The following is a 67204-nucleotide window of genomic DNA, read 5'->3' on the forward strand; positions in this document are numbered from 1 at the left end:
ACCTTCAAAGGTTTCAAAGCAGCCAAGAAGGCCACATGAAACCTGTGAAAAGAAAGAAGACAGTTAGAGAGTATACACTGGGTCATTTTGAGAAAAAGAAAAACCTCTACAATAACTAGTTACAAATGCATGAATATTGTTTATAAATCGACACAAATCCCAAAAAGGTCACCCTTTGAAACAAAGTGAACCAACATTGTGCTTCTTTGTCTGGTAAATGTGGTGGGAGTGTAGGGATACCACAAGGTTAGTCCATCCCCTCACCAAAGAAAACCTGGTGTAGCTTTAACACTTTCAGAGCCCAAGCTTAATTCCTTTTTACCTCCTTGAATGCCCAGCACCACTTCAATGTTAACGTTAATATCGCCTAATCTATGTTTTAATTTATGGCTATGTGTCTAATCTGCCCGTCGCTTATCAAAGACTCATTTTCCAGTCAACATTGTCATAGCAGATTGTTTTTTTTATCGCTTAATTTCCGTTTTCTAGCATTTTGAAAAGCACTCGTTTTCACGGAAAAACGAAGACATTCCATGATAATCGCCCTTTACTGGAATATTCTAGAACGTTGTCATTTTTATGAATCGTTTTCAAATAAACGCTAGATTATCGATAGTATATGTGTACGCATGCACGCTATGGCCGCGAGCTGAAAATCTGACCGCTCGCACAGTCAATCAGCCATATCACATAATCACATAAAAGCTTATATCTCCGTGAAAACGAGTCTGATTATCCTAAGGCTGGTAACATAGATTCCTTACCTGAGATCAGATGGTATCCAAATGGATTATTCCAATTCCTGATTGCCATTCGAAAAAATCTATCCTTTTATTGATCCACCGTGTATACTGTAAAAACACATAATCCCCGCTGCTCTGAGGCTCCAGAGTGGAGCTGATCGACCCCGGCTGCGTGAGTGAGAAGTAAAATGTGGAGTCCGGGATTTTTTTTCTCATTCATTTTCAGTGAGTCCAATCCAAAAGGGTGAATTACCATCTAGGAGACGATAGGGGGCGCTTTTTTCACATCTGAGCGCCTGGAGTGGCTGAATTTCCAACGGTAGACTCGGTTGATGAAATATGAAAACTCGGGTTGGACAATCAAAGTGTTAATCTCTGTGTGTCCAGTAGCTCCAGATAGAGGTCCAGGTGCATGGTAGCCTACCACAAGGACTGGAAGCGGTAGGGAACAGCTAGCCTAGTAGCTTAGCACAAGGACTGGAAGTGGTAGGGAGCAGCTAGCCTAGTAGCTTAGCACAAGGACTGGAAGTGGTAGGGAGCAGCTAGCCTAGCTCTGTCAAAAGTGAAGAAATGCAACTTCTAACAAAACTCCAAAACTGTAAAGAGATGACATATCAATCTTCTGGTCTGACTCTGGAGAAGATGGCAAATAAGTGTATTTCCCAAAATGTTGGAATGTTCCAGTGTTTTCAATCTATACCCGGTTTTTCCTAACATCTTGCATGTTATAGATTCTGAACCCAAATCTCCCCCAATGGACCAAGAATAAGTGATTTGTATTTTTCTGGTTGCTCAAGTTCAAACCAACAGGCAACCAGACAAATAATGTAATACAAAACATAATAATATCCTTTATTTAATTTTTTATTTTTTATCTAGACTCAGAGCTAAAGAATACATTAGGCTGAAGGACATCATTTTGCCCCAATTGTTTGTGAATTGCAGCAGGGAGAGCTAGTTAACCTGCTCTCTGTGGTGCAGGCGAACAGAATCAGAATCAGAATCAGGATCAGAAAGGTCTTTATTGCCAAGTATACTTTACACATACAAGGAATTTGCTTTGGACGTTACTGGTGCAACATTAGCGGACAGACATTAACAGACAGATAATACAATAAAGTGGTGGAGTAAAGTAAAATGAAATATGAGCAAAGTTAAGCACAATAGAATAATATATTTATGAAATAAAATATAGGCCAGGGCTGTACGACTGTATAAGAGGTTGAATAAAATTGTGTGATATAAACTAAGTAAAATATAGCTCAATAGATAGATATAGTAAAATTTTAAGTAAAAATAAAGTAGGAATAGGAATAGGCCAGGGCCCTCATTCATCAACGTGTTCTACGCACAGATTTGTGCTTACCCTGTGCGTACGATCATTTCTAAGCAAAGAGTGGGATTCATCAATTTCAACTTGAACTTGACTCCGTGCTTACGTCTACACACAGGTCAGAGCACACTTAGCTGATGCCCAGTGGTAGAATATCGTTACTACGCATAAGCACTCCTCAGTTCTGCATTAGTTTCAAGGCGGAAATAAGCTTCCGTGCATTAGTGTTCAACTTCTGTATGACCCGTAATTCATTATAGTTCATTGTAAAATAGCGACAGTAGTGTAATTATAACGGGCTCACACGCGAACAAGAGGTTGGCCTGCTTGTTTGGCACGGGGGGGCAGACGCAAAACACCAACCTCCAAACGCGATTAGATATTGTTTCAAATAAAAAGCAAATTATTTTGTGTGTCATGTTTCCAAATAAGATTGGTCACGAAATGCTTTCTACTTCAATTTGTTGGTTAGAATAGATGACCTCCGTTGAAACTTCACTGAGACTAACAGTCTATTTGTGAGCTCCCGCACAGATGTGATGATAATAATAATAACAATAATAATAATAGCTTCATTTTATATAGCGCCTTTCAAGAGACCCAAGGTCGCTTTACATAGATAGGGGGGGGGGGGGGGGGATAACAAAGTAACAAACATAGTGGACAGACACACAACATATATATTTATGATGATGGAATTCATTCAAGATCCTCTCCACCCTCGGGTCTTTGCCACCGGCACGGTCCATCGTGATATTGGAGATGGATCGAGCAATAGACTGTTACTGTAGCTGTCAAAGCTCCATCACAAATGCAGTTATGTGAATAGAAAGGGATTCCACTCAGTATTGTTGCGATGCGCATTTGCCTGATACATGTTATAGCTGGATGCCGGGAGGAAGGCGATGCTGAATGTTTTCAATTCATTAAATAAAACTGATACTTTTTGCAAGGGTTTACTGACTGTCATACAAATAATCAACCAACTACATACTGTAACTTTTCAGTGCACGTTCTTATTTACATTGTGACAACAGCCTTGTGAGTTCCCGCAGTGACCCGCACACAGACATGACATGATGGAATTCAAGTTCATGTTTGTATTGATCACATATAGGCAGGCTACACATGGCGTATCTGCTACATCATACATGGCAGTAAGATTCATTGTTCTTGTATATGCTCTCGTATTACTGTTTATATAGGCTACCCAATACTGACATCAAAATGGATTGTAGTATGCCTCTAGAAATCATATGCAGCAGGTAGAGAATTGACGGGAGATCCATCGCGATTTGGAATAAAATTGAGGAGAACTTTAATCCCTGGGTATTAATCAAACAACACGGGAAAAGGCAGTCATATTCCAGCGCGGTATTTATTAGTGTTTGCGCTGCCCAGGCAGCAATGGTTAATAGATATCATATCCGACATCACCGTAAGTGTACACGTCTGTCTCATGACACGCTTCCCTCGGCTTAGTCCATTTTTCCACATTTCATGGGTGTATTCCATTACCGTATATGGTTAATCGGGGCGTTTCTGGTATGCAAATACTTAAAACAGTGCACGAGCTCAAACGTAGGATCAAAGTCATATTCATCATGACAGGTGTGCGTAGAACCTGCGTACGCACGTGTGATGAATCCCGACTTCCCTGTGCGTACACTCATTCTAAATTCTGTGCTTACGTGTGGAAATAGAACATGTTCTACGCACACGTTGATGAATGAGGGCCCAGGGCTGTGCAACTGGACAGATGTGGTAAATTATACAATTATATACACTAATTAGAATGAAGTAACGATCCAGTGGGCAAGTATATAGTCCAGTAGGGTGTGTTAATGTAACACAGTGGGGGGGGGGGTCAGTGAGGGTCCCGAGCCTTGTTGATGAGGCTTACTGCAGAGGGGAAGAAACTGTTCTTGTGGCGTGAGGTTTTGGCTCTGATGGACCGCAGCCTCCTGCCAGAGGGGAGTGACTCAAACAGGTTGTGACCGGGGTGGTAGGGGTCAGAGGGGAGTGACTCAAACAGGTTGTGACCGGGGTGGTAGGGGTCAGAGGGGAGTGACTCAAACAGGTTGTGACCGGGGTGGTAGGGGTCGGCCACAACCTTACCTGCATGCTTCCGAGTTCTGGAGGCGTACAGGTCCTGGAGGGATGGCAGATTGCAGCCAATCACCTTCTCAGCAGAGTGGATGACACGCTGCAGCCTGCCTTGGTCCTTGGCCGTGGCTGCAGCGTACCATACTGTGATGGAGGAGGTGAGGATGGACTCCATGATGCCTGTGTAAAAGTGCACCATCATCGTCTTTGGCAGGTTGAATTTCTTCAGCTGCCGCAGGAAGTGCATCCTCTGCTGTGCTTTCTTGAGGAGGGAGCTGATGTTCAGCTCCCACTTGAGGTCATGGGAGATGATGGTTCCCAAGAATCGAGTCACACAGGGTGATGGGGTTGAGTGGGGCTGGGTTCCTTCTGTAATCCACAACCATCTCCAGTGTCTTGAGAGCGTTGGGCTCCAGATTGTTCTGGCTGCACCAGGTCTGCAGATTGTCAATCTTCCACCTGTAGGCGGACTCATCCCCACCAGAGATGAGTCCAATGAGGGTGGTGTTGTCCGCAAACTTCAGGAGCTTGACTGACTGGTGACTGGAGGTGCAGCTGTTGGTATAGAGGGAGAAGAGAAGAGGGGAAAGAACACAGCCTGGGGGGGAACCTGTGCTCATGGTCTGGGAGTCTGAAGTGTTTTCCCAGTCTCACGTGCTGCTTCTTGTCAGACAGGAAGTCTGTGATCCACCTGCAGGTGGAGTCAGGCACGCTCAGCTGGGAGAGCTTGTCCTGTAGCAGGGCCGGGATGACTGTGTTGAAGGCCGAGCTGAAATGCACAAACAGGATCCTGGCGTAGGTACCTGCAGAGTCCAGATGCTGGAGGACAAAGTGGAGTGCCATGTTGACAGCATCGTCTACAGACCTGTTGGCTCTGTAGGTGAACTGCAGGGGGTCCAGGAGAGGGTCTGTTATTGTTTTGAGGTGTGTAAGCACAAGGCGCTCAATGTTTTAAATGTTTTAAAGCAGGCTGGCACATGGCATGTCTCCAGTGAGGTGTTGAAGATGTCTGTAAACACCAGAGACAGCTGGTCGGCACAGTGCTTCAGAGTGGATGTGAAGACAGAGGGGGCTTTCTCATTAGGAACGGGTGCTCCGCTCCGTCTCGCTCTGTCCTGAGTGCGAACTCCAGTGCAAACTCCCCCCCTCCCTCTCCCCCCCTGGTTTGTGTACACACTGCAGTCTGGTTCGCTCCGGTTTTTGTTTACGGTTTGCGTTTTGAGCGTGTAAGCTGCCGTAGGCGATGATGTCACACTCGAATGTCAACACAGGAAGTTGAACACACGGTGATAGAAACTGGATGCCCGATATAAAGAAACGAATAACCAATAAATATGTAAGGGATAATGTATAGCTACGAGGTCATTGTCGCAGCGCCGAGGTGTTTTAAACGTCAGTGAAGGTCAATTATTTTGCGACAATGATCGAGTATAGCTATACATTATCCCGCTTATTACATGGCTAACTTACTAACAAATATACCTAATTCATTGTACACCATCAACAAGACGAGATCAAATGCAAACGCAGTTGTTCTGTGGCTCTGTCAGCCCAAATAAAGTGATTATTATTATCGGCAGTCGGCAGGTCTGTGGTCTGATTGCACTGATGACTGAGTGCAGCTGTGCATATGCTGAGCAGCACTGATACAGTGTTGTAGTGGGCTTGATTGCGAACAGCTGCGCACAGCGGTCATTATTGCTTGGCAGAGGTCCGTTATTGTGTGATAACGGACCTCTGACGCGCGCTATTGACCAATCACAAGCAAGCATTTCGGCAATTGTGAAAACGCCATGTAATAAGAAGTTATATTTGAACCTCTGTTGTCAAGCCTTATCAATATAACCCACCCCCTTTCCTCACGAATGGAACTGGTGTCGTGGAGTCCGCTTTGAGCATTTCCTGGGTTAGCGGCTAACGCTAGTTAGCTTAGCCTATTTATGGGATAACTTAGCAGCTAACGTTAGCCCATTGCTCGCGTCAATTATATTGCATGTCACTGGTCTATTGAAATAAATGCATTCGAACAAGAAACCAATGTATAGACATAGCAATGGCAAAAAAAATTGCCAGGCCTAATGCGAGCCAGGGACGTCTTGTGCTTGTAACGTGGCTTCATGTTTTCATCCACTGAGCCGTGAGGCTCAACATGCTTGTTTGGTTGAGGTCTGAACTCGCCAAATTGCCCATAAATATCGTTTTTGTGGGTATTGTGTGGTTGTTGCTGCCCAAAATTCAAGCAAGCATGAAAGCATTACAGTAAGCTTGCACACCACGCCCCCCGCTCCCTCGTCGGGGACACTGGCGCGCACCCTAAACCACCTATTCCAGCGGTCCAGGTTTGGAGCGAATCAGCGTCCCCGGTGACGGGGGGGAGCGTTCTCATCAGGGACGATCACACCCTATTTTGGTGCGACCGTGCTCTGATTCGACCCCGAATGGCTAGTGTGAAAGCCCCCAGAGTCTGGTCCTGCCGCTTTACGTGGGTTCTGCCTCTTATAGATCTGAGGGGCCTTTCTCACTCACCCATTCGGTTCCGTTCCATTCCGTTCTAGTCCGTTCCGAGATCTGATGCGAACTTCCCCCCCCCCCCTCTCCCCCCTCTAGTTTGTGTACACACTCAGTCTTGGTGCGCTCTGGGTTTTGTTTACGGTTTGCGTTTTGAGCTTGTAAGCTTGCCGTAGGCGATGATGTCACGCTCGAAAATGTAAACAGGAAGAGACACACGGTGGAGACTGGATGCTGATATAAAATAAAACAAATAACCAATAAAATTAAGTTATATTTGAACCTCTGTTGTCAAGCCTTGTCAATATAACCCACCCCCTTTTCTCACGAATGGATGGTGTTGTAGAGTTTGCTTTTGAGCGTTTCCCAGGGCTAACGCTAAGCTAACGGCTAACACTAGTTAGCTTAGCCTAGTACTAGTCTAGTATAGCCACTGTAGCACTTATTTTTCAGCAAAGAACGTGCAATAAACAAAACGGATACATTCACTGTGTGTTCTGCCTCTCATTTGTTGATGAAACAAAACTAACATCAACACAATTGAACACCAAAAGCGGAGTTTAGTCTCATAGGCGCTGATTTTGTTAGCTTACATGCTAACGTGAATGGAATATGCCAGTATAATAGTATAGCATTGTGGCAAACGCTAAGCTAACGGCTAACGCTAGTTAGCTTAGCCTGTTCAGCAGCTAACATTATCCCATCGCAATGTCATTGATCTACTGGTCGACCACGGCCGACTGGTTGGGCACCACTGGTCTAATAGAAATAAATGCATTTGAACAATGTATAGACATAGCAATGGCAAACAAAATTGCCAGGCCTAATGCGAGCCAGGGAAGTGTTGCGCTTTGTGCTTTGTAACGTGGCTTTATGTTTTCATCCACTGAGCTGTGAGGCTCCACATGCGACGTTGTGTGTGTCACGCCCCCCGCTCCCACTAGTGCGCACCCGAGACCACCTATTTCACCGGCCCAGGTTCAGCGCCCCCGGGGACGAATCAGCAGGGGGCGGGGACGGGGGACAGCGTTCTCACTCAGACAGACACACCCTTTTCTGATGCGAGCCGGGTCTGATTCGACCCCGAACAGTGAGTGAGAAAGGGCCCTTATTTACATCTCTCTCCAGGATGGTGAGAGGTGGTGGGGGGGGGACGACGAATCAGAGGTGAGAAGCTGTGTGGGGGCTGAGGGGCAGGATGTCACAATCACGGCAAGAGCCTCTCTCTCTCCTCCTGCTTCCATGCCCTTATATGGGCAGCTTCCGACCCCAGCGTTCCCACGCTGTCACCTGCCTGCAATCAGCACAGCTGAGAGTCATCCGCTCATCACCAACCCTGATATCAACCAGTGGCGGACTGGACATCGGGACGTTCGGGACGAATCCCGATGGGCCGGAACCAAAGTGGGCTGGTCAAAAAATACAAAAAATAAAATTATTATAATTTCTTTTTTTTTACTTTTTTTTTTTGGGGGCCAGTGTGTGGGCCAGTGTGTGGGCCACTAATGTGGGCCGGTGTGTGGGCCAGTGTGTGGGCCAGTGTGTGAGTCGGTGTGTGGGCCACTAATGTGGGCCAGTGTGGGCGGTGTGTGGGCCAGTGTGTGAGTCGGTGTGTGGGCCACTAATGTGGGCCAGTGTGTGGGCCGGTGTGTGGGCCAGTGTGTGGGCCAGTATGTGGGCCGGTGTGTGGGCCGGTGTGTGGGCCAGCATGTGGGCCAGTATGTGGGCCGGTGTGTGGGCCAGTGTGTGAGTCGGTGTGTGGGCCACTAATGTGGGCCAGTGTGTGGGCCGGTGTGTGGGCCAGTATGTGGGCCGGTGTGTGGGCCAGTATGTGGGCCAGTGTGTGGGCCGGTGTGTGGGCCAGTGTGTGGGCCAGTGTGTGGGCCAGTGTGTGGGCCGGTGTGTGGGCCGGTGTGTGGGCCGGTGTGTGGGCCGTTGTAGTGTGTGGGCTGGTGTAGTGTGTGGGCCAGTGTGTGGGCCGTATGTGGGCCGGTGTGTGGGCCATTATGTGGGCCGGTGTGTGGGCCAGTGTGTGGGCCGGCAATAAAACAATAAACAAGTTGCATAAACTAAATCAGATTAAAAATTATCACAGTTCTGGTTTGCCTTAAGATGCAGTTTAAGATGGGTCTTGAACATGGAGTATGTAGGGCACTCTCTAATCACAACTGGTAGGCTATTCCAGTAGTTACCACCTTTTGATTTGAAATCTTTATTTCGAACATGCAATGAATACAAACAAACCATAACAAAAGCAAAACACAACTCAATCTACATGTTCGAAAAGGAGTAGGAAGAAGTATACACTTATTTAATCCTACCCCTTTTCCACTACTCAAATGAGTGTACTATTTTAAAATATAAAAAAGAAAAACATATATATATAACCTTTAACAGAGAACACAGTTTTTGCAAAGGTAGTATACCGAAAAGGCACCTTACAGTCCCCTCTACTGATGGCCCTGGTGGTAATGCCAGTGTCTGCTTTCTGTTGGATGAACTCATTCAATGGGGGAGGGGCAAGTCCATGCAGAACCTTGTACATGAAGCAAGTATATTTGAAAACTTGGAAATTCTCGAAACTTAGCATGTTATGTTTTTCTAAAACATTACAGTGATGAAATGAAATTGGTTTCCTATCAAATACTTTTATGGCTTTTTTGTAGAGTAATTATATTGGTGTAAGAGTAGTGACATATGAAAGAGACCAGTTGATAAATTATATAATAATTGTTAGACTAGAAGTCTTTATTTGTCATGCAGTTTTTAACACACACAGGAACACACACACACACATGCACTGAGTCGCCGATGAAATGTCTCTCTGCACTTTTCCCATCCCGTTGTCCTTCCCCCCATGGGCAGCCGGGAGCAGATAGGGCGTCAACGTGAGCCGCGCCCCGGGGACCAATCCAAGTGCTCCTGTCCGTCTTCGTCAAGGACGCCACAGCGTTAGCGATCTGTTGTGCATGTTTTTCCATTGGGTTTATCTTATCGGGGGCGGAAACCCTGGCGAGCACGGGGAGAACATGCAAACTCCACACAGAAAGGCCCAGGAGATACCCCACCTGAGTACCTGGCATCATGGAAACCTGGTCCCCAAGGGGGAATCGAACCATGGACCTTCTTGCTGTGAGGCGACAGTGTTAACCACTACACCACCATGCCGCTACGTACGCTAAAACAGTACTCGATGTGTGATAAAATCATTGAATGCAGAAACATCCTTGCAGCATTAACTGGCAGGCAGGGCCTGATCTGCCTGAAGTTTTCGATGTTAAACTTGACTGTGTTTGTCACTTTCTTCACATGACTTTTTGAAGGTCAATGTAGAGTCCAAGATACTTGAATTAATGTACAATGTCCAGCTCCGCCTCTCCCAGAAACACATTAGAGTGAGTGACTTATACTGGTGACTTTGTGAACATCATACACACTGTTTTCTTGGTGTTAAGTGAAAGACATGCTTTTGTTAGCCAGTCTTGAATGAGACATGAGACATGATCATCAGTGAATGAGATTCACGTTTCCTCCCAACCGTGAGTAGGCATAGAAGCGCAGAAATGGAGAACACAAAAAAAAGAAAGGGTGGAGCTGAAAAAGCTAGAATTAAAAAACTAAAATTGCTAGTAAAAGTCGCAGAACAATGTTCTAAAATTACAGACATGTTTAGTAGAGGAAGGGCTGGCGTTAGAGTAGCTACCCTGTAGTTACAGTAAACAAATGTGATTGCATATAACAGCTAACTTCTACAGCTAAGTTGGTAGTTAGCCTATTCCATTAATGTTGAATGTATTTATGAAGGTTGTTGATGGTGGTTGGTGCTGAATAGCAGACATGATTCCGTCAGTCTGCCACAGGGAAGCTGTGTTTGCTGATGCTGCTCACCACCACCAGTAGCGTATGACTGTGTGAGTGTGAATGCAGACAGACAGACAGACAGACAGACAGACAGACAGACAGACAGACAGACAGACAGACAGACAGACAGACAGACAGACAGACAGACAGACAGACAGACAGACAGACAGACAGACAGACAGACAGACAGACAGACAGACAGAAAGACACACAGAGAGAGAAAGAGAGAGATAGAGAGAGAGAGAGAGAGAGAGAGAGAGAGAGAGAGAGAGAGAGAGAGAGAGAGAGAGAGAGAGCAAGAGCGAGAGCGAGAGAGAGAGAGAGAGAGAGAGAGAGAGAGAGAGAGAGAGAGAGAGAGAGAGAGAGAGAGAGAGAGAGAGAGAGAACAGGCTCTTGGAATGGGTGTCTGGGAGGAAGTGGGGGGTCTTTCGATGTTGATTAAATGGCAAGCAACTAATGTCATGAGTGCCAAATTAATGGACAATAAATCCAATCTAACTGAAATTGTGTAGCACAGACCTTTCTATGGATCAAAACCTCAATATTATTATGGTAGTTAATACTTCATGTATCCTTAATCCCTAGGCTAATGAGGCACTAAGATGTTAGTAAAAAAAAAAACATATGCCAATGACAGGAAGTAACGGTGTGTGTGTGTGTGTGTGTGTGTGTGTGTGTGTGTGTGTGTGTGTGTGTGTGTGTGTGTGTGTGTGTGTGTGTGTGTGTGTGTGTGTGTGTGTGTGTGTGTGTGTGTGTGTGTGTGTGTGTGTGTGTGTGTGTGTGTGTGTGTGTGTGTGTGTGTGTGCACTGTGCACGAGTGCACATCTAGGGGCGGGGTGTAGATTTGGTCTCCCTGATGTTGACTCCTTAGCCACAGCCTTGGGTTGTTTAATACTGGACAAGTGTTTCATAACGGCCGTTGTGTGGGCCGGTTTCGGGGCCGGTGCGTGGGCTGGTGCGTCTGAATGTCCCGGGCTGAATTTGTGTCCCAGTCCGCCACTGATATCAACCCTACGGATCCTGCCCCTGATCGTCTCAGTGTTATCCTATCAACCTAGGTACGAGGACGTACCCAACCTTGCTGCTCTGTCTATAATGCCTGTCTTGTCCTAACCTCTGTTCTCCCTGTGTCCAGGACCATCACTCTCGGCCTACGCTGTCTCCTGATGCACCGCCCGCTCGGACGACCTCAAGCAAGCACCCCTGCTCGTCCAAAGTCGCACATTCTAGTATATTCTATGTTGCCTTGTCTGCTTGGTACCCAAAGGAATTAAAACCAACCTAAAACGCTCCATTCTCTCTCTCCCTGTGTTCTGCTATTGGGCTCAGCCACCGCTGCCGTAACACGGGACTGCTGTTATCAGGACTGCTCCTTTGTCTTTCAAAGCAACAGTAAAACTCGAATTAAATTCATTGGCTAGGCGAGCGTCGTTCATTAAGTGGGGGGGGTTTGGGCTTGTAATCAGTAATGTTCCTGAGCCCTCTCCAGACAGAGGCAGTGTCATTGGCCGAGAGCTGGTGTTGGAGATTCTCAGTACTGGCGCTTAGATTCTCTCACGCCTTGCTAAACCTGTACTTTGACGCCTTGAAACTGTCTCTGTCTCCACTTTTGAAGGCCTGCTCTTTTTCCCGCCTGAGGATTCTTAGCTTTGTCGTGAACCAGGGTTTGTCATTGTTGTAACTCACCCTGGTCCGAGTTGGTACACAGCTGTCCTCACAGAAGCTGATATAGGACGTTACAGCCTCTGTGTATTCGCCCAGACTGTTTGTGGCAGTCCTAAAAACATTCCAATCAGTATTGATTGATTGATTGATTGACAATTTTATTAACAGATTGCAGAATGGGTACAGTACAGTACAGCTCAATACAAACAATTGTTAAGGGGATGCAGACCAGAGAAAGACTTTCGTCTTGTTTACATCAGGGTCCCCCATTTTCAATTCATCATAACATATTGCATATAACATACTTCTACATCTATACATTTATGACATACCAGATTTGCAAATACGGTACTGTTTGTGATACGAAAAGAGTCCAGAAAAGATAATATATACATTTGACATAGAAACTGTACATTGGAGGAGGTTGGGGGGGGGGGAGGTTGGGTAGGAGGAGTGGGTGGGGGACACTGTACAACTGAACAAGCAAAACTGTACATTGGAATATTGACAAGACCATACTTGGTCATTTACTGTACATTGGGGGGGGGGTTGTGTTAGGACATTTACAGGGGCCAGTTTAGAATTGCAGTCTCCCGTAGGTGTTTTTTGAGAGTGTTTTTGAAAGTGGGTAGTGATTCACATTCCTTTACAGCTTTGGGTAGGGCGTTCCACATTGATGTGGCATAATTGCAAAACGTGTTTAGTCCCTTGTTTGAGCCGAATCTGGGTTTAACATGATTTGTGGAGCTCCCTCTGGTGTTGTGATCGTGGTATTCACTGACCTTTGGGAAGTATTTTGACATGTACATGGGTACCTTGGTCGTGTAGTGTATCTTGTAGACCAGGCCCATTGCAAGTTGCTGTACTCTGTCGTCTACTCTAAGCCATCCTGTTATGGTTTGAAACCGACCCCAACAGCACGGCACAGACAAGTCTGTTCTTGGCAGAGTTGTCTGCGGCTCTGCAGATCGTCCCGGTATTGAGATGGTGAAGCGGCGTAGCGCCACTGCCTCTGCGGCTCTGCAGCTACTCCAGGATCCAACTCGGGGAGGAACGGAGAGAGAGAGTGGTCAATAAACAAGCCAACGGAATACAAAGGCAGTCCAGTCCTCCTTAGCTGAGTCCAGTATAATCACACGTGACTTAATCTTCAGTGTTACCAACACACAAGTTTAGCTGAGCCCAGTACAATCACACGTGACTTAATCTTCAGTGTTACCAACACACAAGTTTAGCTGAGTCCAGTACAAAACAAAAACGGCAAATCTTCAGTGCTATCCAAACACACAAAAAACAGAGAATCCAAAAGGTTCGTTCCAAAAACTCACCAAAGCGCAAATGCGCAAAGCGGGCAACGAGGCACAGCTCCAACGGATGATAGAGATACACAACAGCGGCGACTTCCATAGACGTCCTGAAGAAAAAACAGACGAGGCACAACAACGGGGGGAACAAGTTTCAAGTTTCAAGTTTCAAGTTTCTTTAATAGTTGTCATACAGAAGTACAGAATACTTTCATACAAAATGCTTCTTACTGTTACGCTCCAGAGACTGTGCTAGACAAGATAGTATCAAATAACATAGTATAGCATGTAGTTTAGAAGAAGAAAGAAGAAAATGAGGTCACAGTGTTCGGTATAGACATATGTACAATGTTCTGAGTTACCATATAATATACAATACTATGCAGTGTACTAATGTACAGTACTATATAGTGCAAAGCAGAAATGGGATGAGGTACAATTTAGGTACAATTTACAGTAAGGTGTACGAGTTGTAGTGCAATCCTTCATCAATAAATATAAAGTGTGGGGAGTGGGTGCTACAGTGTGTTTGTTTAAAGTGGGTGTGTGCTATAAAGTGTGTGGAGTGGGTGCTACAGTGTGTTTGTTTAAAGTGAGTGTGTGCGTGTGGATGTGTGTGCTATGTGCGTTTGGTGGTTGTTGTTGTGTAGGGGAGGATCTATGGTGGTTGTTGTTGTGTAGTGTTCATTCATTGTTCATTTAGCAGCCTGATGGCCTGGGGATAGAAGCTTCTTCTGAGTCTTTCTGTGCTCGCCTTGAGACTCCGGTATCGCTTGCCTGACCGCAGCAGTTCAAAGAGGCAGTTGTTCGGGTGACTGGAGTCTTTAATGATTCTCTTAGCCTTGCCCTTGCAACGCTTGTTGTAAATGTTCTGGAGGGTGGGGAGCCCCCCTCCAATTGTGCGTTCGGCTGAACGTGTCACTCTTTGTAGTCTGCTTCGGTCTTGTGCAGTGCTATTCCCAAACCAGGAGGTGATGTTGCCGGTCAAGATGCTCTCTATTGTACATGAGTAGAAGTTCTTAAGGATCTTCTGACTGACTTGGAACTTCCTTAGGCGCCTGAGGAAGTAGAGGCGTTGTCGTGCCTTCTTCACAACACTGTCAATGTGTGTGGTCCATGTCAAGTCCTCGGATATGTAGGCTCCGAGGTACTTAAAGCTGTTGACTCTCTCAACCGGTGCCCCGTCGATGCTGAGGGGGCTGTAGTCCTTGACCCCCGACCTCCTGAAGTCCACAATCATCTCCTTTGTTTTGCTGACGTTCAGGGAGAGGCTGTTTTCCTGGCACCATCCCGCCAGGACCTTGACCTCTTCCAGGTAGGCCCTCTCGTCGTTGGCAGAGATCAGGCCCACCACCACTGTGTCGTCAGCGAATTTGATGATTGTATTGCTACTCCGCTGAGCCACACAGTCGTTTGTGTACAGGGAGTAGAGGAGGGGACTCAGAACACAGCCCTGGGGGGCCCCTATGTTGAGGGTGATGGATGAGGAGGTGCAGTTGCCTGCTCTCACCACCTGGGGTCTGCCAGTCAGGAAGTCCAAGACCCACTGGCAGAGGTCATAGTTCAAGCCCAGGTCCCTGAGCTTGGCTATGAGTATGGAGGGGACTATGGTATTGAATGCCGAGCTGTAGTCGATGAATAGCATTCTCACATAGTTCCCCTGCCTCTTGTCCAGGTGTGATGCTGCTGTGTGCAGCACATGGGCTATGGCGTCCTCCGTGGACCTGTTGGGGCGGTATGCAAATTGCAGGGGGTCCATGTTGATGGGGAGGGAGGAGCAGATGTAGCCCTTTACTAGCTTCTCAAAGCACTTCATGGCTATGGAGGTGAGAGCTACAGGGCGGTAGTCGTTGAGGCAAGCAGGCAGTAGCAGTGGTAATCCAAAACGACCCGACAACGATTGACAGAAAGACCCGAGTATATGAAGGGCTCTGGAGCGCTGATTACAAACAAACGACAGGTGCGTGACGGCAATTGGTAATTGACCTAGAAGCGTGTGGCGGCAATGAGCCAATCCTCACACATCCTAGGTTGTCAAAGTGGGCAGGGGTGAGGTGGGTTCTAGGAGTAAGGTCAAGCAGTAGTCTGACCAGTTTATTTTTAGATGTTTGTAATTTTGTTTTTAGCGCCTTTGAGGTGCTTTGGTACCATGAGGTGCATAGAGTCCAGACATGCCTGAAGATCCTCCACCGCTTCACTGGTCCAAAGTTCTGATGTCCTGACAACAGGTGTAGAGAGTTTTAATTTCTGCCTGTATGCAGGAATCAGATGGATCGTGACGTGGTCTGATTCACCCAGTGGTGCGCGGGGGACGGCATGAAAGGTGTTGTTCGTCGTGGTGCAACAGTGATCCAAAGTGTTCCCCTCTCTGGTGGGGCATTTAATAAACTGTTTGTATTTGGGGAGTTCGTGGGTGAGGTTACCTTTGTTAAAGTCACCAAGGTCAATAACTAAGGAGTCTGGGTTTGTTCGCTCTACAGCTACACACCGTATCTGGTCGGCCAACGCATGCTGTGCGTCCTGCACGTTACCTGCCGGTGGAATGTAAACACCGACCAGAATGAATGAGGCGAACTCGCGGGGGGAGTAGAAGATCACTATAAGATATCTTATCAGTATAAGATAAGATAAGATACACAAATATGAGAAGAATAAAGGTGCAAATGAGGGTCTATATGTCCTATCGGTTATCATATGTTACAATAAATATAGGCAATAGAAAATGCTATTCTGAATTATACTATGAGTAAGAGTAAAAGTAAACAGTATACACAAGGTAGAGCATGCTGTACACAGTATGCAGTATGCTGAATTTCCCTCAGGATCAATAAAGTACTTCTATTCCATTCTATTCTAAGGTACCCTAACTGGCATTATATACATCATACGTTGTAGTCTGTGCAGGTTTTGGTAGCTAATAGAGACACACTTAGAGGTCAAACTATCCTAATAGAGACACACTTAGTGGTCAGGCATTCCTAATAGAGACACACTTAGTTGTCAGGCATTCCTAATAGAGACACACTTAGTGGTCAGGCATTCCTAATAGAGACACACTTAGTGGTCAGGCATTCCTAATAGAGACACACTTAGTGGTCAGGCATTCCTAATAGAGACACACTTAGTGGTCAGGCATTCCTAATAGAGACACACTTAGTGGTCAGGCATTCCTAATAGAGACACACTTAGTGGTCAGGCATTCCTAATAGAGACACACTTAGTGGTCAGACATTCCTAATAGAGACACACTTAGTGGTCAGAAATTCCTAATAGAGACACACTTAGTGGTCAGGCATTCCTAATAGAGACACACTTAGTGGTCAGAAATTCCTAATAGAGACACACTTAGTGTTCAGACATTCCTAATAGAGACACACTTAGTGGTCAGACTATCCTGAAACCACAGAAAGACTGACCTGGAATGTTTCTCTTTGACTCTCAGAGTTACACTTATAGATAAACCCGATGGTCAATAATCATGTTGTAATGTTTGTCTAATAAATAATGCTAAATGTATTATTATTATTATTATTATTATTAAATATACATACATTACAGAACAATCAAACGTGGGGCCGTCCGTACTTAAAACACAGTCCCCCTCCTTGATTTACTCTATGGCTTAGGAATGTAATATTGTCTACTGACCACGCTGCTCTTTCAGCTGACGGAGGTCACTACTCAGCTGCTCCACCTTACAGATGAGACTACAGATGTCACTCATGGTTCTCCCTGGAGATGCTTCTGGCGGCTTGGTGAAGGAGTCGACCTGTTGAATCACACTTCAGTGTGAGATCTTTATATGCCATCAGCGGTGACTAAGGCTGCGGTTACATTAGGGCCAGAACGATTCGTTTCAGTTTCGTTTTTCAGAACGCTATGTAATGGCAGGCAAGTTAGACATCGTTTTGCCTCCTGAGCACAGAGTGATGTATATACATGTAGTACAATGCCAAAGCAGTAGGTGGCGATGTAGTTCAAACATGAAGGCCATTTTCAACCAATCAGAAAGGTTGAACGCGCCACTACACTTCCTGCTAAAAAACAACAGTCCACCATCTTTAAATACCTCGCGTGAGCCATTTTAGCAACGTAGCATTTATTTTTCAGCAAGAAACAAAGTGCAATAAAAGTGCAATAAACTAAACGGATACATTCACTGTGTTCTGCCTCTCATTTGTTGATGAAACAAAACCAACATCAACACAATTTACCACCAAGAGCGGATAGTTTAGTCTCACAAAAAGATCTCAGATGTTGTTAGCTACATGCTAATGTGAATGGCATTCTCCATGTATATAGTATTATAGTTAGCATCGAGGCTATTAACGTAGTAACGTTAACGCTAGTAGAAATGGATGAAAACTTTATTTAACAGATTGCAGAATGGGTACAATACAATACGGCTCAATACACACAATTGTTAAGGGTATGCAGACTGTTGTAGTTTGGACTGGGCTCCTTATAACAATAACTTGACAACACATGGTAGCCGCAGCTATTGGGACAGCTCTGCTGTAAACACTGGAAATAACCGTGCGTGTTACACATGAATAAGCTATCTGAGGAGGACGCAGCTGATATCCTGTATAGCCTCCCCATATGGCCGGTTGGTGTCGGGAGACAGCAAATTATATTAATTATAGCGCGATATTGCAAGTGACTCCCAGAAATAGTTATGATGTTTGGACTAATGGACGGAGTCGAGGTCCAGCCAGGGGAGAATTTGGTGGCGGTCTCTCCTGCGCATGGGCATTGGGCAGAACGGCTCCGTATCTGATCTGCGCAAATTACATGGCACTGTTGTCGGCAAGTTTTCAAAACGAAAACACCCTTTTAGCGTTGCCGCTAGAAAAACGCGTTTTCCTGCCAAAACGGCGTTTCCTTTTAACTTGGACATGCAAACGTAATCATTCGAAAATACAGCGTTGCTGTTTTTCCCCAGTGTAACCATGGCCTAAGGCCTTGTCCAGACTAAAAAGATTTTGATCTTTTTCGTTTTGTTTTCATTTAAAAAAAGGTTTCCGTAAAAACGAAAACGTCTCAAGATAATAAGTGCGTGCCACAAATTTACTAAATAAATGTCTTTCCTGTTTTAGACGTCGCTCTTTTATTTTGAAAACCCCCGACCGGAAGTGTTATGGTGTCTGTTGCTAGCAGCTTAACTTGTGTCGGCCGGTTCTGTGCTTTTCGAGCTAACGTAACATTAGTTATATAGCGTATTGGTTCATGCTCCGCTCACTTTATGGAAGCTCCCTTTCATCATATCTAATTTTGAAAAACGTTCAGCATATCATGCACCCATATCTGTCCGTAAAAGCAAATACAAAAATAAAGATGTTCCTATCACACTATGTAATATTGTAAATAGAAGTAATAAATACAGAAACTGTTATTTAACAATATGTAAAGGTGTAGTTACATTTATTTTACATTACACTTACATTTATACTGTCTTTGGCCCTTTGAGGGCAACCATAATGCTGACGTGGCCCTCTGTGAAAATGAGTTTGACACCCCTGGTCTACACTGTCCAGATAGATTCCTCAATGTATCTCCATGTTGCTATATCTAATTGCACCAACCTTTTGTTTAGTGCTTGAGGCTCTTCAATCAGGCGCATTACCTGACTGTCAACATTCCAGTATCTTATCTTATTTTATAGCTTTGCTTTCTGGAGATGAATGTCCCTCCCTCTCAAAGAGTGTTGTCAATGGTCCTCATTCTCGAACGGACATACGTAAAAGTTACCAAGGAATTCCTTCGTAACTCGATTTAGGTACTTATTCGGCATTCTCGAACGGCTTCATATTGTAAATTCTTTGTAGGATTTATGTAGGATTTACGACCTCGAAAAGGCAGTCGTAAGTCAGACATTTATATATATTTATAATTAGAGAGATTTTAACTTATATGATATGAACTATATGATAAAGGCATATTTCAACAGCGGCTGGGTGGCGCAGCGGACATTGCGCTCGTCAACAACGCAAGAGACACCGATATCGAATCCGGCTGTCAGCGTTGCCTCCGGCTTGGACCGGCCGTCATACTAACTTAATTGGCAGAGTTAGCGGGTGGAAAGTCGATGGGTGGTAATCTGGACGTTGTAAACAGCGACTCCTACAGGTCGGTCAGGGCACCTGCACAGCAGAGACAGGAAAATGGCGGGGGCAGTGTGAGCCTCCTACACGTTACTCCTCGCCAATGAGAGTCCGCGCTGGCAGGTGAAAAGATGTGACTGGCTGCCTCCACATGTATCGGAGGGGACAAGTGATGGGCTTCTATCCTCCCTATGACCGGCCAGTGGGGGGCACATGTGAGTAACAATTAAGACAGGGGAGGGGAGAATTGGCACGGCTAAATTGGGATGGAAAAAAATAATAAAAAATGGAAGAGAAAAAGTGGATAAAAAATAGGCATATTTCAACTTATTTATAATTATATTGCACATGTTTCTAATTGAAACTGAACATTTGCTTTTGGGACATTGTAATAATGGGTGTATGTGCCTAAATGTTTTATATCAAATAATATATATATATATATATATATATATATATATATATATATATAGTATGCATTTTTGTTTGTTAATGTTCTAAAGAGGACCTCAATCTATAATAAAAGCCTTTCATTATATGTGTGATTCATTTTAAGTAAGATATAACAAGTTATAGCCTGAGGACGGAAAAGTCACCAATAGCCAGGAATGACCCAGTTATAAATCATTTGTATAGTTTTATCTTTAGTAGATAGAGGTAGTTAGAGCTTGTTAGTATAGTTTAATCTGTGCTAGTTGAAACTCTGTATACAGGAAAAGGGAGGAGATTGTAGTTTCAGCAGAAATGTTACACAATCTATACTACAATAACAGAACTATTAGGCAAGAAGAAGCCACCAGTTCCCCTCCACCATGTGTTGTAATAGAGGAGTCTCTCTGTCTCCCTGTGAGTGGCTGTCTCGGAGTGTTGGACGTCCCGTGATTAAGGGGCATGTTACACACAGTGTTTTGTGCTCTTTTTTATACGTTTTTGAATACGTTTCATGTCACTTTTACAAAGAAATGCGTTTTTTGGTGGATACGTTGTGGCCCTAGCTGAAACGCTAAATTGTGTTTGCGTTTTTGAGCAACGCCAAAAACTCGCCGACAACAGTCGTGTAGCCTTCACGGAGCCGTTGTTGCGAAAACGCCCATGCGCAGTAGATACCATCTGCGTGCCCTTCCGGTGACAACAGTGTGTGTGTGTGTGGGTGTGTGTGTGTGTTTGGGACATAGCTCCGTGTCCCAAATAGCTGCAGCTACCATGTGTTGTCAAGTTATTGTTATAAGGACCCCAGTCCAAGCTACAACAGTCTGCATTCCCTTAACAATTGTTTGTATTGAGCCGTATTGTATTGTACCCATTATGCAATATGTTAAATAAAGTTTACATCCATTCATTCTGCTAGCATTACCACTGGCTAGCTATCAGACCCTGTTAGCTCAAAGCTCCTCTTTCAACTTAACAAGCATTAAACAAAATGGCCCAGTCATCTATTCACCTTTGTTTAATACACACAGCGTTGTCTCTAATGTTATCTAACTACTGATAGCTCCCGATATCATCAGTTTGGTGCTGGCTAACTAGCGTGAGCTAACGTTAGCTTCTAGCCACAATGCTATACTGTTAGAATGGCATATTCCATTGACGTTAGCATGCAGCTAACAATGTAGCTACCGATCTTTTTTTAGACTAAACTATCCGCTCTTGGTGGTCACTTGTGTTGATGTTAGTTTTGTTTCATCAACAAATGACAGGCAGAACACACAGTGAATGTATCCGTTTTGTTTATTGCACTTTTATTAGACTTTGCTGAAAAAGAAGTGCTGCACTGGGTAAATAGGCAAAAGATGGTGGCGCCCATAGGCGCCCGCCTTGTTGACATTTGCTTTGCAGGCACATTCAAGTTCTGATTGGTTGAAATTGCCTTCATGTTTGCCACCTACTGCCACCTACTGCTTTGGCAGTGTACTACATCAGTGTGCTCAGGTGACAAAAACGAAAGTGTGACTCGAGGCTGCCACGTTGCGGCGAAACTCATCTGACAATGAAACGAAAATTAAACGAAAGGTGTAACCGGCGCCTAAGACGGGGAGGACGCGACCCTCTTTGCGCCGCCCCTTTGCCTCAAATAGATCCGCTATCAGCTCTATCTTTAATCTTTCAAAATGTTCAGTTGCTATCGCATGCACTTATTTGGGGCAGCGGTGGCCTAATGGTTAGAGAAGCGGGTTTGTGACCGGAAGGTCGCCGGTTCGATCCCCGGGACCGGCAGGAAAAATCTGCTGCTGAAGTGCCCTTGAGCAAGGCACTTAACCCCCAACTGCTCCAGTGGAGTTGCTCAGTGGCCAATGGTGTCAGACTGGTTGTACTGGGCAGCTCCCAGGTGTGAATGGAACTGTGTGAATGTGAAGCAGGGCGTAGCTGAAAAAGAGCATCTGTGCTCAGCGAACCTACCCTGGGTAAATAAAGGTTAAACAAACAAACAAACTGTTTGCCTGTTTTACTGCAACACTACTATCACCGACATCTAAGGCCATGGTTAGACTAGTGTTTTTGTGGCTCGTTTTTATACGTTTTTGAATATGTTTGATGTCCCTATTACACAGAAATGCGTTTTTTGGCGTTTTTTTGTGGATACGGCTGAAACGCTAAATTGTGTTTGCGTTTTGGAGAACCCCTAAAAAACGCGCCGACAACAGCCGTGTAGTCTGCACGGAGCCGTTGTTGCGAAAACGCCCATGCGCAGTAGATACCATCGCGTGCCCTCCGGTGACAAGAGTTTGTGTGTGTGGGTGTGTGTTTGGGACATAGCTCCCAGCTCCGTGTCCCTGTGTCCCAAATCAGGCGTCCCAAATGCCTGCATAGCTGCAGCTGATTGATTGATTGATTGAAAACTTTATTAACAGATTGCAGAATGGGTACAATACAGTACAGCTCAATACACACAATTGTTAAGGGGATGCAGACCAGAGAAAGACTTTCGTCTTGTTTACATCAGGGTCCCCCATTTTCAATTCATCAGGACATATATGACATACATGACATACAGATAGTCAGTACTGCTACATCTATACATTTATGACATACCAGATTTGCAAATACAGTACTGTTTGTGATACAGAAGGAGTCAAGAAAGGGGAGTATATACATTTGACGTAGAAACTGTACATTGGAGGAGGTTGGGTGGGGGGGGTTGGGTACATTGGGATATTGACAACCATACTGGGTAATTTACATTGGAGGTTGTTTGGGGTGGGGGGGGGGGGGCACACTGTATAAACAAGTAAAACTGTACATTGAGGGGGGGGGGGAGGAGACACTGTACAAACAAACAAAATTGTACATTGGACTATTGACAAAACCATACTAGGTAAATGACTGTACATTGGAGGGGGTTGGGTTAGGATATTTACAGGGGCCAGTGTTGAATTGCAGTCTCCCGTAGGTGTCCCTTGAGAGAGGTTTTGAAAGTGGGTAGTGATCCACATTCCTTTACAGCTTTGGGTAGGGCGTTCCACATTGATGTGGCATAATTGCGAAACGTGTTTAGTCCCTTATTTGAGCCGAATCTGGGTTTAACATGATTTGTGGAGCTCCCTCTGGTGTTGTGATCGTGGTATTCACTGACCTTTGGGAAGTATTTTGACATGTACATGGGTACCTTGGTCGTGTAGTGTATCTTGTAGACCAGGCCCATTGCAAGTTGTTGTACTCTGTCGTCTACTCTAAGCCATCCTAGGTTGTCAAAGTGGGCAGGGGTGAGGTGGGTTCTAGGAGTAAGGTCAAGCAGTAGTCTGACCAGTTTGTTTTGAGATGTTTGTAATTTTGTTTTTAGCGCCTTTGAGGTGCTTTGGTACCATGAGGTGCAAGCATAGTCGTAGTACCCCTGAATGAGTGCTCCTGCCAGAGTCTTCAGGGTATTCTTGTTTACCAGAGAGGAGATCCGGTACAAGAATCGAGTTCGTTGGTTGACTTTTTTTATTACATTGGATGCCATTTTGTCACAGGAGAGATTAGCCTCTAGGATGGAACCCAGGTAGGTAATTTCATCTTTCCTTGTGACAATATTGTCACCCACTGTAACTGAGAAGCCGTCGGTCTTGCTGAGTTTGTTATTTGAACCGAAGAGAATGGACTCTGTTTTGCCCATGTGTAATGATAGTTTGTTATCAGCGAGCCATATGCAGATTCTGCCTAGTTCCGAGCTGAGGGTTTTTTCAACCTGTAACTTGTTCTTGTCAGAGACCAGCAGGGCTGAGTCGTCCGCAAACAGGAACAAGTTGCAGTCACAAGCTGACGACATGTCATTTGCATAAATTAGGAACAGTAGCGGTCCTAGTATGCTTCCTTGTGGAACACCACAGCTCACTGTGAGGGGGGGGGATAGGGTACCGTTTACCTCCACCATCTGTTCCCTCCCCTCAAGGTAGGATTGCATCCAGCTCACTGATAGACTATCAAAACCAATTGCTTTTAGCTTGTCAATCAGAATGGAGTGATTGACCGTGTCAAACGCCTTTTGTAGGTCCAGCATGACCATGCCGCAGTATTTGCCTGCGTCCACCTCTTGTTTGATGTGGTCATTCAAATAGAGAAGGCATGTGTCAGTGGAGTGGGATGTTCTGAAGCCAGATTGGAATTCGTAGATTAGATTTTTTTCCGCTAGGTACTTTTCGACCTGTTCGTAGACTATTTTTTCCATGACTTTCGAGATGGAGGTGAGAATAGAAACAGGGCGGTAGTTGCCTGGGTCTAATTTGCTGCCCTTTTTGTGCAGAGGGGTCACCCTCGCAATTTTGAAGTCCTTGGGGACGTGTCCCTGTTTTATGGAGAGGTTTATTATGTGTGTGATGATTGGGGTGATGGCGGCTGCTGAGTCTCTGAGGAATTTGGAGGGGATGTTGTCATGGCCAGTGGCCTTGTTAGGTTGGAGGGCGCTCAGTTTATTGAGTACCTCATCTGTTGTTACCATTTCCAGCTTGAAGTCGTCCTTGCGGACCCCTAGGTTTTTGTAGTAAGCTACTATGTGTTCTACCCCATAAAGCCCTGAGTGGGAGGGTAGTTTGTTTACCAGTGTTGTGGCTATGTTTGTGAAGAAAATGTTTAAGTAATTGGCTACATCCAGCTTGTCTGTGATGAGCGTGTTGTCCGTTTTTATGTTTATGTTTGAGAATCTGGTTTTAAGTTTTTTACTGCATCCTAGTTGATTATTGAGTAATTTCCAAAGTTCACGTGGTTTGTTTTTGCTCTGAGCTACCATGTGTTGTCAAGTTATTGTTATAAGGACCCCAGTCCAAGCTACAACAGTCTGCATTCCCTTAACAATTGTTTGTATTGAGCCGTATTGTATTGTACCCATTATGCAATATGTTAAATAAAGTTTACATCCATTCATTCTGCTAGCATTACCGATTGCATGAGCAGCTGGCTAACAATAGCTATCAGGATTCAGACCCTGTTAGCTCAGAGCTCCTCTTTCAACTTAACAAGCATTAAACAAAATGGCCCAGTCATCTATTCACCTTTGTTTAATACACACAGCGTTGTCTCTAATGTTATCTAACTACTGATAGCTCCCGATATCATCAGTTTGGTGCTGGCTAACACACAGTGAATGTATTCGTTTTGTTTATTGCACTTTTATTAGGCTTTGCTGAAAAATAATTGCTGCATTGAGTAAATGGGCAAGATGGTGGCGTGGCATAGGCGCCTGCCTTGTTGACATTTTCTTTGCTGGAGCTTCCAGGAAGTGTATTGGCACATTCAAGTTATGATTGGTTGAAATTGCCTTCATGTTTGCCACCTACTGCCACCTACTGCTTTGGCAGTGTACTACATCAGTGTGCTCAGGTGACAAAAACGAAAGTGTGACTCGAGGCTGCGACGTCGCGGCGAAACGCCTATGACAATGAAACGAAAATTAAACGAAAGGTGTAACCGCCGCCTAAGAAGGGAGATCCCCCCTTGAATGGCCCTTCTAAGGTTTCTCTCCTCCACATTGCCTGTGGTGCATTTTTTCCTATTGCTAGGTTTTAGTGAGTTTTTCATGAGTGAGTGTTGCATTTTATTTTAAATTTTTTGGACTTTATGGTGTTTTTGTTTTGTTCTTGACTTATTGTGATGTTTCTTCTTGACTTGTTTAAAGAAGACGTGTCCGGCCCATGGGGACATTAACGTGTGTTGTCGGGCCTTACAAATAAATTTTATTTGATTTGATTTAGGAGAGGTCAAGTCTTCTTATCTTTTAGAAACATCAGAAGAATACTATCACAAGTGTTTTTAACATTGTTAAATAAACCTACAACACTAAATAGTTGAACCCAGACACACACACTCACAAACTGTCACACTCTATACCTGCCTGTCTACTCTCTTTCTCTCTCCTCTGATTACAGGCGCGGAGTTCAGGTGTGTGGGAGCCAAGGGAGCAGCTGATTGACATCTGCTTGCTGATGTCATCATGATGCCAGATCGTAACTTCGTATTCTCCAGTCAGTCTTAGTCTTTAGTGCTCTTATATATATATATTAGTGCTGTCAGGCGATTAAAATAATTAATCTAATTAATTACAGGATTTGTAATTAACTAATCTAATTAATCACATTTTAACCATAGTGCATAACCATTTTATGCCTGATATTCTATATTCTATAATCATATTTCAAATTGCATGTGTCCGGATGGCAGAATTCAGTACTTGTTCCTGGAGCCAAAGCTATATTTAGGTTATTGTATTATATAATTGTCATAATAGAACATTCTAGAACATTTGTGATGTCACAGTATGATATCATGGTCGAACATTCTAGAACATTTGTGGTGATGTCAACGCTGAACATTCTAGAACATCGAACATTCTAGAACATTTGTGGTGATGTCAGCGCCGAACATTCTAGAACATCGAACATCCTAGAACATTTGTGGTGATGTCAGCGCCGAACATTCTAGAACATCGAACATTCTAGAACATTTGTGGTGATGTCAGCGCCGAACATTCTAGAACATTTGTGGTGATGTCATGACCGAACCTTCTAGAACATTTGTGTATCTATATACAGTATATTCAGCAATTCTCTCAGCCAGGTCAGTGTGCATTTTTGGACCATCCATTTGGATATCTTTGTTTTACACTGGAGTGGCTGTGTACATAATTTTTCATTATCAACGAACGTACTACTCACGAGTAAGTAATTTTAACCAGTAGAGCGGAACGTCTGCCCTCATAGTACTGTATCTACAAAACCTTCTGTTGAATCATCTTCCATTGATTAATTTGCTTAGATTTTTCAGGTTTGGTCAATTTGAGCATGGTGTTATTCACAGTCAAAGATACAATTTTTTTTTATTGATATTCTCATTTGGTTCATTACAATAGTAACAGACACAGTATTTCTGAGATGGCCCTAGAATCAGATACCAAGAACATGCAAATGGACCATATAAAAAAAGTCTGTAAATGTGTATTCTACGTTCTTATGGAATGAATAAGATTACATTTTTCTTTTTCTTTTTTGTAATTCATTTTGAGTTAATTTTCATAATGCAATAATTTGCGGTGTAATTAATTAATCTAATTAACGCGATAAACTGACAGCCCTAATATATATAGTATTCCGTTACCCGTGTTTAACCCTGTCTTGTCTTCCTTTCCCTCAGTCCTCTACCTGGATCCATGTCCTGTTCTCTTACCCCTGGATCCTCACCTACTCCCTGGACTGTCTCAGTATCTGATTCTACGACCCCTTTCCTGTTTGACTACCCTTCCCCACGTAAGCCCCTGGGCCCTCATTTTGCCGGTGGCCGGGAGGAACACACGACCCAGGCCTAATTTTATTTAATTAAATTGTAATGTTATTATTGGGGTATCTGTAATTAAAATATCACTTAAATGCAGGGGATCGGGGCTATCCACTGAAGCCATGGCTGATGACTCCTCTGACCAACCCCACCACCCAACAGGAGTGCATCTAAAACATCGATTATGATTACAGTGTAGGGCAATTGTAGACAGTGAAAGCAGTAGGTAGGTATAGATTGAGTATAGGCAACAGAGTTCAGAGTTCAAAGTTCGTACAGTATGGGTAACAGAGCCTAGGGTGTTAGCAATTAATACCATTTTATAGTTTCCTTATTACAATATTTGCTATTGCAATAACTGACAGGAAATACATTTGGATCCAAACTGTTCCCTATACTGAATTCCAGTGAGTCTTTACAGCAAACCAGCTGATATTTTTTTAATGTGGAAATGATGCTGTTCCCCATGAGGGTATTACCTCAGGGTAAGTCAATGTGACCTAGAGTATGGCTATGTTCACACTGCAAGCCATAGTGCTAAATTCAGATCTGCTTTTCTGTTTTGCTTTGTTGTTGTTGTAACTCTGTTCCAGTGTTCCAGTGTGAACTGGTTACACTCCTGAACTGACCCTTCATTTGACCCGAAAATGAAGATTACAACACACAACTGTTCAGATTGAGGTCACATTGCAAAAAATCTGACCTGGCTGGCTGTATCTGATTTAGGAGGACCACACAAAGTGGCACAACTCAGAGTTGAAAAGATCAGATTCCATGTGATTTGTGCTGTTCACACTGTTATGAACTAATAAGATTTGAGTCACATTATGAGCAAAAGAAAAATCTGATTTGGACCGAAATGGGCCTACAGTGTGAACGTAGTCGTTCTATCTACGACTCTACCCACCGCGTCATTTCCAGGGAAAGGAGAGGTGAGGCGAAGCGCACCTCCCACATATTGACGGAGCAGTTCACTACTTCACTCACCGGTCACCGTCCTGAGTGCGTGTCCTTCTTCCGTTCAAGTCTGTCTCAAAGTGTTGCCTAATAATAACAGTTTCAATCTTTTCAAGCGGAACCACCGTTGTAACTGCACCATGGCGAAGATCAACGCATGTCTCAAGCGAACGTTCACCTTCTTCAACTTCCTCTTCGCGGTGAGTTTATTTATTGTCGAATCGCAGAATAATTTGTTTCGTTCGGTGCGCAGTTAAAGAAGTGAAGTTGTGTCTCAATAACAAAGGTTTTACATTTTAGATTTAAATGCATTGTTATTATACAGCACAAGTACAGTAACACGAACTAATAAAAAATAATTCAACTAACGAGAATGAATGTATTATGAGAGAATTGTTTTCTGTCGCGCTTTTGTTTGTTTTGTAACTAATGTAGCCCCTTTCGGGACTGATGCACCGAGTGAATCCACAGTCCCTTGTCCCACCATGGGCAAATCCTGAGTCTGTCTCGCTTTTCTCTATCAAAACGCTTCTCGTACAAGTATCGCAGATACATTTCAAAGATGCTCACAGTTGCACGAGGGTTTCGGACAGACAAACGCTAGGGTTTGAAAAATCGGCGTTGCTAATAGACATTTTAAATAATTTGTATAAACTTGGCAACACTGCTCAAAACGGGCGCTACTTCCGGCTTTGGCTGTCTGGAGCGTGATGATCACAGCGCAGGCGCACCAAAGCCGGAAGTAACGCCGTTCTGTTACATGTTGATTGATTGATTGAAAAATGTATTAACAGATTGCAGAATGAGTACAGTACGGCTCAATACATACAATTGTTAAGGGGATGCAGACCACAGAAAGACTTTCGTCTTTTTTACATCAGGGTCCCCCATTTTCAATTTATGTATAAAATAACAGTTTAATTATCTGTTTTTGAAGTCACTGAGTGACTGTTTTGTATTGTGTGGGTGAATGAGTCATTATGATGAATGTGATGTCATTACTCCAGTAAACTCGGGTAAACTATACAGTATTCGGCTCCTCTCCTCACTTGGTGACTCGTTTCGTCTCTTCTCTCCTCTTCTTAAAATGCACTGCATGAAACCTGTGTGTGACACTACAGACACGACATGATGGACTACAGTACAGACTATAGACTTTCATGAAGCTTTTTTAGCTTGGCACCCATTGAGCATGCAGGAAGTAAATTGCACGTGCACGCACGCAGTCAAGCACGTGCAATTTACTTCCTGCACGCTCAATGGGTCCCAAGCTAAAAAAGCTTCACGAAAGTCTAGATAGAAGTCTAGTAGTCTACTAAGATAAAGTAGGCTACCAGTTTTTCATTCAATCTTTTTTTAATCTCGATGGATCGTTGAGAACAAGCTCTCATTTACAATGACGTCGAGAGATGCATCACAGGAAATATTGAATATTTATACAGTAGTATCTAGATTCTAATCTAGAATATAGAAACAAAGTAAATCAATTAAACATTTAAAATAATAAAAACAACTGCAGACTGTGGTGAAGTGGTTTGCTATTACCGATTTAAATTGACCAATAGATATTAATGAATTGAGCTGCATTGCAAAACGTTCCATTTTTCTGGGGCACATCAAGAATCAAGAGGTTTATTTGTCACATACATACCAGGGCATACAGTGAAATGCGGGTGGTCGTGCCCGCATTGATTGTGCAATAATAAATAATAATAATAAAATAGACATAAAAAAAAAGAAATAGGTAAGACACAAGTTGTATCATGTGCATGATAAAAAAAGACATGCTACGTTCCTGAGAAACTGGTTCCTATATGTACACTATACAATTTACAATTTAAACTGTCATTTTTATACGTAAACTATCTAAACTATACTATTACAATACCTCTTTCCTTTAAAGTGACTTTTCCATTATTTAAAGTGACATTTTGTTTACAGTGATTGTTTAACACATTCAGGGCCATTGGGATTAGACGGGCCCCACTCTGAGGCCAGCTTTTCATTACAAGTTTCCACTGTGCGTGAGGTTGTTTGTAGAGCTAAATCAATATTTTATATTATTGCTATGTGTCCATTGTCATTGTCAATTGACAGTATAAACTAGGGCTGGGCGATATGACCAAAAACGTTATCGCGATAAAATTATAAAATTATTTTCATATAACTCGATATCGATAATTATCGTCGATATAATGTCTGTCAAGTTTAATTAACTTATTATGCCCGGCGCCGATATGCGGGCTGACTTGTTTTGCTGCTGTGAATGTCTCGAGAGTCTAATTGATGTCGTCATCAGTCCGCGCACGTTAGCAGAGCGGAGTATCTCAAGCGGAGTATCTCAATCGGAGTATCTCATGACTCAAAAATGACCCTAAAATACTCTGTTCCGCCCAATTCATTGCAACGACGTCCACCGTATACCCCACACTACTATAACAGTTGCCCTCAGAATTCAAAACACACACCAACTCGGCAGGTAACCTGTGAAATAGCGGCGTGCAAGCTAATTAGCCATAGCCAGCCCCGTTTCCAAGCGGAGTATTTCATGACAATGTACTAAAAAATGACCCTAAAATACTCTGTTCCGCCCAATTCATTGCAACGACGTCCACCGTATACCCCACACTACTATAACAGTTACCCTCAGAATTCAAAACACACACCAACTCGGCAGGTAACCTGTGAAATAGCGGCGTGCAAGCTAATTAGCCATAGCCAGCCTTGTTTACCGAGTCCTACCTCCTTCCGGGTCTCCTTCCTCTATCGGCCATCTCCTTCACCGATTGGTTGTTAGTGCGTGTGCTCATATCCAAGCTTGGAAAATCGATATATCGAAACTTTGCGACCACGTTTCATGTTTATTTCGAGGAAATAATTTATCGCGATAGTTATCGTTTTATCGCCCAGCCCTAGTATAAACCTTCCCTTCAATATGCCATAAATAAATAATTTTCTCATCAATACGTTCCCGTTTTATAGTGTCGTGAATATGAACGTTATATCGGAATGGTCTGGGGTAATTCCTGCAAAGCTAGTTATAGGACGCTAAGCTAATAACGTTAAATCGATTGGTTTTTCGGCCCTACACAGGCTAGAGTTAAAAATCTAAATGCATATGATCGGTATCATGTTCCATCCATTGGTAAACAAACAGTGCTGAAAATATACACTTTGACTGCTGTTTTGATAGGGTTAGGGCAGGGGTGTCAAACTATATTTCACAGAGGGCCACTTGGCATGGTAGACCTCAAAGGGCCAAAGTATAAATGTAAATATAATGTAATGTAAAAATAAATGCAACAATCCTTTACATATTGTTAAATAACTGTTTCTGTATTCATTACTTCTATTCTATTACTTCAAGTTACAAATATTACATATTGTGTTCATAGGAAAAAATTGTATTTGCTCTTTAACCCTGCTCAGAAAATGTCTACAATGCACTTCTGTGGAAATTGCCTACGTTTTTCTGCTCTATATTTCTTTGTAAAGATGCAAGGAGATACACAGGTGTTACTTCCAGTCCCCTACACATCCTGCTACGTCAAATATAATGATAAAACTGCCCGTTGCCAGGGCAACACAGGAAGCTTGTTTCCAGTTAGAAATGGCATGTTTGCATTTTTGCCCTCCACCCCCGGTATGTGGTATCCTGTCTCTGCATTTAAACTCTTTTCAGCTACACCTTGTAAACTGAAGTGAGACTCTGTACCAGCGTTTCCGTTAGCCGGTAATTACCGGTATTTGACCGGCAAAATATGTTGAAGTCCGAATATTTAAATATCTCCGGTCTTAATGTCCGGTGAAAATAATTCCTCTAAGCACAATTTTATTATTTGAATTGTATTAAAATCGGCTAAAATTAAATAGCCTATGCGATGAACGAAACAATAATTCCATTTTCAGTTTAATTGTTGCTTCACTCTGATAGGATGGCGCCGCTCAGATGTGAAACTTATTTTTCTTTTTTTGAGCCTGCGCGCTCTGGCCACCATAACGACAAACAGGTATACGAGGAAGAGAGAGAGATGGCGAAACAAGCTAAGCTTAGTAAATATTTCATGAAACCAAGCACAAGCAGGTCTAATAATGACAACGAAGATGAGTCTTCTGAACTTGAAGTCACAGAGACCGCTGACGCTCCGTGGTGGCTCCCGCGGAAAAGAAACAAAAATGTCGAGCGTACTTTTACTATTAATTTATTGATTGAACCACAAAGAGCATCCCCAGTCTGCTGCTACCGTTGCGAGCCTCGCCTGTTCCAATGGGGATCTATTAAAGTCGAACCAGCAACTAAAGTCGCTGTTCTCGCAGCCGTCGCAGGTACAAAACGGATAGGCACAAACAACGAGAGACGGGGTGAGTGAGTGTTGACATTTTTAATCATATGCAACTGTTGGTTGACTGCCGTGTCACATAGTAATGCATATTATTGATTATAACTAAATGTAGGCTATAACCTATAATGAAATTAACAAATGCGTTACACGCATGTGGCTCCACTGGCTCGTCCTCTCTGCATGTGGCGACGAGCTAGCAAACGAGGCAATGTGATGATCAACTACAGTTTGCTGTGTGTGAAGTTGAACATTATGATATGTGTGACGTGTCTGATACAACGAGGTGAAGCGATGTCTACTCGAGATTCATTTGGGGGTGCGTGTGACAGCTGCTGCAGCGCAAGCCTGCAGGGCGGGAGCTTGATGCTGGTAGCGTATCGCACTAACTTGAGAGGCGAGAGATAGTAATTTGATTCTGCAAATCAATTTCTCATTCTTCGCTTGATGTAATTAATACACATGTGTGTCCAATTATAACGGAATTCGTTAGCTCATAAAAATGTGATTATAATAGACTGCTGTTTAAAACTCTGACCGGAATATCTCGAATATGTCCGGTGATAGAAATCTTGCAGGACACCCAGACCGGCACGAATATGTTCTAACGGAAACGCTGCTCTGTACACAGATAATACATTTAGCTTATCAGCTTCTATCCTTGATTCAAGTAAGCATTCTTTCACAGTTCCAACTGGGTAATTTTTTGCTAAAATTCCACCACAATATGCATTTGCATAGATGTAAAAATATACGTTATTTTAAGATAAATCCTTTTTATTTATCAGGTTAAGAACCCCATATTACTCAATCAATCAATGATCAAGCAATTTTTCATTTTCTTTTTATTTATTTGTACATGGAATTGTTACAGTCCAACAGTGTCTTCAGTACATATTGACTTAATATGATCCACTAAACTCCATGGCCGAAAGGAACAGGAAGAAGAAGGCTCAATATTGTACCTGCCCCTACACACTATGTGTACACTGATAGACTGTTCATAGCGCAATGCGCAATGTTTACCAAACCAAACAAAATGTACATACTTATTTTGCAGAAATTAAAACATAAACACAATTAAATTAACATAAATAAATTTGTGTATATCAGTTAAATTACATATTTACTGAGGTTCATTCATTTATACACACACACACACACACACACATGTATCTATATATTTATAGTACACTGTTCTATTATATCATGTATTATTCTATATAATTGTATTATTTTTATTTTATTATACTATAACTAAATTATACTAAAGTAACTAGACTATATTATATTGGTATACAATATTATTTTATATACTGTTATTTTAATATATTATTATTCTATAATATATATATACTATATACTATATTACTATACTGTAATGCTATGCTATATTATCCTGTTATGATAAACTGCAATACTATACTAAATGTGCTGTATACTATCGACAGACAACAAATGGAGCTTTAATTCGATCTATATATTGTATTAAAATATATGCACACCCGAGCCGCTAGAGGTCGCCAAAGTGGGGCGCCGGCGGGCAAATCATCCTTAAAACGTCCCGGGGCCGGGTCGGTGCCAGTTAAGAGGTTAAGCTCTCGCGGGCCACATAAAATGACATGGCAGGCCACATTTGGCATGCAGGCCTTGAGTTTGACAGAGTTTGAGTTTGGTTAGGGTCTTTACTACATTTGAAAAAGAAACGCAACATTGTACTTATTTGGGATAGCCGTGTCGGAGATAAAATGACGGTTTGGCAACATGAAGCAAGGCTAAGCATCTGAAACCTACATTTTCAGACAGAAAGGGTCTGGTTGTCCAGCACAATACATTTGGTTATTTTCTCGGTTATCAGCTTTGCTTTGTTACCGTCTGCAGGGAGTTTCTCACGCTTCTGAATGGTTTCCAGCTACGTTAGCTGCTGCGGAAAAACTTTTCCTCTTGGCATTCGTTGCACGTATGAACTCGGCATACTCCGTTTCAATGATGAATCTGCAAGTGTTGTGTGGTGTTGAAGTTTCCAGTGTTGCTGCCCCGCCTAGAAATACTTGCGTTGCAGATATTACACTCGGCTGTGTCGTGTTATTCCACAAGTATACACATGAGTCCTCTGAGGCCGCTGGCTTTACTACAGAGCACAGCACAGGAGCTCTGTGGGGCTAACGTTACCCCTCATTTAGGGCTGGGCGATATGACGATATTATATAAATATCGGGTACAGTTCATTAACGATACACTTTTTAAACGTATCGTGGATATCGTGATGTTTTGCCCAAGAGGATTGTGTCGCGTCAATCTGGTCCACACGTTGAAACTTTTGAACAGCGCCGCCTCACACACACACTACTGCATCAAAGTTACTACTTATGATAACAAAGGCATTCGTTTTGTGACATTAACGTTATATAGTTACACGTTCAATAACATCAGCGTATTTACATAGCAACGTCCGAGGTCGACCTAGATAGATAGCAAGCATTAGTCGTTCATATATCAGCCCGTGCTGACTCAGTTGTGCCCATTCTGCGGTCTGTTCATAAAGTTTTCAATCAGACAGATGTATGGAAAGGCTTTCATTATAACATTCGTTGCAGTAACATTATGCCTCGTTTAGTCATCCTGCGGAGCTAAAAGCTAAACATCGGCCGCGGGGAGCTACCGCTACCGTTGTTGTTGTCGTTGAGCTGAGCTCTCGTCAAAATCAATGGCGGATATAGCGGAAGTAAAAAATGAATACGCGCTTGCCGATTGGTGCTAAGAACAGCAGGGCGGGTGCAAGCGGTGTGACGTAATTAGCAGACTCGACTGTCAATCAAAATGATTCTGTTTGCCGTCTGAATGAATAAAAACGTTATTAACAGATTGCAGAATGGGTACAATACAGTACAGCTCAATACAACAACACTGGAGGATGCAGACCAGAGAAAGACTTTCGTCTTGTTTACATCAGGGTCCCCCATTTTCAATTCATCATATTTCATATCTAAATCATATAATATCTCATTGCTAAATATATGCAATATATAATCTAATAATCCAATAATCTAAATCTAATATATAATATAAAAATGCTAAATGCATGGGTATTTTATTTTGTCTTTAATGTTAGCTTGCAAACTCAAATACTGTCTTGGTAAGCCTCATAATGAATTGTTTGGGGAAAAATAGAAAAACATTGTGATGCGTATCGTGTATCGCCGAAAGGTCAGAAAATATTGTGATATCATATTTAGGCCATATCGCCCAGCCCTACCCTCATTGTGTCTATTCTACTAGCATTAACGTTACTCATACAAACAATCAATAGCGAGTTATATTGATCACGCTATGTACGATAGCCATGCTAAAACGCTAGCACAACATTAGCACCTAACCTAACAACAAGCCTTAACAAGTCGGCGATCTTTTTGCGAGACTAAACTCTCCGCTCGGTGGCAAATTGTGTTGATGTCGGTTTTGTTTAATCAATAAATGAGGCAGAATACACAGTGACTGTATCCTTTGTTTATTGCACTTGTGCCTGCTGCAAACATAATGATTATGAAATCCTATGCGAGACATTAAAGATGGCGGCGTTCTGTTTTCGTTCAGACTCCCTCAGACTCTCCAACGAGTGACGCGTCTCTATTCTGACCAATCAGTGGTCTGCAGTGTTTCACGTGACTTTTCTGGTACCACTTCTACCAATAAGATGCATGCATCTCACTTCTACTCGCTTGGAACCACGACAGAGCAGGGACTAAAAAAGTACCTGATAATCACAACAATACTTCCGGTCCGGTCGGTGGGCTTCAAAATAAAAGTCTAAAACACCGGAAAAGACGGAGCGGTGGGCTTCAAAATAAAAGTTTTGGGAAATAAATTTCTCCAAAAAAAAAATCTCTAACCGGTCGCAATAATATCGCTTATCGCGATATTTTCGGGGGCAATTAATCGCCCAACAAAATGTGTTATCGTGGCAGGCCTAGCTCCTAGTCTACTCTGCCCCACGTACCTGTCTGACCCCAGTACGGTGGCCTGTACTCTGTCATATTAACGCACACACATTAACATAACACCACAGGCTGTTTTGCCTTTTTCCTCTTTGAGCTTAAAATAACTCCACACAGTTGACATGATTGCGACGCGCTGCTAACAAGTTGACTCACGTTTAGCTAATGCTAACGTTGTTGTCATGCTACTACTGTTCACGTGATGGCATGCTTTACGGCCTGTATCGGATCGGGAAATATTTCCTGTTTTTCCGATATCCAATCCTGTGAATTTGGCCAGTATCGGACCGATACCGATACTGAGTATCGGATCGGTGCCATCCCTAGTTCCTTTTATATTATCTCATGGTATTCTGCAGGCATTTCAAATTGAGGTACATGTGCATGGGTAGGTAGTGACTCAAATCCCACATATGGGAGAGACATTTAAATATTCAACGCTACTCAAATCATGTTTTAACAAATAATGTTATCAATGGCATAAAAAACCAGTGAAAAACAAATTAATTTGTTTGTGTTGAAACAAACCGTTTTCCCTGATAACCTAGAATAAGAAGCACACCAAAAAACAAAACACTGATATTTTGAACATTTAGGTCAACATTCCCCAAAGATATATCAAACACGAAACAAACTTTGATCCTATTATAATGCTGCAGATGTTGCACAGTGCAATCCACTGAAAATGTGTTGTTGAAATATGTCACTGTTGATCATGAGCTGGATATATAACTGGATATTAAAATCCTCATTAGGTAGGGGATCCACCACAGCTTGCCCTGCTGCTCTTCTCTACTCCTACACCAGCCAGAACTGGTGGAGTGTTCTCCATGGATGGTGGTGTCAGGTCCAGAATCGCCTTTTTCCTTCTCCCTGTAACCTCTGGATGCAGCCTTCTCCCTCTCCGATAGCTCATCTGATTTCTGAATCTTGCCCTGTTGCTTTCTTCTCTGATAGCTGAAACAATAGTGTATAATGTGATAAAGATTTTGGTGGGCTAAATTCAGGGGGCGAATTTAGAGCCCGCCACCCGCCATTGGCGCTCAGTTTTTACATTTGGCGCCTCCCACTGAGAGGTCTGCCCGCCGTGTGGCGTGTAATCAATCAATCAAGTTCATAACGATACTCTTATTTTGAAAATCTGTGCGGGTCTCATTTCCGCCCCAAGTGCAGCCCCAGTCATAATATCGATGGCTCCGGCAGTTAGCAACATTCGGTTCGTATGATACTCTTATTTTGAAAAAAACCGTGGCAACGAGTCATATCTGCCCAGCCCTGCAGCGGGATACTATTGGCTTCTGCTCGTATCAACACAGAGGCAGTCTGCTCTAGTCTAGAGCGGACCTCCATGAGCTACCGTTATTGTTTAAACAATGACCCAGTCAACTATTCACTTTTAGTTTAATACATGACGAGGCATTGTCTAACGGTATCTAGCTGGCTAGCTACTGATAGCTGCTGATATCAACAAATGCTCCAGCAATAGTCTACTCGAGTGCATAATACCTCCGTTCCCTCGTTAGCTAGCTCACGTTAGCTAGCTCACGTTAGATCTATATGTCCCAGTAAACTAAATTGTCTTAACGTCATCTAGCCGGCTAGCAGTAGCTACAGATAGCTCTTGATATCAATGTCTTATAACATTGATTTAATGCATATTCGAGCTGAGGGCTTGCTGAATGTGAAATGACCAAAGCACAGTACGTTACCAATAGGGTCCCGCTGCAGCGCCGGAGAATCCTTTTTGGAGCTGGAGGCTACTAGAGTACACACAGACAGTGGAGCTGTTTGCAGATAGCGAGCATTTTGACTTGTTGCGTGGTGGCGATGTCTCGCAGATAATACAAGTACAAGTCTAATTATATAATATATATATTTTATTAAAAAAAAAAATTTAAATAATTTTTAATTTCTTTTTAATCAAAAACAATCGGATCGGTATCGGCCGATATGGCTCACGACGATCGGTGATCGGTATCGGTGGCAAAAAAACGTGATCGGGGCATCCCTAGCTAGATCTATGATGAACTTTGTGCTCAAAACACAAAATCGACTAGACTAGTGCTTCCCAATCCTCTCCTCGAAGCACCAGCACACCTGATTCAACTTAACTAGCCCTTTATTAGTTGAATCAGGCGTGCTGGTGGTGGAATTTAACAAATACATTGAACGGCTGGGGTGCCTCGAGGAGAGGATTGGGAACCACTGGACTAGAGCATACTTTTGAGCCACCAAGAAAAGAAGCAAAAGTGGTTAGCTGTGTTGAACTGGTTTATTTTTTAGAAAATAAAAGAATATACTGGATTACTATTACGACTACTACCACTGCCAATACTACTGATACATCCCTATTGGCAAACTTTATATTTAAAAATATATTTTTTGGTTCATTATAAAACTGTGGCGGGACTAATTAGGGCCGCCACAGTCTAGGTAATTAATGGGAAACACTGAGTCTATGTAGTGTCTGTAGTCTATGTAGTGTCTAGTCTATGTAGTGTCTGTAGTCTATGTAGTGTCTGTACTTAGTCTATGTAGTGTCTGTAGTCTATGTGGTGCATGTGTGCACTACCTACTATCTGGCGATACAATTATATATAAAACGATATATTGTATATAATATATTTTAGGCAGTTTCGTGGCATGAATTGCATTTAGCTGTATTTCGCTGTAGACCTCAGCAGCTGGTGATAGAAATTCTATCACCAGCTGCTGCGCTCTACAGCGAAATGCAATTCATGCCACGAAACTGCTTAAATATATATTATATACAATATATTGTTTTCTATATAATTGTATCAACAGATAGTAGGTAGTGCACAATATAGGGCGAATGTCTCTAGCCGAGAGGGGCTGCCGATTTTGGGGGGATAGATTCGTTCAGGTGTGGCTGGTGATGTGAGACGCGCGGCCGCTTGTGTGCTCTTCGAGGCGGGCAGCGTCAGCGCGAGGCAGCCCCCCCCCCCCCCGCATCTCTCTCCCAGACCCGTCAATAGGTCACCCTAACCCAGCTACATTTCTACCCAATGTCAGGGTATTTTATAACGTTAGCGTTTCGTCATTTCCTGACCAATATGTGTAAATATTTTTCTTCTAATGAGCACATAATGTGAGTATAATGTGCAGCTGGTTGAAACGCTGGGATATTATTATTATGTATAAAATGTAGAAATGAATATGAACGGCCTCCTTCCCTCAGAGCGAGCCCGCACATAAAGTCACGTGGAAACAGCTGTTCCTGGAGGCAGTACTGTGATATGCATTTGCATTTCAGCGTCCTGCTACGCTCATAGCGAGGGGGGCGTACTAGCGTAGGTCAGTGGCCAATCGGAGCGCAAAACGGGAACCTGGAAACACGAACGCGTTGGTAAAAGCATAGGCGCGTCCTAGGCAGCGCCATGTACGGAAGGAGGGGGGAGTGGGTTGGGGTTGTTACAGGGCTGTGGGGGGGGGGGGGTGGGTGGGAGTTATCCCTCACACAAGGCAGCCGACAGTGCAGCGGGGGGGATGGGACTGGGGGGGGGGGGGGGGGGGGGAGTGCAGTGCACGAGCCAAGTGTGGGTGGGGGAGGTAGTGGTGCTGGGGAAAGGAACGCCATGTACCGTCCTTATCTCCTATCTCCAAGAGGGCCTTCGACAGCAACTCTCAGGTTCGACCTTGGAGTCGTCCAGAAATGTGTTTTGGCTGACTGACTGGCAACATTTTTCCCAGCCACGTCAATTTAAGTTTGATTTTGAGTAGAGTGAATTATAACTCTATTGATTTGAGTGGAGTGAGTTTTAACAACTCCGTCCAAATGACTGAATCATTATGTGTAGTGTCTGTAGTCTATGTGGTGTCTGTAGTCTATGTAGTGTCTGTAGTCTATGTGGTGTCTGTAGTCTATGTGGTGTCTAGTCTATGTGGTGTCTGTAGTCTATGTAGTGTCTGTAGTCTATGTGGTGTCTGTAGTCTATGTGGTGTCTGTAGTCTATGTGGTGTCTGTAGTCTATGTAGTGTCTGTAGTCTGTGGTGTCTGTAGTCTGTGGTGTCTGTAGTCTATGTAGTGTCTGTAGTCTATGTAGTGTCTGTAGTCTATGTGGTGTCTGTAGTCTATGTGGTGTCTGTAGTCTATGTAGTGTCTGTAGTCTATGTGGTGTCTGTAGTCTATGTAGTGTCTGTAGTCTATGTAGTGTCTGTTGTCTGTGGTGTCTGTAGTCTATGTATTCTAGTGTCTGTAGTCTATGTAGTGTCTGTAGTCTTTGTGGTGTCTGTAGTCTATGTGGTGTCTGTAGTCTATGTATTCTAGTGTCTGTAGTCTATGTAGTGTGTAGTCTTTGTGGTGTCTGTAGTCTATGTAGTGTCTGTACTGTAGTCTATGTAGTGTCTGTAGTCTATGTAGTGTCTGTAGTCTATGTGGTGTCTGTAGTCTATGTGGTGTCTGTAGTCTATGTGGTGTCTGTAGTCTATGTGGTGTCTGTAGTCTTATATAGTGTCTGTAGTCTATGTGGTGTCTGTAGTCTATGTGGTGTCTGTAGTCTATGTGGTGTCTGTAGTCTATGTGGTGTCTGTAGTCTATGTGGTGTCTGTAGTCTATGTGGTGTCTGTAGTCTATGTGGTGTCTGTAGTCTATGTGGTGTCTGTAGTCTATCTAGTGTCTGTAGTCTTATATAGTGTAACTCTGTAGTCTATGTAGTGTCTGTAGTCTTATATAGTGTCTGTAGTCTATGTATTCTAGTGTCTGTCTGTAGTATTATATAGTGTCCGTGTTAACCATGTTTCATGCCTGGTCTGGTTTCAGATCGTGGGAGGAGTTATCATTTCTGTGGCGCTGCTGTTGCAGGTCTTCAGCTCTTCAGATCAGGTAACGAAACAAACGCACACTAACTGTCTTTTTCTTTCTTTCTTTTTCTTATCATCTCTATCTATCACCTATTTGCCTCTATCTCTCTATTTAATATGTATAGTCCATTCTCTTCCCTCATTTGCATTGAAAACATGGTCACACAAATATGCAAACATACACAAAAGCACCCCTGTTCCTATCATCTGTCTCTTCTCACTCTCTATCCCTCTCCCCCTATTTTTCTCTGTCTCTCTCTCTCTACTTTTCTCCCTCCCTCCCTCCCTCTCTCTCTCCCCCTCTCTCTCTTTCCTTAACTCTGTTTTTAATCAATCAAAAAACAAATCCAAGAGTAGTGAATTATATGGAATCTCTGTCTTGTTCTCTGTCAGTTTGAAGGTCGTATGTGGGGTCTTATCTTCATGTACAGTGTGGGTTCTATCACCATGGCGATCGCCATCCTGGGAGCATACGGAGCCCACAGGGAGAGCCTTGCATGCCTCATTGTGGTGAGTATTATGATTTATATGATCACAATAATAATAGTAACAACTATAATATAAATGTTCAATAGAGTTGTGTTGCTAGGCAACATCTTTGTGTATTGTGTAGTACTAGTTTGTGTATTTCCTGTCAGCTATTGTATTAGCGAACACGGCAACAGTTCTATACACTTTATTCAAATAGCAAAACGGTTACGTTTTGCTTCACAGAACAGTGATAGTGAGTCACAGTAGCCAGTGAGTCAGGAGTTTGGTGTCCGTTTACGATCCATCCTGTTATCAGACTGTGGAAAGTCCCGTCCTCTCAACCAATCAGCTGCTACCCAGAGGGGAAGTAATGAAAACCTGTTGTCAACAATATAACATCTTTATAATATGAATGTCATTTGTCTTTTTTCTCTCTCCAACTCTCTCTCTCAATCCCTACCTTTCTCTCTCCCTCTCTCTGTCTGTCTCTCCCCCTTTATCCCTCTCTCTGTCACCCTGTCTCTCCCTCTCTGTCTCTATCCCTCCCTCTCTCTTAGTTCGTGATTTGCATGGTGATGGGAAGCATTTCGATGTTGAGACTGGGCGTCTCTCAGGCCGTTGCCCGCCCCAGTGTAAGACTGCATAACTACCACATTTACATTTAGCTGACACCTTTAACCAAAGCGACATACAAGTTATGTACACAGGTCAGGTCAGCAGGAAGGGTGCAACTCATTCAGCTGAGTAACGATGTTCATCAAACGGAGTTGAAACTTGGGTGCTGCAGTGTTGAGTGCATAGTAGTAGAGACATAGTATAGTAGGTAGTAATATAGGCAGGGAAGATTATTTAGAGGAAGAGTGCATGATGGTAGAAGACAGTACGAAGGTTATTATAATTCTTTTCTCCTTCATTTCAGATATTGATGTCTAAGACGTGTGTTTTTAGTCGACGACGAAAGATTGGTTGGGTTTCAGCTGTCTTAACTGGTGGGAAGTTCGTTCCACCATTGTGGAGCGAGGACCGAGAATAGGCAGCGTCTCTTTGATGAACCTCCCGGAGCTCGGATAGGATTAGGTCTGAGGCGGCCAGAAGATGTAGAGCGAAGGGGTTTTGAGGGTGTGTAGTTGGAGACCATTGACCGGCGGTAGGCAGGGGCTGTTCCCTTCACCGCGCGATATGCCAAGTCAAGGACCTTGAAGCGGATTCGTGCGGTGATGGAGAGCCAGTGCAGCTCTCTAATGCCTCTTTTCCATTGCATAGTACCTACCCGACTCTACCCTACTCGCTTTAGGTACCTGGTACTTCGTTCCTTTCCCACTGCAGGTAGTACTCCGTTTGTCTCCGTGTGGGGAGGCGGGGCCGCTGGCGTACAGCATGAGAGCTCCGTGAGGGCTTGGAGCAAGCCATAGTAAACAGTTTCAATCAATTGAGCGTTAACGTTAGCATTAGGTTATTATAACCGGTTTAAAATGGATGATTATTACCTCACGTTGTGTCTATTCTACTAGCATTAACGTTACTAGTACAAACAATCAATAGCAAGTTATATTGATCACGCTATGTACGCTAGCCATGGTAAAACGCAATCACATTAGCACGTAAGCTAACAACAAGCTTAACAAATCCGCTATCTTTTTGTGAGACTAAACTCCGCTTGGTGGTAAATTGTGTTGATGTTGGTTTTGTTTCATCAATAAATGAGGCAGAATACACAGTGAATGTATCCTTTTTTGTTTATTGCACTTGTTCCTGCTGCAAACAAATAATGAATCCTAAGCGAGGCATTAAAGATGGCGGCTTTCTGTTTTTGTGCAGACGCTCCAACGTGTGACGCTTCTCTCTTCTGACCAATCAGTGGTCTGCAGTGTTTCACGTCACTTTTCTGGTACCACTTGTACTCGCTTGGAACCTCGACAGAGCAGGGACTAAAAAAGTACCCAAATAGTACCTGGTACCAGGCATTTTGGCAATGGAAAACCGAAAAGGTCGAGTAGGTACCACGCAGTGGAAAAGGGGCATAAGGAGTCGGGTAACATGGGCTCACTTTGGTAGGTTGGAGATCAGGCGGGGCGCTGCGTTCTGAATGAGTTGAAGAGGCCGTGGTCAGTAGACCAGCAAGCAGTGCATTGCAGTAGTTGAGGCGAGATATAACTGTTGAATGCACAAGGAGTTGAGTGGCTTCTTTTGTCAGGAAAGGGTGGATCCTTCGGACGTTGCTCTGCAAGTTCTGGTTGTTGCGGTGATGTGAGCAGAGAAGTTCAGCCGGTCGCCAAGGACTACGCCAAGGTTCTTGGCGGTCAGGGACGAAGTCACTGCAACATTGTCCACTGTGATGGAAAGGTCGGTCCACAGGGAGGATTTGGCCAGTAGGTCCTGTTTTGCTTAGGTTCAGTTTGAGGTAGTTTGTCGTCATCCAGATGGAGATGTCGGACAGACGGGCCGATGCCCGCTCAGAGACGTGGACATCCGAGGGTGGAAAGGAGAGGGAGAGGAAGTGTTGAGTATCATCAGCATAGCAGTGATATGAGAAGGCATGAGACGTGATAATGTTACCCAGAGATTTGGTGTAGAGGGAGAAGAGGAGGGGTCCAAGGACCGAGCCCTGGGGGATGCCTGTCTGAGGGGGGCCTACAGGGTCCCTCTCCATGATACTTGGTAGGAGCACTGTCGAGGTAGAATGACAGCCATGCCAGCGCAGAGCCTACCACTCTCATTCCTGTGAGGATCCGATTGTTACTACTACTACTATTATTATTATTACACCTTTTCTATTTTTCAATTATATTTATCTTGACTTTTAAACACAACATGCATACATTTAAATTATAACATCGTATTAAAATAGACATCTAAATCAAATCAAATACAGAAATTCAACACCTCACTCATCACACTCTTCTTCTCCACTCATTCCCTTGCTCCTCCAGCTGTCCTACAAGTCCCGAGCTACACTTGGATGTCTGTGATGTCTTTGTCCCCTCATCCCTTTCCCATCCCGTTTCCTGTTCTGTAGAATAACGAGCTAACAAAGTATTTATACAGGAGGAGAGTAGACAAAAAACTAAGTCGATATGATATTCTGATATATCTGGATAATGATGTATACTTATGAGAAGGCTGTGTGTGTACAAGTTGATGTGTGTAGATGGGTATGTCTGGGAGTGAAGGCTATGTGTAGAGAGGGGGGGGGAGTGTGTGTAGATAGATATCTCTGGGAGTGAAGGTCAAGGTCAACTTTATTTATATAGCACATTTATAACCAACCGAAGTTGTACCAAAGTGCTTCACAATATAACACAGAGAAAATACTAACAATACAATATAAAAACTGAGAAATACAAAAAAGAATATATATACAAAATACAGTATACACACACTTAGAAGCTGTAATACATTAAAACAATATAAAAAAAACTAAGAAATACAAAAAAGTACAAATACAGTATGTACACAAAATCAGAAGCTGCAATACATTAAAAACAATCCCGACACGACCAGGGATATATGGCTTACTAAGCCTCAAAACGCCGAAGAGAATAGGTGAGTCTAGGATCTGAGCAGACCTCATTTGTAGTGGAAGACTGTTCCACAGTTTAGGGGCAGCCACTGCAAAGGCTCGGTCACCTTTTGTTTTTTGCCTAGACCTTGGGACATCGGCGTGAAGGCTATGTGTAGAGAGGGGGGGGGGGGGGGGGGGTAGTGTGTAGAGGGGGGCGGGGGGGAGTGTGTGTAGATGGATATGTCTGGGGATGATGCGATCGTGTGTGTGTTAGAAAGAGACGGAGAGAGGTATGTTGGTAAATGTTCCCATCATCACCCAATGCTTTCGTTACTATTCCTCAATTAATATTGAGATTATTAATTAATTACGATTATTTGTGTGTGTGTGTGCGCACACAGTTGGAGGCAGTGCTTAGTGCGAAGTTACGTGAGTCTCTCCCACTTGATGAAGCTTCAGAAGAGGTCAAGACCCTGGCAGATAACCTGCAGACGATGGTAAGGACATAGGACACACAGACACACACACACACACACACACACACACACACACCGACAGTGGCTCGGGAGATAGAGCAGTCGTCTGATAATCCGGAGGTTCCTGGTTCGATTCCCGCTTCTCCCGGGCAGCTTGTCGGAAGTGTCCTTGAGCAAGACACTTAACCCCTAACTGCTCCCGATGTGGAGATTGGAGCCTTGCATGGTCGCCTCCGCCATCGATGTGTGAGTGAATGGGTCAAATGTGTGGAACTGTCAAAGCGTCATTTATTTTACAACTGTAAAATTGTAAAGCGCTATATAAATTTACCATTTAGACATACAGACACACACACGGACCTTATCAGTTGCTTTCATCTATGAAAACAGCATTTTATCTGGATTGTTCTTTTTGATTTTTTTTGTTTTTTTCCATTTTATTTTATAAAATATATTATTATTTTCTTTGCCATTTTACCCTTACCCTTGAGAGGCCCCTTTGTCCTATCGCCAGGCCGTTATTGCAAATAAAAATGTGTTCTTAATTGAACTGCCTGGTTAAATAACAGTTAAATAAATACAATTTAAAAATAAAATGTCATGGCATCGCCAGATTCACCAATTTGATATATTCTTAAATACAAGTGACCTATGGGGTACCGTGCGCTGGAGGGCAGGGTTCAAAACTGTATTGGACATTTATTTTCAGAGAGTGACGTAACTCACCCTGTAGGTACTTTTCCCAGTAAGAGAAAACAATGGATTTCTTTAGACAAAAATAAAAAGGAAATCATTTTTGTTAATTATTTGAAATGCACGAGTAGGTGGATTATATCACAATTCGATATCTTCTATATCAATATCATAATTATATATATTTTATATCATAATTATATATCATTCATATATTGTTTGTATGTTTCTCAGAATACATCTAGTGTATTTCTGAATATACCTTGTATGTAATGTTCAATGGTGAACACCTTCTCACGCAAGAGGTTAAAGGTCAGTGAGTTCCAATCTCCTGGAGTGACCCAGGGATTTATGTATGTCCACAAGACTCCACATTATCAACGGTTGTTATCGTGAGGAACCCTGCTCTTAAATGTCAAGGAAAGTTAAACATCTAGTTGACTTATGCATCCTTAAATGTAATGGCTGTGTTCTGCTCTTTCTTAGTTGTAGGAGGATATTTATGACGCTACTCTGTCATTTAGGCAATTCTTCTTCTCCTTCTTCACTCTTCTTCTTCTTTCTTAAAGGAACAAGCCAACATTTCGGGTGATTAGCTTACGGACTTCTCCAGAGAGAGACAATAAGATAGATACCAGTTTCTGTGCGTTCAGTAGAAAGCTATCTGGCTGCATGTTAGCCTAGCTTAGCACAGTGACTGGTAGCCTTCGGGAGAGGTGTTAGTTGGACAATACCTAGGCTACCCGTCACTGTCCGCTTTCATTCATTGTGTTCCTCCTAGTAAACATTTAGTTTTGATGGTAAACATTTAGTTTTGTTGGGCTGGGTTTCAGGTCTAGAGGGGTGAAACCCTCATGTCGAAGGACTTGAGGCTCGTCCAACCGGTTTAATTCCAAACAGGCCTCAGCAGGACGATATGAGCAGTCTGGTTGGTCCGCTGAAAGAGGGGAGTGCTCAGGTGGTTGCTAGGCAGCAGAGAGGGCAAAGAGTCCGGTTTAGGGGAAGTCGATCACAAACGTTGGCCTATATACCACAGTATCACGCTACAGTTACCACAGAATGTAGAACCCTACTAACCTATCTTTCTGTGGCGTTATTGTGTCTATAAACGCAACTGTTATTGTGTTATTGTGTCTATAAACACAACTTATATTGTGTTATTGTGTCTATAAACACAACTTATATTGTGTCTATAAACGCAACTTATATTGTGTTATTGTGTGTCTCTCTAGTTCCAGTGCTGTGGTCTGTTCAGCTATAATGACTGGCAGGGTCACCTCCCAGACTCCTGTATCTGTGACCCATGGGTTGTGGAGGGAAACTGTCGCTCAGTGGAGTACAAGGTTAGTACACACACACACACACACATAGTATACACACACACATAGTAATAAGTATACACACACACGGATAGTATGTTCTAGTTGTAAAGCTACTGAGGTCCATCTATCTTCCCCTTCAGGACTTTTTCAAGCAAGAAGTGAAGTCTGTCTACGCTCTGGTGAGTCCGTCTTCCTCTCCTCATTTTCTCCAGCTCATAGACTGTCGCTGTGTTTTCAACTGCTAAATCATTATTTTATTTTGAAATACTAGGCTACTATTACCAAAAATCCAAAACGGGGCTTGTTTGTAATATTTTATCAATGAATTATTTTCATTGAAGTTTTTTTTTATAGGCTCATTCTTATTGGTCCATAAGGACCAAGTTGTTTCCATCAATTTGTTCAATGGAATTGCATTCTGAAATTACAAACATTTTCTTTTCTTTAAAGGTGCTATACATAACATTTCTATGTAGAGTAATTGTTTAAAAAAGAATACATCCACAGACCTTTTTTAGAGAGGTACAGAATAAAAGTGTTGCTTTTCCCCAAAACCAAATATTGATTAATAAATTGATCATTTAAAAAAAGTTGGCGGCTCCAAAATTAATGTTGTTTACATGTTGCGTGCAACATACTCTCCCTACTTCCCGTATCCCCACGTGGAATGCACTTGATTGGATAAATGACATGCTGGTGCTCTAGTGTGACATCTAGTGGCTGAATGTTATCTATAGCACCATTTTAAAGAGTTGGGGTGCCTTGGAATCCCTGGTTTAAATAACAGCTACTGAATAACCTGTCTCTGTGCCATACTGATATCATTAATATATAACACCTAAAGAATAAACTCCTCTTCTTCTACTCCTTCTTTTCTCATCTCTTCTCCTTCTCCTCTCCTCTCCTACAGACATGTTTCCCTGTATTCTGGCACTATGTGTCGTTGGTCATTGACTTCATACTGGGCGTGGTCTTCTTCCTGGCTTCCCTGGCTGTGAGTATCACAGAATACTGCAATAGTACCACAGAATACTGCACTAGTACCACTGAATACTAAATAGTATCACAGAATACTGCAATAGTATTCCACGGAATACTGCACTAGTATCACATAATACACCAATAGTACCACAGAATACACCAATAGTATCACAGAATACTGCAATAGTATCACAGAATACTGCAATAGTATCACATGCAGTATCACAGAATACTGCAATAGTATCACAGAATACACCAATAGTACCACAGAATACACCAATAGTATCACAGAATACTGCACTAGTATCACATAATACACCAATAGTATCACAGAATACTGCACTAGTATCACATAATACACCAATAGTACCACAGAATACACCAATAGTATCACAGAATACTGCACTAGTATCACATAATACACCAATAGTACCACAGAATACACCAATAGTATCGCATAATACACCAATAGTATCACATAATACCCCAATAGTACCACATAATACCCCAATAGTACCACTGAATACCACAATAGTATTACAGAATACTGCAATAGTACCACAGAATACTGTAATAGTATCACATAATACCCCAATAGTATCACAATAGTACCACAGAATACTGCAATTATCACTTATATCTACTAGTACCACAGAGTACACAATTATTATAATTTATATCTACTAGTACCACAGAGTACACAATTATTATAATTTATATCTACTAGTACCACAGAGTACAGGGCTGATTGAGTGCGCGTGCTGTAAAACTCAAGTGTTGGGAGGGAGGGGCTTATTGTTGCCTGAGCCGACGCCTGCCACTCAGGGTGGTGGAATTCTAAACCATGGCCCTGTACGACTCGGAGCTGTGTATCACCAGGACGCTTGTTTGACTGTTGACACTGGGGATGGGCATTGATTTTAGTTAAATTAAACAATATTTATCTCTATCTCCACCTCTCTCTCTGCCTCTCTCTCTCTCTCTCCACCTTTATCTCTCTCTTTTTTTTTAGTTGCTGGGGATGATACTGTCTGGTCTAATGATCCACCAGATGCGTCCCGTCTCCAAGTCGATGGAGAAAAGCTACACAATGACCATCCCGACAATCTACAGCCCTCAGCCTCCCAAATACAAGGAGCTGTTCAACTCTCCAGACAACTAGACCACAGTGCGCTCTCAGGACCACTACTGCTTTTAGAACACTGTCATGGCAGAACATAGAACTAGCCTCTCCTTGGATTATTTAGCATTGAGAAATGACGTTTGATTTGTCAGGGGTCAGACCGCAATCGTGTGATTGGCTAGAACTTTTGGAAGTGTCGTTTGACCTCCTGGTTAGGTGTTAAAGGCTTTACACGACTTGAGTGTTTTTTTTAATCACTTGCCATTTTTCTTTGCCAAACCTCCAGTTTTATGACAAATTACCACAGAAGAAGAAGTGCCTTATTGGTTCTCTGAGCGACTCACTGGTTGTGTTAATCACAGAAAACACATTGATGGTTTAAAATGCAAAGCTTTCTCGTGACTCGTTTCTTTTAGCTTTTTATTGCACCTTGATATTACAATAATGATGATAATACAAATCTTAGCTTCATATTGTTAAGGCTTTGGGGAAATTTGGGTATGGTGATTCTACCGTTAGCGCTATATACTAAATATTAAATCAGTTTCTGGTTTATGAGACTAGTAGGTTTTAGTGTTTTTAACAGGGCTCTTTCTATACATGCTTGCTTGCTATAGACAGCATGGTTTGTACCACTGACCGTTATCTATCTAGATTCAAATGACTCATTGTACATATGAATCAAAATTGTAATCGCTCAATGTTACCATCACCTGCTTATTTTCTTTTCTTTTGATGACGATGAATGTGAAGGGATCAGTGACTAGGAGGAACACATTCCTCTGGAATTTAGTTTCTTACTGTTATCATTTTATTCTGTCTCTTATGATGAAGCATCACAGTATTTCCATATTTGGTCACAACAAGTAAGGGATAATGTATAGCTACGAGGTCATTGTCGCAAAATAATTGACCGACTGCGTTCTGGAACACAGAGGCGCAGCCGAGGTGTTCTAAAGGCAGTGAAGGTCAATTATTTTGCGACAATGACCGAGTATAGCTATACATTATCCCGCTTATTACATGGCTAACTTACTAACAATATACCTAATTCATTTTACAGCATCGACGAGACGAGATCAAATGCAGACGCAGTTGTTCTGTGGCTCCTCTGTCATCGCCGGCAGGTGTGGACGTGATTGCACCTGATGTAGTGCAGCTGTGCGAGATAAAGCTGGGAACGAGGTTATAGTGACTTTCGTGACTGCGATCAAAATGCTTGATTGTGATTGGTCAATAGCGCTCTGTTGCCCCTAACCGGTCATTATTGCGTGTTACCCATAGCAGCGGTCAATTATCGAGAAAGAATTGACCGCTGCTAGGGACAACGGAACACTATTGACCAATCACAATCAAGCATTTTGGCTAATGTTAAAACGCCATGTAATAATGACGGTTAGTGACCAAAATATGATGGAGACACCATGATATTATCATCTGTATGTTTCTAATTTGGATTATACCATGGTATTATTTAAGGACAAAGGTGGTACCACTACCATCATAGTAAAGTATTTGTATACTGGCCAGTACCATGGTAAAACTTGTTTTGTATGGAGTATTGAATTTATAATAAAAATCACAAAGGAGAGGAGGTTCTTTATTGTTTAATTCTTTGTGGGGGGGTTTTCTTAATTCCTGATTTGTTTAATTCTTTCTGATTTAATGTGTGGGTGGGGGGCTGCACAGTGTGCACTCAATGCACATGAGTTCTTCACAGAAAATGAGCCAAAACCAATGAGTATGTCTTTTAGGTAAACATTTTTTTTTTTTTTTACAATTTCTCTTTTTGAAAACACTGAACACCACACAAGGGTTCAAAGGGAAAATGTTAATTGTGTTAACGCATATCAAAAATATGTGGTCATAAGGACAGTGATAACATTGTGAACCGATGAATGTGAAAAACGAATGCTTTTTAATCATCAAATAAACATTTGTACACTAGCCAGATGTTATCAACCAACTTAGAAGTCTGGTCATAGTTTAACTGTTATACACACAACACAAATCCTGTTATATACAAACACTGAAAACACAGCATGACCAGGTCTGGTGCCAGTTCTATTGAAGCCTGTATTCAAATTCTAAATATACAATCTATCTGAGGAAATAATACATCAACAGATATATCACACGTTAGCTAGCTAACAATCAGTGGTGCAGTCGTAATATGGGCCAAGGCCAAACGCCACGTGCACGCGCATACATGTTCCCTCGGTTGCGCACAGAACAGATGATACAACTCGTCTCATCCTTCCAGTCGGGAGATCAAGCAACCCCCCACCTACAGGGCTTGTATTTGGTTGTCGGTATCCTATTATGCAAAGTCTAGGTGATAAGTGCCGGCGGCCGGGGTATACGGGCCCGCCGTATACCGCGGCCGGCACTTATCACCTAGACTTTGCATAATAATAGGATGCGCATACTTCTGCCTCAGTGACGATGAATTGAAAATGGGGGACCCTGATGTAAACGAGACTAAAGTCTTTCTCTGGTCTGCATCCCCTTAACAATTGTATGTATTGAGCTGTACTGTACTGTACCCATTCTGCAATCTGTTAATAAAGTTTTCAATCAAAGCCCAAACGTCGTTTGACTGCGTATGCCCAGCACTGCACCCCTGCTAACAATGCAACAAATTACAGATGATTCTCACATCCGATGATCCGAGGTAATAACCTGTTTAAATGACAATCCCATTCAACTCAATGTCGGCCGAACTGAAAGTTTCCACACTTTCAGTTTCACAATTAAACTATAAAAGAAGGAAGGGTCACACGTCACTGTGTAGCGTGTGACCCTTCCTTCTTTTATAGTTTAATTGCCCGTCCGCGTCTATTCGAAGCCCAACAAATTCGTGTTTCCGCATTCGAGTTTTGCGCTCCGATTGGCCACTGACCTACGCTATTACGCCCCCCTTATCTATGCCAGTTATCTACACCACGAATAGACGCTACAGGGCAGCGTGGGGCTCTGAGAGTCACAGGGCAGGTAGTGACAGGAAGCAGAGAGCCTTGCTACTACTAGCCGCAGAGCTAGTCTCTGTTTCACCTAACACTATTGCTCCGTGATCATAGCCATGGGATCATCCCTATATTCCCCAGGTCCTATGTTCCCCGCTTGATTGATTAATAGATTGAACATTTTATTAATTATTAATGTCCGCCTTGTTTTGAACTGGTTAAGCTTAGGCCCTTGTAGTAAAATCCCACAGACTTCCTACAATAATTTGTGGTTATTGTAGCACAATTACAATGAGATTGATTATCTGGAAGGAGGAGGAAAGATTCATACTTGATAGAATGGTTGGTCTCCACATCTGGCTTAATGCAGATGAAGAATAAAACGTGTACGCCAGACAAACCAGAATTGTAGTTCAACTCAGCTGATTTATTTGATCAGAGCCAGGAGTCCCAGGTGAATAGAAGGTTGACTTCTACATACAAAAGATGATCAGATAACCTTAACAGCTGTCTGTTGTACAGAAATATCACAATCAGGTTTGCATCCCAAACCTAAATACTGCACATCAAACAGTCACTTGGTTAACATAATTTGAACATACATGGTTTACTGTACACATTATACATGAGTAAATCTGGTTTACAGATCAGGGATCTGTACAACATTACTCTAATCTATAAACAACCATTTGGTGTTTCCCATGAGTTACTCACGTACAATGCATCAGCTCACGGTTGTTTCTGGGTGGTTTCGAAGCGGTGGGGGAGCCCCCAGACCCCTGGTTGGGTCCGAGAGCTCCTGAATAACCCTGTGTAGGGCCCTATATACTATCATTTCTAGCCAATAATACATATGGCTGGTCCAATCCTAGCGTCTTCTTGTGGGGGGTGTCCTGTGGGCGCTGGCAGCCCCTCCCTCTGGGTTTCTCTGGGGGGAGGCTGGCTGCCCCCCCCTTTGATCTCCCGTGTGGATCTTGACTCAATACCCAGAGGGGGACGCTAGTGGCCCCCGTCAGTGTCTTCCTGATTGGGTCTGTCCCTACAGAAATCTCCTCTTAAATGAATAATATATAACTTTAACATTCCTTCTATATGGCTATAGATGTCTAATATCATCCAAGTACAGTCAGTGCTTTCTAAGACTGATACCAGACATCATATAATACCTTTTGATACTGAACAGTTGATTAATAGATTACTTTGTCTGTGAGTTAGTGTTCATGCTTCAACAAGTCTAAACTGGTCTGCCTTGTGGTCAACCCAGCTTTCTCTGATCAGCATTTACATACAGTCAGTTCGAGAAGGTGTCGTTAGTTCTCTAATTTAGTCATTGCTTGAGTGGGGGTTGAAGTAACTGTTGCAGCTGTTATCTGATGCAGCTGTCTCAACTGACAGTTGAGACTGTTTAGCCACTAAGTCCACTCTGCTATTGAAAGGTACATCTGGCTTTATATTTATGGTTCTCCAATTTATTCACACATATTAATTATGAAATTCCAAGGCAATATTACCACATTTCCCCACTTTGACAATTCTCATTGTCACATACTGTATATTGACTTGATTTTCTATACATACTAACCCTACAATATAATAATAAAAATCATTTTTTCAAAATTTTCTCACATTTTTTCTTTTTTCTCATAATTTTTCTTTTTCATTATTCCTTGGTACATATCATCAATTAGTTTCTTCTTGTCTTCTTCTTTTCTCCCCCACATTCCCCTGACTATGGCCCCCTCCCGGGGAATCCTGGTGACCCCTTCATCCAGATCCCCAATTAATCTATTCTGCCTTTGATGAAACAGTGTTTCCCACCTACTATCATCAGGCTTTGTTCCTCTGGGCTCACAGCCAGAGGCTTATTTGTTGAAAACAATTAAAACAATGTAATCTAAACATTACACATTAAAGTAAAACACAATTTTTTAAAATTATGGTATCCGTTGACATGATCTGTGGAGACACAGAGATTATTCTTCATTCTTTCATACATTTTGCTTCTCCTCTCCTGTTAATTCCTTTTCCAAGTCAGCCCAATCACATTTTGCATAATCAACCCAGTTGGTCTTCTCACCTCTCCCCCCTTTTATGAACATCCCTATGGACATAAACCTTTGACCTTACCACCTCTGCGCACAGACGGACAGGGAGGGCGGAGCATCACGCAAGGGAAAAAAAAAAATTTCACCATATCGGCCATAACCTACACCTTACTTTTTACTCTACCTTTGTGTATGTGTTTAGTTTAGTACTCTTGCGTTGTGTCATAATCTATATCAGTCGTTACCGTTCAGTCACTTCCCGTCCAACACACCAATCAATCACACAGAGGCCCTTGTTCAACGCTTTGGTTGCACAGTCTCCGACCGTTTTCGCCCCCCCCCCTCCACCCCATGCCGGCCAGCCTCAGCTGAAGCCACTGTTTTTAGGCCTGGACCTCGTCCTTTCCGTCCCATGACTGTATTTCCATGGATCTACAGACGAACGACTCCGTCAGTCTGGAGGTATGTCTCAACCTCCGGCCTTTGTATTCGGGGCTTATATTGAAGGAGGGGTAGAGTCCCAAGCGACCTCTCCTCATAATCCAACAATCTCCCACAGGAACTGACTGAACGGGTCACACCATCGTGTCATAATCTAATGAAATGTATTCCTACACATTTTCCCCATGATCCCCCCACTCGTGATGGTCCATCCTCCCTCTCCGCCTGAACTGCAAGGGAACAAAAACACAGAACAAATTTTCCTTATACAACATGTCAAATATTCCTCAAGAGAAACCAAATGTTTAATCATTATGCAAAACGTAATGGGACCACTTAACTGCCATTGATCTGATCCAATGTATCTCACGCTCCAACCGTCCTCTCCCCAGATCATAGAGAAACAACAAACAAAACGCAAATAATCAAAAGAAACATTCCAACAGATGTCACATGTAGACCACCTCAATGGTTATTAAAAAAGAAAAGAAAAGAAATTTAAAACCTTTCAAGCCAGCACAGTCACCCTCTACAGGCTCCATTCACACCCATTCAGGCCACACAATCATAGATAAAAATAGAAAAGAAATCCAAAAATTTAAATTCAATACCTCATCCCTACAAAACATTCAACAGAAATCAAATCAAATGCAGTAAAACAAATGATATGAAACAAATGATAATGGTATAACCCAAGTGGTTCGATACACTCCTTACCTAAACACATTTTGTTATTTTTAAGACTAGTCTCACCTTAAGTGAAAGCTAAGTTGCGGGTGTGCATGCATGCGTGACCAAATTGTGTGAATGTGTGTCTGTGTGTGTCTGTGTGTGTGTGTGTGTGTCTGTGCGTGTACGTGTGTGTGTGTGTGTGTGCGTGTCTGTGTGTGTGTGTGTGTGTGTGTGTGAATGGGTGTGTGTGTGTGTGCCTGTGTGTGAATGGGTAGACAAAGCCCTCTTTGCCCCCATCCCCCGCTCAATCATTCACTAAAGGACATCTCAATCTCACACATACATACAAAAATTAAATTCAAATAAAAAATACCATCTGTACCAGCTCAACCAAACTCCACTCTCACAGTGCCACAACACATTCTCACAATTCAACATCATCCACGCCTCATTCATTTTATAAACATATATCTCTCTCATACACTCGTTAATCAACCACAGACCGACAATGGGTTAGTTCCCCTGCGCTCATCTCTTCTACTCTCTCATCCGGCTACACTCATCCCTGGCTAATACAATTCACACTTAATTTCTACACTCCTACCTACTGCCAGAGAGAGTCTAGGAACTCTCCCTCAACGACAGAACCTCAAAGCAGTCCTAGTACCCTGAGAGTCTACCGCTATTCCCCCTAATCAAACAGGTAGCCCCCCAATGTAATTAACCTCATCTGAGCTGGCTATCCTAATTCAATTACTGTGCTCACTCCTCCATCAGCTGTGTCCTGTATTAGCACGCTTCCTGTCTCAACATTTCCCCTGTCATAAAAATAACTGCCAACTGTCTCCTGCATCTTCACCTCTCTCTCCTGTTGCATCTAATCTCACTCATCCTGTCATAAAAGAACAAACAGCCATTGTAAACAACAGCTGTACATCCTGACCCCCCTTGGGCCTATTGGCCCGCCTCAAAAGGATTCCTACCCCCCTGGGTAATACAACCCTTCATCTGTAAATCATCAAACGGTTAATCACACTTCTCATCTTCCCAGAGGCAAGCGCCCCCAGGTTTTTGAATTAATCACACATTCCCAGGGAGAGGCCAACCCCCTCCCCAGCGTATAAAATTATTAAGGATTAATAAAACACTCATGTCAAAATTTGTCATCTTCAGCAAGCCTCCATCAATAAATTATGCTACAAGTCGAAGGCTTGTGTCAACACTTTAACACTTATATCAAAGATTTTAACAATCTAAAACAAGCATAAACACATGTCCTAACCATATCAACAGTGTATTAAAGATTTAACAATCTAAAACAAGCATCAGTAAATTATCCTGCTCCACAACCGGGCTTGCATCAAATTTCACTATAAAAACATTTAGCAAATAATATAAACATTCTCCTATTTAAATCAACAGTGTATTAAAGCTATAACAAGTATCTTACATCAAGCTACATAAAACACAACATTATTATCCTCAAGCTTACCATTGTACACGTTACACAAATTAAAAAACTGGAAATACGCTATCAACTATAGAACATTTTACATGTAAGCATGTTTCATCTCAGCATAACATTTATAGTGGTTAGTCCTAAATTTGCACCAAGCCTCAATTGTTGTAAACAGGTTTAGGAATGCTCCTATATACAAACGTGACTATTTTTAATCAATCAACTACTCCTCCCCCCTTGGATAAAAATATTCCTGTGTCAAAATGTGCGTACGTAAACCAACCACTAACAATGTTATGTGTCTTAGCCCGTGCACTTGTATTAAATCGCCAATGTACTAACAAAACTGCTTTCTTACACAGACAACAAGGCCCCACCAACAAATTATAATCTCCCCTAAAACTGAGACCTGTGTCCACATAATAACAGTGTACTAAAGATTTCCCTCATACAAACATCTTAAAATAATCAAAACACACTTGTACATCCTAAAAAGCACATTATTTATCAGTTAAGTTCCCACCATGCTATGTCTGATAACTGTAAACAGGATATCCCGGGAACGCCTACCACCGTATACAGATGACATGTGACTATAATGTAGACGCTTTAATCAAAATATGACGCAAGCGATATGCCTTGGATAAGACTCCCCCTGTGTAACATATCTACTGCCCATTTATTACAAGTAAGTTAAGGGCATGTATTTTAAATCATCCCACCACATGCTTACACCTATATAATTTGTAGTAACACCACCAAACCCACTCCCAGAACATTGTTTACAACCCACAGAACGTACAATATACTTAATACAACCATTTTACATAATGCAGAGCCCATTATAATGTACAATATACAATTACCCGTTATCCCTGGCTCCGAGCGAATTATGAATTACGAATGCATGGATCCACGCTGTACCGCGCATGCGCAGTGGCCAACGTTGCGACTGTCCCCATAACGTTGCTACGACAACCAAATTCTGCCACACATTCATAACATGCCCCGACATTCATAACCTGCCACGTTCTCTACCCCTCCCCAAACATCATTCTCAAAACTCGAAACGTAACATATGTCGCCCGCAAACGCCACACAACAACAGCCCGCAAGCTAACTAGCTTAGCCAGCTCTGATGCGACGTTCAAGGCCCTCACGGAAGCCGTGCTTTCCAAGATCCATTCATCCACGCAATTCGCTCAGTACCAATCAAAGCATAAACAACTCACACAAGCCTAAAATAACCAACCCCTATAAAAGAAGAATAATTTTTAAAACATTCTCACCAACCAACGCCGCACACATAGTCAACACGAATCCTTTCTCCTACCCTTCTCTTCTTCCGGCTCCATGGGCGCTTTCACACTCTCCACGCAACACCATGACGTCATCAAGCAGCGACTTCTTAATATCGTACACAATCGTTACCGCATTAATAATAACCCTCAAAACGGCCACAATTTCGCCACCCTGCGTCTCAATCCGCCTCTTACTTGTAATCGCCGCCACAGTGTTTAATCAATCCTCTCATAACGCCATTGTAACGTCCCCAGTTTCACCGCGGACTTTTCCACAGAGCTAAGCTAGCTAGCCCCAGCCAACAGTAGGACTCGCCTCAAACATAATATGTCCGTTGGTCATCAAAATATCATAACAAAACCATTAAGTACTTATCAGTCAGTTCGACCGAATCGTTTTTGTATCACAGCGAACGTAATTAATCAACAGGCCGGTTTCGCTCAAGAGAACGTACTACGCACCCTGAACACGCCGGCACCCTACATCTCCATTAACTACTACGTTTTAATCCTGCAATCGCACAGACCCCTGCGCTGATCATGCCAGGGTCAACAACCTTTCACCATACTTGACTCGTATGTTCTGAAATAGTAACAGAACCCTCAGCCCGACGCAATTATGCCCATACTGACCCGCCACTCACGGTCCCCGTCCCGCTATCTGTGACTACAAGCAGGGACACAATGCACCTTGGACCCAGCTCCCCTTCCATTTCAGAACAGTCAAATCTCCTCGTCTTACCTGCGCCCTCTTCCTGAGAATAACTTTAGGGCAATTATATACTCAGAACGCGCCCCTGTCGTATACAACAGAATAACCGTGCTTCCTAGCAAGAAAAGCCTTTTACCTGCCGTCATGCGACGCTAGCTCCCACAACATGACCAGATAGTCTGTGCGCCACCACCCTTCTTGGTGCAACTCCCCCGTATAGTTCATAACGTACATTCCATACGAGTTAACTAACCCCCGTGGCCCGCTGGGCCGAGACCGGCCTCCTGTGTCTGAACGAACACACAAACACAAAAAGCCTACGTTTGCATGTTCACTGCACAACAAGCGCGATCGTCATACCTCCGGACACACAAGCTAAAATATTGTTGTTGTTGATATAGTCTGTTTTCAGTATAAAGCAGTTCTTTGTTGTCCTGGCTGACAAAACAAAGCAGTCTGTTGTTAATAATATTGCATTTACCGCTCCAGTTGTTCCCACCGCAACCCCCAACCCTGCATGCAGAAACCATATTCACCGTGGGCCCCAACAGTGGCGTACACAACCAACCTCCATCCTTCTCCTCTCCCTCATCCATTCAGACAACAAGCACATCGTTAATTACTTCAAACGCAGCAGCACCCCAGCTCTTTTGCCCCGTGTCCCCAACACACCGCACGGTCCAGATATGATACATATAACAAGACCCTACCGCACCTTTTCAGGGGGAGACACAAAAGGGTAGGGCAACACGGCACCATTTCTGTAGTAAAATCCCACAGACTTCCTACAATAATTTGTGGTTATTGTAGCACAATTACAATGAGATTGATTATCTGGAAGGAGGAGGAAAGATTCATACTTGATAGAATGGTTGGTCTCCACATCTGGCTTAATGCAGATGAAGAATAAAACGTGTACGCCAGACAAACCAGAATTGTAGTTCAACTCAGCTGATTTATTTGATCAGAGCCAGGAGTCCCAGGTGAATAGAAGGTTGACTTCTACATACAAAAGATGATCAGATAACCTTAACAGCTGTCTGTTGTACAGAAATATCACAATCAGGTTTGCATCCCAAACCTAAATACTGCACATCAAACAGTCACTTGGTTAACATAATTTGAACATACATGGTTTACTGTACACATTATACATGAGTAAATCTGGTTTACAGATCAGGGATCTGTACAACATTACTCTAATCTATAAACAACCATTTGGTGTTTCCCATGAGTTACTCACGTACAATGCATCAGCTCACGGTTGTTTCTGGGTGGTTTCGAAGCGGTGGGGGAGCCCCCAGACCCCTGGTTGGGTCCGAGAGCTCCTGAATAACCCTGTGTAGGGCCCTATATACTATCATTTCTAGCCAATAATACATATGGCTGGTCCAATCCTAGCGTCTTCTTGTGGGGGGTGTCCTGTGGGCGCTGGCAGCCCCTCCCTCTGGGTTTCTCTGGGGGGAGGCTGGCTGCCCCCCCCTTTGATCTCCCGTGTGGATCTTGACTCAATACCCAGAGGGGGACGCTAGTGGCCCCCGTCAGTGTCTTCCTGATTGGGTCTGTCCCTACAGAAATCTCCTCTTAAATGAATAATATATAACTTTAACATTCCTTCTATATGGCTATAGATGTCTAATATCATCCAAGTACAGTCAGTGCTTTCTAAGACTGATACCAGACATCATATAATACCTTTTGATACTGAACAGTTGATTAATAGATTACTTTGTCTGTGAGTTAGTGTTCATGCTTCAACAAGTCTAAACTGGTCTGCCTTGTGGTCAACCCAGCTTTCTCTGATCAGCATTTACATACAGTCAGTTCGAGAAGGTGTCGTTAGTTCTCTAATTTAGTCATTGCTTGAGTGGGGGTTGAAGTAACTGTTGCAGCTGTTATCTGATGCAGCTGTCTCAACTGACAGTTGAGACTGTTTAGCCACTAAGTCCACTCTGCTATTGAAAGGTACATCTGGCTTTATATTTATGGTTCTCCAATTTATTCACACATATTAATTATGAAATTCCAAGGCAATATTACCACACCCTCTTTCGAAGTTGGTTAAGGTTAGAGTTTGGAATCAGGGCTGGTGGTCTAAAATTGTCAATCAATCAAGTTTCAAGTTTCTTTAATAGTTGTCATACAGAAGTACAGAATACTTTTATACAAAATGTTTCTTACTGTTACGCTCCAGAGACTGTGCTAGACAAGATAAGTATGAAATAAAATAGTATAGCATGTAAAATAGAAGTAAAAATAGAGGTCAGTGTTCAGCATAGACATATGTACAATGTTCGATGCAGAATAGAAGTAACTGAGTTACCATACAATATACTATGCAATGTACTAATATACAATACTATATAGTGCAAAGCAGAAATGGGATGAGGTACAATTTACAGTAAGGTGTACGAGTTGTAGTGCAAATCCTTTACCAATAAATATAAAGTGTGTTTAGGTGATCTAAAGTGTGGAGAGTGGGTGCTGCAGTGTGTTGTTTGTTTAAAGTGAGTGTGTGCGTGTGGATGTGTGTGCTGTGTGCATTTGATGGTTGTTGCATAGTGTTTATTGTTCGTTGAGCAGCCTGATGGCCTGGGGATAGAAGTTTCTTCTGAGTCTTTCTGTGCTCGCCTTGAGACTCCGGTATCGCTTGCCTGACCGCAGCAGTTCAAAGAGGCAGAAACATAGGACCCGGGGAACATAGACATGCTCCCATAGCCATTAATCTCTAAAGCTAACCACTATTTGTAAAAGCCACAACCACGTTACCATATTTGTAATAATGTAAATCATTGTGTCGTTGTACAATCCTACCTGGAGGGGAGAGAACAGATGGTAGAGGTAAACGGTACTCTATCCCCCCCCCTCACAGTGAGCTGTGGTGTTCCACAAGGAAGCATACTAGGACCGCTACTCTTCCTAATTTATGCAAATGACATGTCGTCAGCCTGTGACTGCAACTTGTTCCTGTTTGCGGACGACTCAGCCCTGCTGGTCTCTGACAAGAACAAATTGCAGGTTGAAAAAACCCTCAGCACGGAACTAGGCAAAATCTGCATATGGCTCGCTGATAACAAACTATCATTACACATGGGCAAAACAGAGTCCATTCTCTTCGGTTCAAATAACAAACTCAGCAAGACCGACGGCTTCTCAGTTACAGTGGGTGACAATATTGTCACAAGGAAAGACGAAATTACCTACCTGGGTTCCATCCTAGAGGCAAATCTTTCCTGTGACAAAATGGCATCCAATGTAATAAAAAAAAGTCAACCAACGAACTAGATTCTTGTACCGGATCTCCTCTCTGGTAAACAAGAATACCCTGAGGACTCTGGCAGGAGCACTCATTCAAGGGTACTATGACTATGCGTGCACCTCATGGTACCAAAGCACCTCAAAGGCGCTTAAAACAAAATTACAAACATCACAAAACAAACTGGTCAGACTACTACTTGACCTGAACCCCAGAACCCACCTCACCCCTGCCCACTTTGCCAACCTAGGATGGCTTAGAGTAGACGACAGAGTACAGCAACTTGCAATGGGCCTGGTCTACAAGATACACTATACGACCGGGGTGCCCATGTACATGTCAAAATACTTCCCAAAGGTCAGTGAATACCACAACCACTACACCAGAGGAAGCTCAACAAATCATGTTAAACCCAGATTCGGCTCAAACAAGGGACTAAACACGTTTCGCAATTATGCCACAACAATGTGGAACGCCCTACCCAAAGCTGTAAAGGAATGTGAATCCCTGCCCACATTCAAAACCGCCCTTAAAGAGCACCTACGGGAGGCTGCAATTCGAAACTGGCCACCGTAAATGCCCAAAACCCCCACCACCTCCTAATAGACAGTCTCCTCCCCACCGCATGTATATATTCCCTCCCCGCCGTATGTATATTCCCCTCCCACCCACCCACCCCCTCCTAATGTACAGTCCCCTCCCCATCATATGTATATACTCTGTCAGGATCTAGGGGTAACAGTACTGTATATTTGAATACCGCCTATGTCACAAATGTATCAGTACTAAATACCTATATGTCCCTATGCCATAAATGTCATGTATGTTATGTATGTCATAAATGTCTATATGAATTGAAAATGGGGGACCCTGATGGAAACAAGACAAACGTCTTTCTCAGGTCTGCATCCCCTTAACAATTGTATGTATTGAGCCGTACTGTATTGTACCCATTCTGCAATCTGTTAAATAAAGTTTTCATTCATTCATTCATTCATTCGTACATTGTGTATATAACGTTGGCTAAGTTAGCTAACGTAGCTTATCTTAGCTTGGTAGCCAGCATTCTCATTGTCGTGTCCATAAGTTCCCTGGCAGAATACTTGTGAGGACAAAGGTATACAAAAAGGAGAGAACCATTTAAAATCGGCCATTCATGCCGGCTAGCAAGCTACACGTCACGGCATGTTGATAAGCATGAACCGGTTGGGATTTGATGTTGATAAGCATGAACCGGTTGGGATTCGAATAGACGCAGCCCCACTCGGTGCATCAGTCACGAAAAGGGCTACCACGATAGCTATAAGCTAACTAACGTTACAAGCTCAAACACCTTATAACTACTACTATTGTCGTGTCCATAAGTTCCCTGGCAGAATACTTGTGAGGACAAAGGTATACAAAGAGGAGAGAACCATTTTAAATCGGGCATTGTTAGGAGTTTCGAGAATGCTGGCTACCAAGCTAAGCTATGTTAGCTAACTTAGCTACTAACGTTATATACACAATATGTACAACGACACAATGATTTACATTATTACAAATATGGTAACGTGGTTGTGGCTTTTACAAATAGTGGTTAGCTTTAGAGATTAATGGCTATGATCATGGAGCAATAGTGTTAGGTGAAACAGAGACTAGCTCTGCGGCTAGTAGTAGCAAGGCTCTCTGCTTCCTGCCACTACCTGCCCTGTGACTCTCAGAGCCCCACGCTGCCCTGTACAGTCTATTCGTGGCGTAGATAACTGGCATAGATAAGGGGGGCGTAATAGCGTAGGTCAGTGGCCAATCAGAGCGCAAAACTCGAACGCGGAAACACGAATTTGTTGGGCTTCGAATAGACGCTGCCCGTCCCCAGGTAGGTAGGTGCACTAATACGGTGACCCCTCTGGCCCTAAGCTTTTTTTCCAATTCCCAACATTCAAACTAGGGGCCAATTACTTTCCAGAACTGGGTCGCTACAGTACTTTTGTTTTCTGATGTGATAACATCTTTGTTCGCAGACTGCTCCTTCAGAGAAACATTGACACGAGAATGTACTATGTAATTACAGAAATGTAATTCGAAAAGAAGTGATTGTCCAGGAAAATTACTAAGTTTAACAAAGTTGTATTAACCAAATTACAGAGTTTCTGCAGCAAAAAAAAGGAGAATAATGACATAAGTCAGTAAGCAGGATATCAGCATTAATTCAGTAAGTCCGCTGTGTAGTAGATCTGCAACTAATCAATGATACCGAAAGTTACATACATCACTCTTTGTAATAATAATATGATCCTGATGTAAACAAGACGAAAGTCTTTCTCTGGTCTGCATCCCCTTAACAATTGTGTATTGAGCTGTACTGTATTGTACCATTCTGCAATCTGTTAATAAAGTTTTCAATCAATCAAACCACTAAAACCAGCGTCAGCGAGTCCTCAGCGTGTGCAGCACGCGTGTATGCTTTACCCAACGCAGTTGTGTTTCCGGGTTCACGTTTTGCGCTCTGATTGGCCACTGACCTACACGCGTACGCCCCCCTCGCTATCGCCTTTGGGGCGTGAGATTTCATAACATATCACATACAGATAGACTACAGTATTGCTACATCTATACATTTATGACATACCAGATTTGCAATACAGTACTATTTGTGATAAACATTTTCAAAAAAAAAAATAGTATATACATTTGACGTAGAAACTGTACATTGGAGGAGGTTGGGTGGGGGCTGTACATTGGAGGTGGTTGGGTGGGCAGGTAAGAAATCACACGTCTTCTTCTAACTCAGTATGAGGTGTACAAATAAGACTGGATCCTCTGAACTATGCTTTGAAAAGAAAACTTCCTAAGCTCCCAGATTTAATGAAGGTCACAACATTTCGATACTAGGGATCTTGCAGAGTGAGGTCACAAATCAATACGGATTTATTTCGACACAGCACCAACTAGGTTGTGTGTATAATCTACACAACAAAGTCAAGTATGTTTTGAACAAGGCATCATCTTTCATAACTTGTCCACGACCAGGTCTAGAAAAAACCCTGATTTATTTTAATTCCAGGATCCCCCCCCCCCCCCCCCCAAGGATAGTGAACATTGGAATATTGATTTAGAATCAGGTCTCGGTCACAGTGACCGGCAGGCTCGGTCAGATTGCCTGTTCATCACCTCTATACCGTCATAAAACAATCTGAAAAGGAAACTGGCTCAATGCCAAGAAAAGTGATGAAAGGTACCTGCCAGTGACCTGGTGGCCAGCAGACTGAGTCACAAGACTTAAGAAAATGGTCTGAACCGTTTACTATACTCTATTTATACCCACCTACTGCCTCCAATCTTCTTCAGCGTCTGCCTTACACTGGGATCATAACTACCCACCTCATCCTAATCTACCCATATATTAGTTTACATATCTGTACGATAGCCATGTACAATACTATTATACCGTTACAATACTTAATGTTTTGGCGGATTTGTACTTTACTCTAGTATTATTAGGTTTGTATACTTTTTTTTTCTCCCCATTTTCTATTTTTCTCCCATCCCAATTTCGTGTTTCCAATTCTTCCCTCCAGTCTTGAACGTTGCTAGACTATGCCTCCCACTGGTCGGCTGTAGTGAGGATAGAAGCCTTGCATCACGTGTCCCCTCCGGTACACGAGGAGGCAGCCTGTCGCATCTTTTCACCGCAGCAGCTCGAACTCTGTGGCGAGGAATAACGCGTGGGAGGCTCACGCTGCCCCCGTCACTCCCTGATTCCGCCGCACCGGCGTCACCCAACCGACCTGTAGTTAGTGCGTATCCTGCGTTAGTGGCGAGCGCCTAGCCCACTGCGCAACCCTTTAGGTTTGTATACTTGTACTTTTACTCAATTACATTTTCAGAGAAAAAAATATATACTTTTTACTCCTTACATTTAAAATGCAGACCTACAAAGTACAAATCTCGCAGGTCCAACTATTTTAATTAGTATATTTGTTTCTCTGGCCGAACTAATGTTAATGTGGCCGAACTTTATTTAAAAACAGCCAATCAAATCCCCATCAATGGAAAAGTAACCCGCCCATAGTCCATACCCATGCTGTGGTGCTTGTGCAAGACTAGAAAGCGGGGATCTTTGATTAACAACTGCTATCAGAATAGTAAGAAAAAGTTTACATTTTAATACTAGAGTACCGTACATATAAAAGTTTTTTTTTTTTTTTTTACTTTTACTCAAGTGTGTTTTTAGCCAGATACTCTGACTTTTACTCGAGTACGATTTTGAGACGGTACCCATACTTTCACTTAAGATCATTTCTGGGTACTTTACACCCCTGCCA

The 67204-nt window shown here is 42.9% G+C and overlaps 1 protein-coding gene across 1 annotated transcript; it reads left to right on the plus strand.

The window, feature by feature from the left end:
- The first annotated feature begins 28321 nt into the window (after positions 1–28321).
- Positions 28322–51636, plus strand: LOC311242225 (tetraspanin-8-like). Its single transcript, XM_084331184.1, has 9 exons — positions 28322–28521; positions 41437–41499; positions 41871–41987; positions 42506–42580; positions 45852–45947; positions 47852–47962; positions 48082–48120; positions 48852–48935; positions 49935–51636. The coding sequence occupies exons 1-9, from the start codon at positions 28462–28464 to the stop codon at positions 50082–50084; spliced, it is 795 nt and encodes a 264-aa protein (XP_084187310.1). The 5' UTR covers positions 28322–28461; the 3' UTR covers positions 50085–51636.
- Positions 51637–67204: the final 15568 nt, after the last annotated feature.

Source organism: Notolepis coatsorum (genome assembly GCF_963971535.1).
Source record: "Notolepis coatsorum genome assembly, chromosome: 15".
Lineage (NCBI taxonomy): Eukaryota > Metazoa > Chordata > Actinopteri > Aulopiformes > Paralepididae > Notolepis > Notolepis coatsorum.

What these genes read in the sequence shown, in the direction of transcription:
- LOC311242225 (XM_084331184.1), top strand. Translation starts at nt 28,462, where the DNA reads ATGGCGAAGATCAACGCATGTCTCAAGCGAACGTTCACCTTCTTCAAC. An exon ending in TCTTCAACTTCCTCTTCGCG is followed by an intron (nt 28,522 to 41,436) that starts GTGAGTTTATTT and finishes GTCTGGTTTCAG; the next exon opens with ATCGTGGGAGGAGTTATCAT. An exon ending in TGAAGTCTGTCTACGCTCTG is followed by an intron (nt 48,121 to 48,851) that starts GTGAGTCCGTCT and finishes CCTCTCCTACAG; the next exon opens with ACATGTTTCCCTGTATTCTG.